Genomic DNA, 56,149 nt, shown 5'->3' on the forward strand with positions numbered 1-56,149 from the left:
CTCAGCATTGCCATGGGAGCTATACAGCCTGCCCGTGACACTGGGACACTACTGGACATCTATGATTGGGGCGTGCCTCCCCCAATTTTCCCCGTCACCAGGATGGAAAAACCATACTGTATACCTCAGACTGCTAAGTGTGTGCCACCTTCCACCCTGAGGAAGGGCCCTCAGATCACAGCTGAACTGCATCTCAGGTCTTTGTCAATCTCTGGCTGGTCAGTAGTGGGGAGGTGTAGAACTGCTAGCAGATGAGAGTAGTGAGGCCCAGAGCAAGATATCAGAGTAGATCCAGTTATGGGGAGTGAGGGACTACAAAGGTTCCTGAGGTGACAGGCCAGGGGTTGTGAATGCCTGTCCCATATGGAGAGGGATGGAAGCATGACAACAGGGCAGTAACTACCATGTCCCACTTCAAGCACTCAGCCCTGGTAAAGGCCCTCCTGCTGCCAAGTTCAGGGATCTCCACTGCCCTCCTGCTGCCAGCCTGCTTGGAGCAACCTGAGGAAATATCTGAACTTGTTTTTCTGGTTTTGAACACAGTTTTCTCTCAGTGAAAAGTGAGAAGGCAGCAGTACTGCCTGAGCTACACCACGTAAGAAGGTCTGCAGCACCTGTGACTGGCAGCAGAGGAAGGATTCAGCTGAGGGCACACTTTCTGTGCTAAGGACTGTATGTGGCCAATCCCTCTCTGAGGGCCAGACTAATACTGAAGCACATAAGGAAGAGCCACCAGACCTGCATGAGGGCAGAGCCTGGACAGCCAACACCATCACCTGCATCACCCAAGCTGCATCTGCTTCACCAAGCTGGGGGACAACAAATGCCACCCCCATCCACAGAAAACACGTGTTCTTTCCTCTCCTCCTCTCTGGAAGGGTCTCTGGGCAGGCTGCAAGAGGTCTCTTGGGAACTGTGGGTTTTGAGGGTCACTCCTTCATGAAAAGTGGATGCTGAAGGGATGGTGCATGGCAAGGCTGATCTTTGTCGAAGCAATGGATGGACATCTAGAAATCCAGCAGAAGCACATCACAGATAGGAAATGCAAGCAAGAAAATACAACTTTTTCCTAAAGTGGAAATACTTGGGATTGCATCAAAGTACTACACATCCCCTGAGGTCATCTGGGAAATGACTATGTGTAGGATACAGAGGCTTTCCACTTGCCTCCCCTGGATCCTGGCCATGCCCTGTAATGGTGGGGAACAGTGCTTGCTCTCCACCCTCTCCTTCCTCAGGGGATGCTAGTGAAAACACCTCTCCCCTGCTCCTGAGGCACAGGCAAGAAGCACTGCCACAGCCTGCACAAGTGACTTATTCCCACAACTTTTCTTGAGGAAGATCCATTTGGCGATGATGGATCTCCTCCACGCAGCTGCTGACAGATGGGGAGAAAGCCTGAGGAGGCAATGAGGAGCTCCTGCAGCCTTCCTGGAGCTGCCCTGTGTCTGCCTGTGCTTACTGCCCTGCCTTCTGCTGGACTGATGGCTCACGCTCCTTGCGGGAGTGTGTCTAAAGAAGGGCAGTGAAGCTGGTGAACGATCTTTGCCAGAAGGGTTGTCAAGCTGTGGAACAGGCTGCAGTCACCATCACCAGAAGGGATTGGAAGGCTGTGTAGATGTGATGCTTAGAGATATGGTTTAGCTGTAGATTTGGCTGTGCTGGGTTAATGATTGGACTCGATGGTCGTAAAGACCTTTTCCAACCAAAACGACTCTATGATTCTGCGGCCGCGGCTGCTGCCAGCCCATGAACGCGTTCTGTCCCCGCCGCCTTCCCGTCGCTGCTTCCGGCGCTATCCCGGAAGCGGAAGGGGTAGCTGAGGCAGCGTGAGGAGATGGCGGCCCGCGGCAGCGCGAGGCGGGGGGCTGGCGCGGGGGCTGCCCGTGGGCCCGACCCGCAGGAGGAGCCGCCGCCCCCGCTTCAGGCCGTGCTGGTCGCCGATAGCTTCAACCGCCGCTTCTTCCCTATTTCCAAGGACCGACCACGGGTAAGAAATATCCCCTGCCTGCTGCCCCCTGTCCCAGGCTGGTTCCTCTGGGGCCACCTGCCCCGACTCTCCGAGTCCCTGGAGGGATGGAGCGAGCAGCCCTCTGACGGAAGGCAGTGGTCGGGCTTGGGGTCGCGGCGTGTCCCGCCGGTAAAGACCGGGACTGGATCAGGAGGAGGCGAGTCCCCCCCAGCTGCGCCTGGCAGGTCTTGGGGTGCCGCTCGGCCCCTCCACCCGGCGCTCGTGCAGACCCCATCTCTGACCAACTCTTGCTGGTAACAGTTTGTATTCCTCGCTGGAGAGGCAGCGAGGATCTAATTGCTGCGCTGGTGCCGTTTGCTTGTCCATATGGCAAGGCAGACAGTGCTGTTTGCTTTCTGTCTGTCGCTGATGTAGGAGCAGCAGCAGTTTGGGGCAGGCTTGTTTCTGACAGAGGAAAGAAACAAAGTCTTTATCTGCGCCAGCAGCGAGGGGTAAAATAACACCTCCAGAAAAATGGATGGGGGAAAAAAGCACTTTAATTAACTGAAGACTGTATGTTAAAGGAAAGAGCACTTATAGATAATTTAGGTCTGAACAATTATCTTACCTCGTTTGCTGAGTAAATGTTTGTGATGGCCACAATTGTACATGCAAGCTTAGGCCTGAAAGAAAACAGCACCAAAAATGAATTAAAGAATAGTGTGAGATCACTCAGTTGTAAATCAGTAACTTGGGTTAAAAATGTGGCTTGAATCTCAAGTCAACAGACTTCACTTCACTTTAGATTATTGTTTTTCCCCCTTGTTTAATTCTGGACACTCATATTCCTGTGGCTTCATCATTCGTGTCTGACAGGTTTTTCTTGAAACAGTTAAAGCCTGAGTCAGGGAATCAGCACTCTGGGATTTAATTTTTTTCCCCCAGTCTTTCATTTATCTGAGTCTTCTTGAAGAGTTTTGTGTGTGATAACTTTATGGATTTTTTTTGGTTTTGGTTTTTTGTGCTTTCCTCTCTGAATTAGCATCTACCCCTATAGATGATCAGAAACTTGCTCTTGCTGTTTAAATCAACTCTAAATGTTTTGATAAAAGTGGGTTTTTTTCTAGTACTAGCCATGCTATTATATCCCCAGGTTGTTTGGGGCTGTTGCTGATGTTGAAGTACAGAGTGTTTGTTCAGCTTCTCTATGTTTTTTTGGTTTTGGGTTGTTTTTTTTTAGGCTCTTTTACCTATGGCGAATGTGGCCATGATTGACTATACCTTGGAGTTCCTAACAGCAACTGGAGTGGAGGAAACCTTTGTCTTCTGCTGTTGGAAGTCAGCTGAAATAAAAGAGCATTTACAGTAAGAATCTCTTCTTCTTTTTAGCTTTATCATGGAAGGAGTCTTCTGTCTTCCAACAAGCCTCAAAGGTTTCACTGATCCTTCTGATGAAAACTGTGTGCAAGAGATTCCTTTTCTCAGTTGACTCCTAGCACATCTCAAAAAACACCGTTTCTATGAAGGAGTGTAGTTGTACAGTGTATTGGAAGGGTTTAGTGCCTTGAGACTGTATTTGTACTGGCATTTAACTTTTCCTGTCTAAAAGCAAAGCTTTCCTCTGGGTAGCTGTGTAAATTAGAGTACTGCCCTTTGCATTGTGCCCTACCCTGGTGTGCTGTGCAGCACAGAAGCATCTCTCTCAACACCTTTGCCTCTGCATGCTGCAGGTTTGCAAGTTAAAGCAAAGCATGCAGTCTTTTCCCTGCTGGAGGTACTCCTTTCAGAGAAAAAAAAAAAAAAAAAAAACCCTGGGGTTTTGTGTAACTTTTCCTTCTTTGTCAAAACTTGGCTCATGGTGGAGCTGGCTTTCCGAAGTTTCCATAAGCTGCGGTCTCAAAATCTGACTCTCTGTTGTGGCTCACTTGCTGTGTGTGTGAGCACAGCTCTTCCTATCAATATTAGCCTCATTGTGGTAGGATTCCTCTTGTGTTCACTTACAGATGGGATGTGTGCTGAGGCACTGTGTCTTAGTGTGTTCTCTGTAGGAATATCACGGAACATTAGGGGTTGGATCTAGAGATCAAGTCCAGCCCCCCTGCCAAAGCAGGATCATCTAGGGCAGGCCACACAGGAATGCATGCAGCCTGGTTTTGAAAGTCTCCGGAAAAGGAGTCCCCACAACCTCTATGAGCTGCCTGTTCCAGTGCTCTGTCACCCTCACTTTCAAGAAGCGTCTCCTTGTGTTGAGGTGGAACCTCCCATGTTCTAGTTTCTACCCATTGTTCCTTGTTCTAGCACTAGGCACTGAAAAGAGAGCTGGCATGTTCATCTTGACACCCACCATTCAGATATTTGTAGACGTTGTTAAGATCCCCTCTCAGCTTTCTCTTCTCCAGGTTAAACAGCCCCAGTTCTCTCAGCCTTCCTCCATAGGAGAGATGTTTGTTCCTCATGTGTTTTCCTCCTTCCAGAAAATCCAAGTGGTGCCGCCACACCTCTCCCAACACGGTGCGCTTTGTGACTTCTGACCTATACCGCTCCCTTGGTGATGTGCTGCGAGATGTTGATGCCAAGTCCCTTGTTCGTTCTGACTTTATTCTCGTCACCGGAGATGTTGTGTCCAATTTCAATATTTCCAGAGCCCTGGAAGAGCACAAGTAGGTGTTGACAGAGTGTATGCTTGCCAGATGTGCAGAGGCTCTGGGCTTTACCTCTCTGAAGAGTGATTTTAATGTTCTGCCTCTCTTTTTTCAGGTTGCGTCGTAAGATGGAGAAGAACGTTTCAGTGATGACGATGATATTCAAGGAGTCTTCCCCTGGTCACCATGCCAGGTGCAAAGAGGATGACATTATTATTGCTATGGACAGTGCCACAAACCGTGTCCTTCACTACCAGAGAACCCAGGGGCTGAAACGCTTCCGCTTTCCTATGGTGCGTCTGGTACCTGGCAAGTAGAAAAGGGCAGTGGTTGTCAAGTAGCCCAGGTCAAGGAGGAGGCCCTCCTTCAGTAAGGGCTGGGGAACTGTGATTGCTGCTTTTTTTTTTGAGGAACAGACGATGATATGAAGTGACTTGGTAAACTGCCTCTTTTTTAGCTTTAACCATTGTTTGAGGCTTGGTGGAATTGTGCTGGGACACACGCTTGGGATTTATTTTAGAGTTTGAAGCTGTGGCAGATGTACTTCTGGCAGTCCAGCTTTTGCATGTACTGAATTCCTTTTCTCCATGTGAAACAAGGGAGTTCAGAATTTGGGATTCATGTGCCACGATGGTACACAAACCATTTTGAAGTGGCACAGGGTGAAATAACAGAATGTGGAAGGGGGTGGTAATTCCCATCACCTCTGCTTGTACTCTGCACCTAGCAATGTGGTAAATGCTCTGTTAGAGTCTGTAAGCAGTACTTGCTTTAAAAGTCATAGAGATGGACCCTCTCCTGTTTTCAACTCAGAGCTAAGACTGTGATCATACAGCATTTTCATCCCCTAATCAGCAGGTTATTTTTTATGTTCAATCGAAAGCACAAATCGCTGTAGGAAACCCGACAGGAAAAAGAACCCACAGCTGTAAAAATCTACAGGGAGTATGGAAGCTATGAACATTGTATTTTGCTTTCTTAGTGTTCTTTGTACAGTAACTCCCCGTGACTAAGGTAAGGAGCTTCCTGGAGGAAGAGTGATTGTTAGAAGTACAAGCTTGGAGAGCTGCACTGTGTAGGGACGAGAGCAGCCTCTGCTGACTGACATCCAGCAGTGTGTGTCACCAGGCTGTGCCTGCTAAGCTTGTGTCTCAGTGTAGATTTCTCTGATATTCAGAACTTCAGCCAGTTTAATAATTGAATCAATACTGTCCCTGACTTGCAGAGGGCTTGTGAGGCTCAGTACTACGTGAAGCACTTCTAGCATCTGAATTTTTCCCTCTTTCAGAGTTTGTTTCAGAACTCTATCGAGAATGTTGAGGTGCGCCATGACTTGTTGGATTGTCATATCAGCATCTGCTCTCCTCAGGTGAGCTCTGCCCTTCTGAGAATCCAAAATTCAATTTGCACCACCTTTTTTGTCCCCTTGGTTTGCAGGGGGTGCATGTGGCTTGAGTATACTATGTTTGGAAGGGAGAACTCCCAGCTGTGTTTAGTGACTGAAGTGAGAGCCTAAGTCATCTTGTGGTGTTGCTCTGTGGACTGTGTGGGTGCTCAATCTGCATCTGGCATCTGCTGCTCAAGTTTCAGCAAAACTAGACAGTGGATGCTTTGGTAGACTGGTTGATGTGGCACAGTTCTGGAAAATAAGCAATTTCACTTTGAGTACAGTAACATCTATGGAGCAGTGGTGATGGCTGTGCTATGGTAAAGTATCAGTTCTTGCAAGCTGCTACCACAGGGGTTGCTCCAGCCTAGGTTCACTAACATTTCTTCCACATCTGAAAAAGCTGCTCTGCAACTTTTCTTGGGTAGTGAAACTACAAAGTGAGACAGTTGGATTGCTTGGAGGTGCTAAAGCAATGCTTAGCCCTGCCTGCAAACCAGAATCAGTTCATAGTCTCTATTCAGAGAAGGAACTGGGAAGGCCAACACTCCCAGCTGAAGGAATCAGTTATATTCCAGGCAAGAGCATCACTATCCTGTACTGCATAACTTTGTGCCTGAGAACTACTGAACAGCCATCAGTTGTCTGGCTTCCCTGGCAATGATTTCTGTTAACTAGGTTATTTCCTTGTATTTTATTCTTGGCAGGTGGCTGAGCTGTTCACAGACAATTTTGACTACCAGACACGGGATGACTTTGTGCGTGGTCTCTTGGTAAATGAGGAGGTGAGGAGTGGGTTGCTACAAGGGAGATTGTAGCCCCTTGCATTAGAGAATCTCCTGACACACTCCTGCCTGTCTCCAGGTCCTGGGGAACCAGATCCACATGCATGTAACGACAGAAGAATATGGTGCCCACATATGCAACCTGCTGATGTATGAAGCTGTGTGCTCTGACATCATCCGGCGCTGGGTTTATCCTCTGACTCCAGAGATGAACTTCACTGATGACAAGAATCAGAGTTACACCCACTCTAAACACAACATCTACCGAGGGGTGGACGTCAGCCTCGGCCACGGCAGCGTGCTGCAGGAGAATGTGCTCATCGGGCAGGGAACCGTCATCGGCAGCGACTGCTCCATAACCAACAGCATTATTGGGCAGAACTGTCGGATAGGTGAGTGCAGGTCTAGCCAGGCAAGGGTGTGGGTTGTTGGGGTTTAGTTTGTGAAGTGTATTTGGCTCTGAGAGAAGATGATAGGTGAATACCAATTGACTTTTGATGGGAAGAAAGGAGAAGAGCTTGGTTTTCCAATGAAGGAAGTAGATCAGTGTTCAGGGTACCATAATGATGCTGAAAGGTAGAAGGTGCTTCATGTGTACTTCAGCAATAGAGAATGCATGACCGTTACTGATATAGAGGTATTGCACACCAACTATTCTATGCCCCATTCTACCAATGAGGGACATCTGTCTCTGCTTTGGTGAGCTGCCTGGTACACCCTCTTCCTAGTCTTGGCTGGAATTTTTCTGCAATCTGGCTGTACTTACGTAAAGCCAAGGTGTCAGTGGGTACTGTCAACTTACTAAGTCTCTGTAGAGAGTAAACTTGTCTTTTAGCTTTTAGTAAGAAGTGGCCATAAGCCTCTAAGCCCTGTTTTTACCTTGGATCTAGCATTCATCATGCATTAAGGGCAGTGGGATTCAGCAAGATGCTTTCTAGTGGACTCAGCATTGTATGAAAGCAGCAAACTGCCTTGTTCAACATATTTGTGCTTGATGACCTGTAACAGGTGATAAAGTCAATTTGGATGGAGCTTTTCTCTGGGACAGAGTACACATAGCAGATAATGTGCATATCTGCCATTCTGTTGTCTGTGATGAAGCTGAAGTGAAGGAGGAAGTAAAGCTAAAGCCCCGCTGTGTCCTCTCTTCTCAGGTGAGCTGTATTTATATCTATTCTGCTTTCTGCCTTTCTTGAGAGGTTACTAGAGTGTGCTGGAGATGTTCCAAAGCTTTTTGCAGAGGTGGGAGATGTGCTATTGCTCCCACATTTTTCTTTCTTTTGTTTGGCTGGGATAGTCTGGGATGTGATCCAGCAGGGCTGTGTCTTCGGTTATAATAGGAATCATAGAATGTTTTGGCTTGGAAAGTACCTTTAAAGGCCATGTAGTCCAATCTCCCTGTAGTGAGCTGTGAACATCTTTAACTAGATCACGTTGCTTAGAGCCCTGTCCAACCCATCCTTGAATATTTCCCAGGAATGAGGCATCTGTCTCCTCTCTGGGCAGCTTTCTCCAGTGTTTCACCACCCTCATTGTAACACGTTTCTTTCCTTACTTGTTGGTAGAAAGCTTCTGTGGAGCAGCTGTGCCTGGGGGTACAAGGATGCAATCAGGGTATTTCTTTATTAAGAAATGTTGTATATGTTTGCAGGTGGTAGTAGGTCCTAGCATCACTCTTTCTGAGGGCACAGTGATCTCTCTGCACCCACCAGATGAGGAGGAAGAGGATGATGACCAGTTCAGTGATGACTCTGGTGTGAACAAGGAGGAAAGCAAAGTGAAGCTGAAAGGTATGACAGTCTCTGGCTCTGTGCACTCAGGCTATGCAAAGGGCTTTGCCTTCCATGATCTTTTGAGGTCTTTCTCTCCCCCATTCTAGACTCTGCAGTGCTGGGCTGGAGCTTAGTACTGCATTCAGCTTGTAATGTGTGTTTTCAGTAAAGCAAGCAAGGATGTTCAGCTCTGGTTGGGCAGGGAGGTATATCTCAGTACCCCAGTGGTAAAATTTTCAGAGACTGGGCTATTTTTCATTTTTCTTAGAGCAGGAGCCTTGCAGGAGACAATAAGCTGAAGGTGGAAGAGATGTGCTGTACCAGGCAGGTTGCAGGATCCATGTCCTTGTACCTGGACTGTATCCAAGGACTTTGTCCTTGTGAAATGCTGTTTTCTGCCAGTCTGATTTTGTTGAGGGATCTAAACATGGTCTATTGAGTGTTGCTCCTCTAGGGGCAAGTCATTCACTTGTCAAGGCAAGTGATAAGAGCTGAAATCTTTATGCATAATCTGCACGAATCTCAGCTCTTGTTGAAGGGTATTTGGGGGCAGTAATAAGCAGGTTATACCAGTCTGTTTCAGGTGTGCCTGTAAGCAGGTCCAGTGCATCTACCTCCTAATTGCTGCTTCTTTTTCAGGTTACAATAAAAAGGATGTAGGCTCAGAGGGCAGAGGCTACCTCTGGAAAGCGGATGACAAGAATGAAGAGGATGAAGAGCAGAGACAAAGCCTATGGGGTGAGGAAGAGTTTAGTGTAGTCACCTGAGGATGGGCAGACAGACCTGTGTCAGAGAAACTGGCTGAGTGGGACACTGGTAATTATGTCTAGAGTAAGACTTGGATTTCATGAAGCAGACTGGCTCCAGGAAACTTATGTGTGTTGAGGCAAGGTGAGGGGTGAAAGCAGGTGGTGGACCAGATTCTCTCTTCCTGTTCTCTGTGAAGACATTTATTTTGTCTTTGACTTACGCTAACACACAGCTGTCTGTGCTGCAAGTGGTGCATTACAGAGTAGCAGCCCTTCCCTTAGAGGGAATATGCTTTGGCTACTCCTGGTACTTCTGGCTTTCTTCCTGACAGTGTCAGTGTCTGCTGACATTGCTCCATTGTGAGTCAGCAGCCTGTGCAAAATGCATTTGCTTCTGTTCCTGTCCTTTGTTGTCCGCCTGTGGAGTCTTAAAGTCCCATTATCCTAGTGCCAGCTGCAGTGTTCCCTCTGCAGCAAATCACAGATCACAGGATCTTAGGGGTTGGAAGGGGCCTCTGAACATCGAGTCCAACCCCCCTGCAGGAGAAGGACCATATAAACATACGATCTAGTGAGGGTCATGCGAGAACACATCCAGAAAGGGCTTGAAAGTCTCCAGAGAGGGAGACTCCACAACCTCTCTGGGGACCCTGTTCCAGTGCTCCGTGACCTTTACAGTAAAGAAGTAACTCCTCATGTTGAGGTGGAACTTCCTGTGCTTAGCTTATATCCATTGTGCCTTGTCCTATCACTTGGTGCAAGTGAGAAGAGCCTGTTCCCTCCCTCTTGACCGCCAGCCCTCAGATATTTATAAACACTTATTAAAACCCCTCTCAGTCTTCTCCAGACTAAGCAGCCCCAGGTCTCTCAGCGTTTCCTCATAAGGCAGTGCTCCAGTCCCTTAATCATCCTCATAGCCCTCTGTTGGACTCTCTCGAGTAGATCCCTGTCCCTCCTGAACTGGGGAGCCCAAAATTGGATGCAGTATTCCAGGTGAGGTCTTCCTAGGGCAGAGTAGGGGGAGGAATCTAATCATACAGACCTACAAATAGAAATTTCCTTGTAAGGACAGATAGTTGCTGACTCAGCTGGAAAGTCTCTGGAGGACCTAGTTCCTCAAGCATATGGCAGCTGTGGCTTTTGAGTGTTGATCTGCATCTTCCCTTCTGCATCAGGCCCAACAATACATTCAGAGGAAGAGAGCGAGTCAGACAGCGACCTGAGCATGGGCTCTGAGGAGCCAGACAGTCGGGCAGCATCCCCTCAGCTAGATGACATCAAAGGTGAGAGATGGGCTGTTAAGAGGCATGGGGAGTCTGTCAATAATGCAGAGTGTGAAATGCATGTTGCTTTCTCTAGGTATATTGAAAAAATCGTGGATGTCTAGAATACGTTTGTTTCCTGACCTCATCTCTTTCATTGTCTACAGACTTCTTTACTGTTCCTTGAATTGCTGTTGTGTTAACTCAAGGCAGCCAAGGATTAGAAGCTAGACAAAGATCATCTTTGTCACTCTTGATCACTGGGCCTTTATGAAAGTGACCTTTCCAAGTTATCTTTTTAAATGGCAGTGTCGTTGCCTCAGAGATTGGGTGAAGGTCCAGAAGAATTTCCCTGTGTGGACAGCTTATTGCTGTGATTGTGCTGGAGAATTAAATGTCATAGTAGGAGCTGCCTTGTTTGGCAGATGCATTTTGGTGTTCTTTTTTGTTGTGTTAAGCCTACCTGTATTTGAAAGGGGTTCAAGATTAACTGGAAAAAAACCAAGCAAACAAAAACTTTTTCACATGAAAATATCTATCCAAAGGAAATTACAACAATAAATTTCAGGTTTGAATTCACATCTTTAGTTAGGGGGAGATGAAGTTTGTGAATAGAAAAGGCTACATTATAAAAGTATAATAGAAACTCTGCTCTGAAAGTTTGCAGAGGTAAATAGCTTTGTACTGGTTTATGTGGATAGATCAACTGATACCTAGCAGGTTGTCTCCTTTATTTGAATTACATTCCACTCTTTACAAGTATAGTTGATATGGGTTTGTGCCATCTCACAGAGAACAAATAGATATCTGTGTCAGAATTCTTCCTTTGTTAAGGGCATAGTTTCTTCAGTAATGAGCAGTTTGAAGAATCTGTGCTTTTCCTTCTCATATTTAACTACTTGTCCTTTCTTTTCTTAGTTTTCCAGAATGAGGTTCTGGGTACATTACAGAGGGGTGAAGAAGAAAACATTTCTTGTGACAACTTGGTTCTGGAAATCAACTCCCTCAAGTGAGTGTTCCCTTAGGGATCCTGTCCCTTATGCTAAACAGTTGGGTTTGTCAGCAGATCTAGAACGAAAAGGACAAGCATGTGCATACCCATGTTTGTTTCTTAATTAGCCTTAACAGTACAGAGCATGAGAAATGCAGGTTAGAGATGATGACTGAATGATGACAGGAGTTGATGGAGAGCACCAGCTGCATCTGTAGCATCCTTGGTGGTTAAGGCTTTTCCTGCCCCGATTCTGTAACAAGAGATTGAATTGCTATTAAGTAACTGTGGACTGAAGCGAGTGAGCCAGTTCTTGGCACAGGCTGCCTCTAAGTTCCTGCAGGGGCTGCTGCTCTGTGCATTGCAACATTCAGCCAGCTGCCTGCAGCTGGGGCTGTGCTGCGCTGGGGCTTGTCCACTCTGTTTCTACAGCAGCACGCCTGGAACATGTAATCAAAGTGGCTTTTACCTGCTGTTTCTCAAATACAAACCTGTTTCCCTTCTTTTGCACAACAGTATTTCTGCAGCACTCTAGTAAAAGTGAGTGTGCTGTCCCTGCAGGCATTCGTTCCACTGTGACAGCAGATTTTCAGGACTTGTGACCTTGTGCAGGGTCTGCTGCAATGTAAGGTGGTTTTATTGCCTGTACATTCCAAAACCCAAACAAAGAAGGAGTCTGGAAGATGAAAATCAAAATTTCTGCTCTGTCTCTGAAGAGCTGCAGTCTGCAGAGATATGATAGTGTGAAATTTTGGGGGGTTTGCCTCTTTCCTCACAGGTATGCATATAACATTGGCCTGAAGGAGATGATGCAGGTGCTCAGTAAAGTGATCCTGGAGTTCCCTCTACAGCAGCTGGATGTAAACTTGGACTCCCAGAGCTATTTCTCAGCATTACTTCCTGTGAGTCCTGCTCTACTTAGTTCTTCTTTGGGCTTCTTTCCTAGAGTGTAGATCTGGATGCCCCAGGTAGTTCTTGGCTGAAAATTCATTTTGATTAAGCCTGAAGCCACTTGAGACATTGTCTTAGGATCTTTGTCTTCTATAGAAGTAGAAATGGACTGAAACTGTTGTACCTGCTTGATGAAACTCAGCTGAGTCTATAGATGTGAGGAGCTCTACCTCAGTACCTGTGGTTCTGTTTTCAGTATGTGACAGTAGAAATGCATCACTTGTAGGAAAGAGGGGAAAAACAAAACAAAAAAAGGATAACTGTTAGAGACATCTTTACAGGCTTGCATTCCAAGAACCCAGTTCCAACCCATCATAAGCCCTGTCCCCACAGCAGCAGGGAGCACTCCTCTCCCAGTGGGGTCCTTTCCAAGGTCTTGTCTGCATACTCTAATTGGTGCCAATTTTTTTGCCAGCCAAATGCAAAGCCATGACGTTGTCTTCTGAGGGAAGATACAGGATCCCATGTGAACTGCTCAGTTCATCAGATGGCTTAGTGAGATTTTGCTGTTCACTCTGTTCAAGTTCTGCTTACTTTTGTTCATTTTTCCAGAATATTTTTCTCGAATAGTATGTCGTGTCTTAGGAAAAGAGAATTGAAGAAGGAAGACTGAACAGAACATTAGAGCAGGTGTTGGACTTGAAGCAGCATGTGGCTGAACTGTGTAGCTGTGCAGCTGAAACTGCCTCACTCAGTAGCTGTTTTAGGCTGAGATCTCCTGCTGCTTTACACATGGCAAACTTGTTTTGTAGGAGATGGGGATACTTGTGTTCTGAGGGTGGTGAATAGCAGAAGTCACTGAACTTTACAGAACTGTGTTTTGTTCCTCACTCTCTCTGTGGCTCAATTCTGACAAAAAGATGCTGAAGGGAGATGGGTTAATTGTGTAGGAGTGATGGTAGAGTGGTCCCAGACAGCTCAGGAGGGGAAACTATGGAAATGCCTTAGTTATGATGTATGGTTTGACTTGAAACCATGGTATGTGCTCTGAAGTGCTGGCCTGTGAGCATGAGGCTCTTAAGTGTTGCAGTAATTTTTGGAAACAAGCTTTCAGAAAAGGATATGCCCATGGGAATTTTTCAGATGAAACACAGAGGCTTGAGAAACAGTTACCCAGTTCAATGAATGTCCAACATCTTGTTCAGCTCTTGCACAAGTTGTAAAGCAGAGATGGGGCAGAAAGCCAGACCTGTCCTACAACTGCAGACATGACTTGAGCAAAACGTGGCTGAAGCTCCTGATAAACTGAACACTGTGTGTCTGTTGTCACTGAAGCAGCATCAAAGAAAGTTATATAGGTGAGGATGTCTAAAGAGAGCTGGGGGGGCAGTATAGCAGTGAAGTTTGCTGAGCTGCCCATGGTCTGCACTGCTGCCCCATGTGGTGCACCTCTTCAGGTGTCTGTTAGGGAGCTGTACTCTTTCCTAGGCAAGTGAACATCACAGGGATTCTCTTATTCAGGGACCAATTTGGTCTCTGCTATCACTGAAACAATTTATAGTGGTCAGGACAGATGCTCTTACAATGTAACAGGCTAGAATTAGAGCTTTTTCCCTTGTGCTTTGCACTTGCTTCATGATGGTTTTCAGTGCTGGAGGTAAGGGTAAAATAGGCCTGGTGTCCAGACTGATCTTCTGACAAAAGAAAAGCAGATCACAAACCTCTTTTAAGGCTAAGTTGGCCATACCTGATGGAAAATGAATCAACCTGTCAGAGAATTGCTTTCTCCATACTGTAGATTCTTTTGAGGAGTTACTCAAGTTTAGTCAAAGCCTGAAAAGTTATAATTTTGTTTGTAGGGCTCTTTGTCAGGTATCTTTCATGTTTTTTCAGTCTTCTGTTTAGTATAAAATAATTGCAAGCTTCTAATTGCCCAGTTTATACTTTCATCAAACTCCCAAAACAGCCTCTCTCTTTATACAGGCTCATAGACTTGTTTTTGAGAGGGCCTTTATGTGGGACTGAGCTCCACTTTCCCCGTTAGCACCAGTTACCTGCAGTACATTGCATGTTCTTGACCTGAGATGGTATGTTTTGTTTTCTTGTGCCTGCTTATGATTTAAAGGCATTCACTGAAAGGTATTACAAAATATTTCTTAGCCTGGAAGGAACTTGCTGGTAGGTTTTTTTACATTTGAGGTGAATAATTCCAAAGTTTAATAAGAATGCAGGAGATGGTTGTAGAAGAGGGAAGAGTGTTTAGGATTAAGCATTTTGCTAAGGGCTAAAATGCTTTCTGGAAATACGCCATGCAACCCTCAGTATTTTTGTTGTGATACCATGATGATTAGGATCATTCTGTGCTGTTACTGTTGCTCCCTAAGCTGGTCCATGTACTATTTATACAGATGTTTATTTGTTTGTTCTAATCCCCTTCTTTGTTTTTTCTTGAGGCATGCAAATTCCAGAGCAGTTGCACAGCAAATGTGTCTGAAGAGGTGATGGAGTATAGTACTGTGGAAAAGCTGAGCACTGTTTCCTAGTACCAGGCTATCTTTGATAGTCCACAAAAGCCTGGGTTTTAGCTCCACTGTGTGTCCTGGAATTCTCCCTCTGGCAGAGCTACTAGCTCTTAACAGTTGTCCTGGACAGAATAATGTTGATTAACCCTAAGTGTAGATGACTCAGAGCTTCTTCATCACTCCCCAAGCCCCTGAGAGTTATCTGTTTCCCTTTCAAAACAGACCAGATGTGCTTTGTAAAGAGGCTGTGTTGAAGGCACAGTAACACAGCCTCTGTAGGGGCGTGCCAAGGGTGTAGCTGCAGGAATGCCTGCTGTCGAATTAATCAATTTAAAAAGACGTAGAATTCTGATTTAATTTCCTGCAATGTTTTTGTAGGATAGTATGGCCATGATGTAGCCAACGAGGAATTTTTCTGCCTCCTCCTAGTTCTGATACCTGTTATGGACAGGGATCTATCTTTATTACCTCTGTCCCAGATTTGAGTCAATGTGTGCTGCTTTGCAGAGCTTGCCCTGCCGTTTGCAATCCAGATATATACAAGTGAGAGAGCTGTGGGGGGATCTGACAAAGACAGTTTGAAGAGGAAGCACCAAAATCATTAACCTAAAGACTTTGTTAAAAAATAAGCCTTGAAGGAGAGAACTGAGATCAGTTTCTTGCCCTTCATCCTTCCCATTCCCCGCAGCACACTGCTGGATTCAAACAAGGTTATAGGCACACAGCAGAGGTGTGCACTTAGGGGCTGCTCTACTGCACTCTCTGTTGTAGGGATGGCTATTTTGCACTGTCTGCTTCTACTCAGCTGGTAATTATCCTGGCACTACCTTTTTCCTTTCTTATTTTCTCTGGTGTTTCAAAAGAAAGTTCCACTGAAATGTCAGCTGCTCTATGGGAGGAAGGTTTGTGTAGCAATTATGTACCTCTCCTTGTGCATCTGCTGTGAAGTGATTTTCTTTGAGTACCAGACTCCATTAAACACATTTATTGTGATAATCTAGCATTCCATCCAGAGAGGCAAAACCAAGAAAGCTGCCTAGTCAAACCAGATTCCTGTCTGCATATGTGAGACTTAATAGCATCTGTTTTGTGGACAAAGTGGGGCAAATATTAAGGGGTCAGCTGAATGGTTTCTTAAAATGCTTCCCTGGGTCAGTTCTGTAGTGCAACACAGCTGAGAAGCGGGGCTGAGAGCACACATCCATGTCATAGCTGAGGAGCTCCTGTGTGGTTTTTTTCCCCTGCAGCTGTTGAAGAACTGGACCCCATTGTTTAAGAACTACATAAAACGGGCGTCAGATCACTTGAATGCCTTATTTGCCATTGAGGAATTCTTCCTGGAACATGACAGTCTCTGCACATCCATAGCTAAAGTGAGTATCCACTCGGAACCCTGAGGACCTGTTTTTGCTGGATTAATGGTGAAATGCATCCTGTTTGCATCCTCATCTTGTCTGCTTTAGAGGAGAGTATTTGGGGGTCTCAGTGGAGAGGGTGTGTAGAAAAATCCATCTCTAACAACTACTTAAAAAAACCTCACAACTCGATGTCTGCTTGTGTGCCTGGGAGGGAGCACAGCTGAAGGTGAGTATTAGTTACCAGCTTGTAGCCTTAAGGGAGCTATTATTTTCAGCTCCTAACCCAGATGCCCTTGTTGTGTGATGCTGGAAGAGGTGAGGCCAGAGGCTTGCTTTAGGAAGAGCTTTACTTCCTGTGTCTCTTCACAGGGTTGTCCTATCTTAGAGTACAAAACAAGGACAGCTGGGAATAAAGTGGGATTTCTCATTTGGGCAGAGCTACTTATGAAATGGAAGTAAAGGGGAGCTGCTATGTGCCTTATTACCTATCTCCCTATTTCTGAAGAGTTTTCAGTATATTTCTTCTCACCCTCCTTCACAAATATTTTGTCCCTGCTTTCTTTCTGCCTTTTACACTGAGAGCATTTGGCTTGAACCACAAGTCTTTCCTTTAGCAGTGCCTCAGAAAGCCCCTGTCACTTTTGGAAGAGCTTAACTCTTGGTTCCTCAAGAACAAGTAATCCTAACTTCTGCTACCAGTCCTTCTGGCTCGTGGCAAAGCATTTAGGACTGGAGCCAGAAGCCTTCAGTTTGGTGAGCAAAAATGTCCTTGAATTACAGCAATTGTTTGGCATGTGTCCATTGTTCTAGGGGCCTGGGTCTCCCTGGAGGCTGGGAATTGAAGTGACACATTATACTTGGAGTTGGCAGCCAGCTTTGTCAGTGCTCTGCTGCAAGGAGACCAACTGCAAAGTGCCTGCTCTGCTTGAGCACAAAGGCACCCTGTGGAAGCATGATTGCATCTTACCCTTGCTGCACTGGGCAGGAGTTTGAGCTGATGAATGACCAGTTGCTTTGACACCTGCCATAAGACTTTTAAGAGAGAATTGGCAGGATGAGGGAGTATAGGGCAGGACTGGATAGGTTCATGCTATTCTCTGCACATGTGGGCTTGCATAGGAGTTGCTTTGAGGATGGGGTTTGGGACATTTTAAAAAGAGAACTTAACTTCTTGAACTCTTATTCTCTGTGGCCCTTTGTTGCCCACAATTCTCAATTCTACCCTGCATCCCCAGAGGTGAAGCTGATGGGGCTTGAACTTTTAAGTGTCATAGCATCTTACAGTCAGGAATATAAAGCTTGGTAGGGGAAGCACACTTACTTTTAACAATAAACCCAAAATGTAGTAGACTGAGTGCATTTTGTTGAAGATGGAGCTGGGAGGCACAGGTTACACGCAAACTTTGTGCTTGGATGTGAGCTAGCCCTAAAAAGACTTTATAGAGAGTCCTGTTGCTCTTTCCTAATTGATGCAGGTGTTGATGACATTTTACCAGCTGGAAATTCTGGAAGAAGATGTAATTCTCAATTGGTTCTCTTTGCGGGACACATCTGACAAGGGAAAGCAGCTTCGTAAAAACCAGCAGGTAAATCTCAAAGGTGTTTGAAGAGGGCAGGGGGAGAATGAGGGAGACAACAGCTTGGCATGAAGCTTGCTGCCACTGTCACCTCTGTGGAGCAGCTGCCATTACATGGTAGGCCAGTAATGCACCAGCGCATTGAACACTGAGCAACACAACTTTGTTCTCCAGAACAGACATTTCTGTGTGTTCTGCCCATAATCATCCTGTTTGGAAGAGAAATGGAAGTAGTAGGAGAGGGAGATTGTTGTTAGTGGGCTCTGTAGCACGAGGCCAGCACTTTCTGGAGTAGCAGGACAACTTCTCGAAGCCAATGCCCATTTGAAATGGGCTTTAGGCCAATGCCCTGTGTGCTGGCCCCATGCAGTTCCTTTGAAGCTTTCATTCCTGGCTCACCAGTCCCTTCGCATATATTTCTAAGCCTTTGCTGTGCTGAGTGGTTTCGTTTGGCTTGTGTTTCAAGGAGCATATAAACTTCTGTCGTCCATCAGGCAGAACTTTGTGTTGCACTTTGGCTCAGTCCTCCTCCCTGGATCTGGAAGAGGAGCAGGGGAAGAAAGCCATCTCTAAAGAACTCCAACTTTGTTTAAAACCTCTGCAAAGTCAGCTTTTTGTGTAGGTCAGCAGTGCTTTTAGCTGGTGATTTGAGCCCAGTTAAAATTAACTGCCTTCTTTATAGCAATTTCTCAGGGAGTAGTGTTTTCCCAGTAGAGATTTCCTAACATGTCTTAGCTGAGGTGCAGCTGTCCTCTCTTCTCCCTCAAGCTCTGAAAAACTCTCAGACCTTTGTCTCTTTGAGTGTCGTGTGGATTGTATGACTGGAGGAATCTCCCTTGGGAATCTAATCAGTCTGGGTTTGTCCATGGCATCCTAGTTGTTTTTCATCCAAACTTGTCTTTATTTCCCTCAATCTGCCTCTGTTTCCATATCTCTTAGAAACACTTTCTCTTTCTTGTGCAGGATAGTGGCGCTCACTGACACAGTGTAGTTGTTGAGCATTCCCAGCGTCTGTTACATGTGACTTGTTACCTGATGACATTTCATTCTTTCTGCAGCTCCAGAAGTTTATCCAGTGGCTAGAAGAGGCAGAGGAAGAGTCGTCTGATGGCGACCAAGACTGACATGGTGGCTCAGGATGAGAAGAGGCACTCTCACTGCCTTTCTGGGCCAAGTGGGCAGGGCGAGATCAACGCCAGTGCACGGTGTAGATGTGGGGCCTGACACTGACGTGACTGACAATCCCATCGTTAATCACATTGTGTTCCCAACTTTGCCACTTTCCTCCCTCCCTTATTTGCCCAGTGGCACCTTATGTTGGATGGATGCAGCCCAGTGTAAAAACCGTAAGGTGGTGACAGCTAGAATCCCTCTGGAGCCTGGATTTGATATACTATAAGCTATAAACTATCTTTTGGGAGGGCCTTGTTACTAATACAAAGGGAGCAAATGGATGCAAACGCATACAATAGATATAACCATGAGGGTTGTTGAAGATGGTCAGACAACTAAGTTATTTGGAGTTCTTGCTTCTGGAGCTAAAAGAAATCCTGCTGAAGAGACACTGGCAAGGTTGATGAGTAGGAGCATGTGGATTAGGATCTGGAGTGCAAGACTGGGATTCAGGAGTTCCTGTTCCTGGAGAAGATGCATTTGTCTGAGGATGCCCAAGGCATTTTGCAGACTAGAAGGCACTTCTGTGATCTTTCCAAAAGGGAAAAATCTCTTGCCATCTGCCACGCTAGGATCTAACACAAGGTTACACAGCACAGTTGGTAAAACCATGTGTTTCCCCCTCCTGTAGAGCAGGAGATATGTGCTTGGTTCCCCTGCAGGGGGTTAGCTTACAGTGGATGTGCACTGGCCAGCGAAGTGCTGTATGGATCACTACATCTCAGATGTGATTTGTCTTGTGTGTGTACCCTGTTTAACAGACATGTTTTAGGAAAGTGTCTGTTTCTTTCTTTTTGTACAAAAAGGGAGCAGAGGTGCCTGGCTCCTCCTCCTGCACCAGCTACACTGGTGTTTTGCACTGCAGCAGGCACTGCACCAGCTGCTTTAAGGAGGAAACAAGTTCCTAAGTTCTGCTTCAGTGTGAGAAAGAATGGTATTTCCTTCAACAGCACGCGCTTTGTGTTTCCACATGACTTCAGTTATACAAGCTTACTTATTTCATGTCCTTTTATTTGAAAGCTTCCTTTCCCTCAGACAGCAGGGAAAGTGCTGCAAACTCACTGTAAAGTTCAGCAGCCGCAGCGCAACTTGACATGCAGTGGGGAATGAGTGTGCCTCTGGCACTTTGTTGCCAGCACAGACAATGTGTGGCAGCAGTAAGGCCTCCAAGCTTTCTTGACAGTGTTGCTGCCCTGTGTTCTTCCCTGCTCTCAAAGAACAGAGCAAAAGGCACAGCAAGAATCAGCTTGTGTTCATAGGTGAGTTATTCGTTGGATGTGCTGACCTTGCCTCTGCCACTTCAGAAGGATGGATTTAATCCTTTTTTTGGGGAAAATGCACTGGAGCTGCCCACTCAGGATATTTACTTGGCCATTCTATGGTGCCACAATTGTCAGTGAGGGGACAACGTGAGATGCTGGAGACCAGGGATACTGCCTCTTACATAAAACTGAAGTTCAGGTAGGGCAATCTTGTGCACTCACACTATCAGTTGCCAGGGTTGTGCAAACTCAGTCTTGTAAATGTTGGGGAAGTAGTGGTATCTGAATTTTCTGTATCTGCCAATATTTAATTCAGGGAGCAAATAAAAACTATCCTGGTGTTACCAGCTTGTTCACTTTGTTTGACTTTGAACCGCACCTCTCCAGTTGTGGCTTGCGGCTGAGCTGAGTTAATGGCTAAGCTAAAGAACTCATCGCTGCTTTTTCCTCAAGAGACTTTTAAGCACATAATAGGCAGGTAGGAAATCATCAGAGCATTGAATTGGTTTGAATGTTCTGTGATAACTCATGACCTCACCGTTAGAAGCAGAGAACAGTTTATAAAACTTGTGAACTTGGAATCGTGGAATAGATGAGGTTTGGTTTTGTATGGGATTCCGTAGCAAATATAAATGTTAAATCCTATTGAAACCTATTATCCTTTGCCACCATGAGAATTAGTGGGGATGTTGGCAGTTAGGGACTGCATCATGCCCTTGTGATGCTGGGAAGTAATAACTGGCAGGGAGGGGGAAAGGCAGCTATAAAGCTCTTGGTGAAACCATTTACAAACCAGCTGTAAGACTTCTGGTCATTTAAAAAGTTCCTTGTTGAAGATTTTTTTTTTTCTCTTTTACAATGTAAAGATGACTTTAAAAATTCATTTGATGTAGTTCTGTTAGTGGCTCGGCTTTGCCAGAGGCTCTTAATTCTTCTTGCCAAGAAACAGTTCCACTTTTGTTTTTTCCACCCTCCTTCTTTCTTTGCTCCACAGTAGCCAACTGCTGCATGGTGTGAGCTGTTTGGACCCAAGGGGAGAACTTTGCTCTCTGACCAAATATCCTTTAAGCCTCAGTGGTGTGTATGGTGGGGTGGTTTTATAGGCACTGAGAAGGGAGTAGCAAAAAGGAGACAAAGCTTGAAGTTCTCCAGGGTGGAGTTCTGGCATGGTGCAGCATCTTTATGGGCAGGTGTATACTTTTTAAAGGAGAATTAATTGCATTGCTTAAGTATAGGACAGGCTTGATGCTTTCAATCAAGATTTTTATTTGGTTGAAAGACTAGAAGTGCTTTGGAGAGCAATCTTGACTGCACAATCCTTGCTATCCATCTCTTGAGCAATGTAAATAGTAAGTAATGCAATTTTTCTAAGGCCATAATAAATCAACTTGTCTTACTTCCCACCTGACATGGATGGACAAAGGTCATTTAATGTTCCTGTATCAAACCCATAAGGTCAGTTAAGGATAATGCACCTTTTAGGTAGGAAAAGGTAAGAGCTTTCTGTTTCTTAAAGGTGGAAGTCAAGTGTCTCCACCTCTGCTTTGGGCTATTGAAAGATGCACTAAAATGCAGGGAGCCTGTTTACTCTGTAAGGCGAAGCAGTGCCATCAATGCTGTGATTTTTATATGTAGACATAAACCAACAGGCTGTTCAGAAACTTCTTCATGGACCTAGAGAGCTCAGCACAGTCCCCTACTGCTAATTTATTTGGCTCTGTATTTTTAACCCTCATTTGTTAAAAGTGAGCCATACTTCAGAAGATCTCTGCAAGCAGTTAATTTATCGACTGAGTCTCTTCTCTCTTCAATCACTTGGCCAGTTCTATGAGATAAGGCAGCTGTAGCAATGAGATTTCATCCACTACCACCCTGGGGGGTGTGGCACCCCTCCTCTGGGCTGCATATGCTGTCTTAGGAGCTCAGCACTTCAGAAAACTGTCCTCTTGGTAAAAAAGGTGTCTTAATGCAGACTTTAAGGTGCATCCACAACTGTGCTGGGAGGTAGGCAAGACAGTGGACCTACCAGGGGAAGACTACGTATGTTTTCATCTAGCTAGGTTATCTCAGTCAGAGTTGACACAATAAGAAGTAGCTTCAACTACTAAACTTTTCCATTCCTGACCTAGATTCTTTGTTCCAGGTATGCTGGCTTTTACCACAGAGCTTGAAGCATGAGGAAGTGACAATCTTCCAAGAGCTGATGTGGAAACATGGGAGAGCTTCATGCCTCTTACAATTTACCTCAGGTCTTCTCTTGAATTTTTTTTTTAATGTCAGATTTTTCACCCAGTCTACCAGTGCTGCCCAGATAATTGCTAACAACATCTACAGAACTCTTTCATGCAGGAGGAGGTGTTTTAGCTCATGGCTGTCCAGCACCCTGAGGAGCTTGGCTCTGCTTCCTGTAAGATCTCTCTGGCTCCTCTTTCTACAGCAGGTGAGGCTGGTGATCTTGTCGCATGCCCCATGCAGAGCCCATGGTGTAGTTATTCCTTTTACGTTTGTTCCTTCTAATCCAGAATGGTGCAAGGTAGTTCTTGCCCTTCCAAGCTCCATGCATCCTAGCTTTGCTCTCACCCACAGCTCCAGGAAACTGCTGATGGAGACAGTTCCTTGGGTGCTGGTGAGGCTGCTGCAGCAGAGGCAAATCTTAGGGGCTGAGGTCAGAGTGCTGATGACTGTAGGTAAGAGAGTGATAATGTCTGGGGAGGGAGAGGATGGAGAAGAAACTACACAGCCAAGTGGCTATTTGAGCTGCTACGTCCACAGGTAAAGAGGCCATGCATGGGGGAAGGAGGATGCTCATGAAGAGCAGGGGAGAGACGTTGCTCAGTGAGGAAATGAAGCTGGGGAACATGAAGGGACACTGCAATGTCCAGTGCCTGAGTATCAGGGATGATTGTTGGATGGTGACAAGTGGTTTAGAGGGGAGCCACAGATTGGGAGGAACTATGCTCTCCTAGTGCAATAGAGTCCCTGTGTGGTGCTGCCATCAGAGATGGAGTATGTGGAGTTCAAAGGGTTCTGGACATGAGAGGACAGGTTACAGAGCAGGATATGCCTCATGTTCTGTAAGTTGTACTTGAGGAGCACATAGGCACATGAGTAACGTGAGGAAAGCTGGGAGGTATTTAAAAAAGCACCAGGGCTGTAGAGATGTAAGGGGAGGCCTGGGGTGTGTACATGGGAAGCAGTGGAGGCTGTGGGATGCAGGAACACACGTGGCACGGGAATGACCGTGTGAAGCAGCATGAGTGGGTTTAAGAGGGGATGAAAGCTGGATAGGGGTAAGGAGCCTGGGAGGGATATAAGGATGCACACGAGCTAGGATTGGGAACGTGGGTGCATGGGGAGTACCAGGCTGTATGTAAGGTCATGTGGACATAAGTAAAGATCCAAACCCATCCACGGCAGGTGGGGTTGTGCATGGCCGAGGAGGTGACGAGAGGTGCAGTCACGGGGCAGGCATGCACCCAGATGGAGTGGAGCAGGAGCAAAGGCTCTGAGAGGTTCAGTTCCAGCTGCGGAGGGTGCTCCTATTAGTGCGAGATCCAGCTGGGGCAGGGCGCGGGTCCGGATAGCGGCGGGGTTTGGGTCGAGGAAGCCTGGAGCGTGCTCACGGGGTGCTCATTGAGTCCCGGTCTCGCTCCACCCCGGGGTACCAGCTTCGGGTGTCGGCTTGGTGTCGATCCTCGAAGAGGCCCCGCGGGGCGCCGGTTCCGGTTCCGGCGGGGCCGGGGCGGCGGGCGGGCGGCAGGGGAGGAGCCGTCGGAGACCGAGCTTGCGCTCTGAAGCCGGGCGGCGCTGGGACCCGGAGAACAAGGGGCGCGGGGGGACCGGGCGCGGGGAGGCCGCAGCCGGGAGGCCGCAGCCGGGCCAGGGCTGGGGCGCGGGTGGGGGCCAGGCCGGGCGGGGGCCGAGCCCAGGGCCGAGGCGGCGACCGCCGGGGGTCGCGGGCTGCGCCGGGCCGGGGGCGGAGGAGGAGGAGGCGGAGGAGGCGAAGGCCTGGTGGCTGGGCAGGGGCGCCATGGCGGCGGCCGAGACGAAGATCATTTACCACCTGGACGAGCAGGAGACACCGTACCTGGTGAAGCTGCCGATCCCAGCCGAGCGCGTCACCCTCGGCGACTTCAAGGGCCTCCTCAACCGCCCCAACTACAAGTTCTACTTCAAGTCCATGGACGACGACTTCGGGTGAGCGCGGATCCGGGCCCGGCCTGCCGGGGACGGTGCGGGGAGCCCCCGTGTCTGTGCGTGGAGAGCGGGCACGCGTGGGCCGCTCCGGGGAGCTGGGAGGGCCCCGCGAGGCGGGTGGGCTGCGCAGTACGGCCTGGGGACACCCGTCCCTCACACTGCGGGGCGTCGGGACCCCCGGGATGTGGGGGAATCCTTTGGGACGGGCGGCCCCTCTCGTGCCCGGTCTGGGGGGGCGGGACAGGGACGACCACGACGACACCACATCCATCGTCCACCCCTACTGCCTTGCCGGGGGCGGCAGGGATGGTGATTCCTTGTAATCTGTCTAGGGGTACACACACCCTGGTGTGCACCCAGTCCAAGGGCGTGTGCACCCCCAGTTACCTCAGCTGTGGCAGAGAAAGGTGGTGAGAGCCTTCATGCACCTTCTCTTGGACTGATGGTACCCATGTGTTGTCTTTGGGGACAGCTTCCCATCTTCCCTTCCCCTATTTAGCTCTGGGGGAAGCTGCCCCCTGCTAATTCCTTTGTGGGGAAGCTGGTGGTATCCCCCATGGCCCTTCTCTAAAGGGGCCACCCTTATGTCTGCCAGAGGCACCTTGGAGGAGACCTTCACACCATCTGAGGAGAACCCATTCACCATGTTTGCTCACCTGAGAGGATGTTTCCCAGTACAACCCACCTTGGGGCCGTATAGAAGTGGCACTTCCCTGCTCTGTTACTCAGGATTGTCATTCCCCATTTGAAAGGCCAGAGCATCTCCCACTATGCCTGCCTGGGGCAGGTGCCTCTTGTTCTTTGTGCCAAGCGGGTGCGGGATCAGTGCCCCCTCCATCAGCCCTTCCCAGGGAGTGGGTCCAGGGACAATTTCGTTCTCCTACCATCCATTTTGGGGAGGGCCATCCATTTTGGTAGCTTTGTCCTCCACATCTTATCTTTGAGAAGAATGGGTAAAGGGTTCCAGCTTTCTTCTCTCCTGCCTCCACGGAGAAGGGAGAGGAAGCTCTGCACGTGCTGCCCATCTCTGAACAAGGGATGTGTACAAGACCTGCTGTACCCATGTACATGTCCCATTCTTATTGTAAGATGTCCTGTGCTCAGTCTCTGGAATGGGTCAGTATAGAAGAGGAGTGCATCCCATCTCCTGTGAAGCAACCGACGTCTGACACCGTATTTTCATCACTACTTTTGTGATACCCTTTGGTTCCTTTCATCATATATGGCTGGTTGGAGGTGAGGAGGTATGTTCTGTTCCTTGTTTGGATGATTGCACCCCATAATCTTCTGGGGAGTTTCTGCTGGCTCCTTCCTTTGTAAAACTGGTGACTGTTCTGCAAGTAAGTACTGTGTGAAGCCAAATCTCTGTAGGGCCGTTTGTCCCCCCTGTTTTGTCAAGTTGTCCTACATCTGGTTCCCCTCTAGCCTTTTGAGGATCTCCATTTCCATTCTGGGAATGTACCTTCTCTTGTCTTCCACAACATGTGACCCTTTATGCTTCCTAGCACCCTGATGTTTGACAGAGTTGCATGATCCTCCCTTTGGGTTTTTTACCCCTCTCTGAAGATTTAGTGTTTATAGTAGGTCTTGTGTATGGAGGCTGGGACTGCAAAAAGCTTTCAGTTTTTTAGTCTTCCTAGTGTCGTCTTATTGTGCCAAATACCTCCCTAGGCTGCGATCTTGGCGTGTACTCTGTGTGGAACAGGGCTGGGCCTGTTCAGGGCTTGGATGGAGATCCATGTGGCTGTCTCAGCAGGGGTGCTCTACCCTCTGCAGCCAAGTTATCCCAGTGCCCAGGTTCCCGTTAGCTTGGGAGGTGCCAGCTTTCAGATGAGGCTTGAAATTTGGAGTCACTCCTTTGACCACAGTCTGGGATGCTTTGCCTCCCTAAATTCCTCCTGACCCAGTGGAGAGCTTTAGTCCTCAGAAACTTCCCCATTCTCTCCAGGCAAATAGAATTCTCCAGCCCTCATCTTGCATAAAATTTCCTCAGCAATATCAATTGTCTGTGGATCATTTCCTGTCCCTCAGCTGTTGAATAGCGTTGGGTGCTATGAAACAGCTGCCACTCTCTGTCTTGGAGGGGACCATGTTCATTGGTGGGAGAAGTGAATTCTCCATGTATGCTGTTTGTAAACAAATGCTTTGGGATCCTTTGAAATGTTCTTGAAGAGAATTCAAACTTGTCTTAAGTGAAACATTGCCATGTGGGTGGGAGAGTGTCTGTGTAACTATAAACAAAGTTTAGTAATAAATAGCAGCGTTGAGAAGAGGGGTCTGGTGGCAGCAAAGTTCTGTGCTGTGTCTTTTTATTCTCCTGTTTCTTTAAGGCTCCATAAGAGGAGGCAGATGATAGATTAATGGAACTCAGTGATAAAGCAACATAGGGAATTGTTGCAGATACTGGTAGGGAGAGGGGAAAATCACTCAGGAGCCTCTGTGTTTAGTTGCCTTAGAAATGCACGGGATGAGATTTTTGTTTGGAGCAGTTCATCTAACGCTTCTGGGAAGAGTGAGCCTCTCTGGAAGCAAAGGTGATGCCTAGAAGGTGAGAGGCTGCATGTGGGCAGCTGTTTCTTGGCCAAGTCCTGTGTGATGAGTTGGAGCAGCATGTGGCAAGGTCTTATATAGAACAGAGGAGAGAAAACGTCTTATGGTGCTTCCCATCAGGAAGGATGTCTTTGCTCCTTACCGGAGAAAATGTTCTTGGTGGTTGGGTAGAGCATGTGAGGGAACAGACAGGGCAGTCCAGCTTCAGCCTTGTCTCTGAGAGGCCATGGTGCTGGGGCTCCACTTGAAATAAATGATAAGAGTTGTAGAATCATTTAGGTTGGAAAAGACCTTTAAGATCATTGAGTCAACTAAAATATTTCATGATCCCTGGTAACTGATATCCAGGAGAGAGCAAACCATTGATCTGCAGGGAGAGGCAGAGGAAAGGGCAGGAGGCACCTTAGCTGCTTGACTGTAAATGCTTGGGCAATTAATGAAAATCAGGAGGAGATTAACAATGGCTGTAATCAGAATCTGTGTGCCAAGGAAGGGTGTTGCACTCACATGTGTTTCCCTCTCATCTCTTTCTCTCAAGATACCCTCTGCTCAGCATGGGGAATGGCCTGGCTTGTGCTGAGAGCTTCCGAGCTGGGCTGGTTTTTGACTGTTGGGTAGTGTCCAGAGGTAGTACCCAGGATAAAGCCTCTTTGTGAAGAGGACAAGCTATTAACAGTGCATGGCCTCATGGCAGCTGATCAACCAGGAAGCAACCTGCAAATATGATGGCTTGTGCTTTTCATGAGCTATTGGACCTTTTCTTGGATTCCTGTGGCAAAAGACAAAGTTCTCTCATCTCTTGTTGTTCTAGGGTCACCTGGAGCACGACATGGTCCAGCATTTCCTCTCATCCCTCTTTCCCAGACTGAAATTTGTTTCTCCCTCTTCTTCCACTTTCTAGGCTGTGGATCTCCAGCCTAGCATTCCCTTCATCTCACTCCAAGATAGTATGAGAGCTGCAGTCTTGGTGTGTGGGATTTTTTCATTCTTTTGTTTATCTTGTTAATATTTGTTTGCTCTGAGAATGAGGGCAGCAATGGAGCAGTGTCAGTGTTTACATCTCCTTGGAAATTGGAACTGAGGCTCCCCTGGGTGTCTGTGAAGTTGTTGGTCTATGCCGGGAGCTAATCCTAGTCAAAGTTTTCAGCTCCAATAAATAAGAAGACCCAGAATGGTGTCACTTCTAGGTGGGAAGGAGAAGAAATGAGATTTCATGCACTCAGTCCTGGGGAGAGAAGCTGTGTGCAGCAGGAAGGCTGCAGAGTTTTGTTGCCTGGTATAGTGGGCTACATACAAATAGAGAATCCAGCCTGAGCCCAGTGGTGTGGATTAGTGGCACAATGTGCAGATATTTATTGGCTTTGTGCATTGCTAATCCCAGAAGTGGATACATGTGGAGGAGCTAAGCAGACTGATGGTGGAAGTGTGGCAGTGCATGGATGTGGTACGCTCTTAATGGGACCAGAGATACTTCGTGTGGATCTGTCTTGCTGTGAAGTGCGTGCAGGCTGTTTCTCAGCCTGCAAACCTGCAAATCTCTAACCCTCATTAGAGAAGGAAGGGTTGTTTTTTTCTGCATCTTGAGTCTTTGTTCAACATTCTACAGGTAAGGTCTGTGTGCTGGTCAGCAGGAGAGCCTTAGATCAGTGCAGTGCCACGACCGCTTGGGAGATCCATGTTCTCCATGAAGCCACCTGCAGATTTTTCAGACTGAACAGGGTTTTGAACAGACTTTTTAATTTCTGGTCTTTTTTTATTCCTAAACTAAAAGGGAAATTTTACCTGTTCTCCTGTGCCTTGTCTTACCCACTCAACACTGTGAGCTTTGCGGGCAAACATTCATGTGGATCTTAGCATGGCAGGGCTCTCAGTTCCATAGAGGTGCTGCAAGAACAGTACTGTAAATTCTCCAGGGTAGTTTGGAAGGGAACATTTGTGCTGATGGTCTGTGGTAGCGTGTAATATGCTGGGGCATGGGCTTCAGGATGTGTCAGGTGTTGCCTCCTGCCTAAGTCCATAGTGAGAAATATACCTGCCCCTGAGCAGCATGGATCTTCTTGCCAGCTAGGCTGGGTGCATGCTTGCCCCATCTGAACTGCAGGTTTGGCTTTTCCTCTGCCCAAGTGACTGGTACAACTCTGAGGATATTTTAACATCAGTTGAAATATGGTTTCACTTAACTTGTGTTTTGCTGGTATTTGACACTGCTCATTTTCTGTCAGTCGCAAGGTGTTCCCCCAGGAGCATGATAAAGTTTGGATTAAACTTTTCAAAGCCGTTTCAGTTAAATGAGCCCAATTTGTGCATCCAGGTAAGTCCTCAGCACCTGCCTGAAGCGTCATCTCATCTTTTCATAAATTCTGGAGGGCCTGAAATTTTGAATTTCTGCTGCGTGTGGAGAAAGCACTTGGGTGGTCATTTGGTTTGTCTCCACTTCACTTGGCCACCTGTCCTCTTCCAGGCTGGAGAGCAGAAAGGCCCATGACTTCTGTGAGGGGACCACTCCTCCCTCTCCATCTCACACCTATTGGGGCTGCATTGCTGGGAGGACACCAGTGATTCGAGGTACAGTTATGCACCCTGTGATAGAACAAGGGGTAATGGATATAAACTATAGCACAGGAGGTTCCACCTCAACATGAGGAGGAACTTCTTCACTGTGAGGGTCACAGAGCACTGGAACAGGCTCCCCAGGGAGGTTGTGGAGTCTCCTTCTCTGGAGGCTTTCAAAACCCATGTGGATGCATTCCTGTGTGACCTGTGCTAGATTCTATGGTCCTGCTCTGGCAGGGGGATTGGACTTGATGATCTTCGGAGGTCCCTTCCAACCCCCTAACATCTTGTGATCCTGTGGTGCTGCTCCTCCGACTGCTGCTGTTTCTCTCTTGCAGGTCTCAATTCCAATTTTAACTTCAGAGCTGTGGTGAGTGATTCCTAGGTCTCACCTGTCAAGTGAAAATTGGTAATCAACTAATCACTACCCCAGTATCTAATCCAGACCTGCTTAATTATCACCTGCTCTCCAGAGGCGGGTACAAGGCAGAGATTAGGGTAACACTCTGGAGGCAGAACAAAGCAGGCACTGCTGGAATTCCCAGAGCAGGGGTCAGATGCTGTTGGTATTTGGCGACCTCATCTCCTGCACATGTGCATGGGGAACGCGTTGATGCTCACTGAAAGGCTGAGTGATTTATTTTTATTGCAGGGTCTTTTTGAAATTGATGCCAGCAGTGACTGTCCTTCTGGCTGGAAGTGTTTGGAGCCAGCGAAGGGATCCTAAACTTAATAAGCAGTGTCAGTCCCTAAGCAGTGGTGAGCTGCTGGCATGGTGCCCCTGCCTTTCCTGCCAGCTCTTTGTAGCGTTGAGTTGGGGGAATTGTCTTATTTTGATTTTTCAAACTTTATTTTTTTTTTTAAATTTTGAATTGTAAACTCTGCTGTCTGCAGAAGGACTTTCTTGTCCCATGCTTCTGGTGGAGAGTGCTTCCATGTCAGCATGGATTTCATGCAGTGAGGTGTTGGCAAGAAGTCTGTGAGCAAAAAGGGGCTCCAAAACTGACTGTGACTCCCCTTGCATGCTCACATGCTGTGTGCTGCTCTGCTCAAGAGACAGTGTTGGCCTGGCTGTGAGGTGACCATCACTTCATCTTCTATCCAATCACTGTCCCTTCTGTGTGGAGGGCAGCATTTAACTGTGAGGTGCCTCATCACCCCATCTCTTGTGCTCCTTGTTCCAGAGGATGTGTGGTTCCCTGCCTGCTCGTGTGAGGTTATTTTTTTGGATATTATTGCAGCCTGTGCCTCTGATCCTGAGCTGCTGAGGATTTGGCAGAGCTGCTAACCACTGTCTGTGCTTGTGGTGGGAAGTTCCTGTAATGCTGCCTGTGCTGGGGGGTGGCCCTTTGACGCTGGAGCTGATCCCATCTGTAACTGCTGCTGGAGGCTGTTCCGAGTGTGGTGGTGGTGGTCTGCAGCAGTGCCAGGGCTGGGGCACGGAGGGAGAGTGTTCGTTGATGGTATTTGCTCCTTGCCTGGCTTGCATTGTCTGTGCCTGGCAGTGTGTCCTGCTGTCAGACCTAGCTATTACAGACTCCCTAGGTGTTCAGCTTTCTGTGTTGTGGTTGGAGCTGTGCTCTGAAGGCCACGTTGGATGGCAGTCACAGCCTGGTTTCTTTGCCCAGGGGTGGTGTTCGGAAAGCCAAGTTGGCCAAATTGGGCTGCAGACCAATTTCCCTAGGGCCTTGTCTGTACTACACAAACAATGAAGCTTTAAAACAGCTATTGAACTTTTTGGCAGCTAGAGCTGGTCAGAAATATTTTTTGACTTAATATATTTTTCTCCCAAAATACGGTGTTACATTGAAGCCAGCATTTTGGGTTTTTTCGAGAGATGCTGTTTTCAGTTATGTTTTTGATGGAATATTTCTTAATGTAAAGCCTCTCTTGTCATCTCTGGGAAAAAAAATAGAAAGAAAGGTCAAGAAACCTTTGTTGCTCCATGAGAATGTAGCTGTTTTGATGCAGTTCTGTGTTTTGAAACCATCTGGAGGACTCTGGTCCCCCAAATTCCTGCACAGAGCGAGAACCTACTTTTACATCTTGGAAACTGCCATGAAGCAAATCTCTATGCTCTGACTCTCTGGTGCAGCTGTGCTCCAGTGTGCTTCAGTCTCTGAGGTCAAGGCCAAACACCATTAAAACTGGCTCATAAACCACAATAATCTGGGTCGTGACCTGATCATCATTTGTTATTGTGGGATGATACTGTGGCCCCACTGCTCAGCCTTCTGGTTCATGCTGAAATACAACTTCTGAGAGTTTCATTTAGAACTTGGCCATTCCCAGATCCCAGACCTTGGTTTACCTACAGAGTGGGTGCTGGGTCTTCTGGGTGGTGATGTAAGGAGTGGTGTTCCTTTCTGTACAGCTATGATAAGAGCAGGATGGGCAGCTGGGAAGGCAGCATGTTCTAATAGGCTCTGAGAAAAAGTATTCTGGCTTGTAGGGATGGAGGCAGACAGCCCTGGCCTCCTTCACCTGTGATTTCCCAACCTGATCTCCTACTAGGCAGAGACATGCATCTGGGTCTGCAGCCTATGTGGTCTGAACTCTTGAAGCTAGAGGTGGTTACCACCATCCATTGGGGGATGCTCGGGGAAGAAGGGCACTGCAAGAAGGAGGGCACTTCAGCTTTCCCTTGCAGCTTTTTGGCTGCACAGATGTTTGGTTTTGGTCCTGTCTCAGGGTGGGTGTCAGGCCTTCCATTTAGACTTGAAGCTGTATATACAGAGGTGTGGGCAGCATAGTTCAAATTCTTCAAGTCCTTTTTGAGCTCACCTAAAGTGGTGGGCATGTCTGTGTGACAGTTGCTAAACTGTTCTGAGCTGAGGGTATCTGCTGCAATGAAGTGCTACTCCTCCACCCTCCACTGCATCCAAATAGATACAACAATGTTGTCATGTTGTTGCCCCAGCTTTGCATCGTGCTGCACGTATGATGAGGCAGCAGCAGCCAGGGCTGTGTGTTTTTGGTGTTTCCTATTGATTTCCTCCTCTCTCCATCCCTTGTTTGTTATTCAGAGCTTGGCCTTCTGACCTGTGCTGGCTGGCTGGTGGTTTTCCAGAAGGGGGATGTGGCACCACGTGGCTATGTTACTGTTTGTCCCAGTGGCAGCAGCTGGCAAGTTAAAACTTAATCCTGCTGGTGGCTGCTGTTGGAATTTTTTTGGGCCAATTCCCTTTGTGAAGGCTTTGTGGAAGGCATTGAAGTAAGGTACAGGATTTAGTCTAATCTCTGTGACTTTGCTTTGTCCATGTGCTTATCTATGTAATGCCATGGTGTCCTTAGGAGAGTATGTGAGCTCTTGGGCCACGAATATTACTGTTTCCAAGGGCTTTCAGCTTGCAGATCTGAAAATATTGGTATCTCCCTGAGCCACTGCTCTGCAGCTCTTTATTTCACTTGTTTCCATTGCTGTGTTACTGCTGTAGCACTAATAGTGAGCCCAACCAGCAATGTGCTGGAATCCTCTGGAGGCTTTGGCAAGCAGAGATGCTTGGTGTTGATCTTCCTGTGCCATGTAATCCTGTATTGCAGTGGAGTGTTGGGACTGTTGTATCAATTGTGGTTGTTGTATCAGTTATTTATTAAAGAAGACATGCCAGAGGCATTGTTTTTCCAGTCAGAGAGCTATCGAAGGCAACAGAAGCAGGATGTGGATACCCTGTTCCACTAAGTCCTCTGTGTTGATTGTCCCCTCACAGGGGCATCCTCCATGTGCCTTGTTGGATAAAATTTGCTATCTTTTGAGAACTGGAGGAAAAGAAGATATGGTGAGTGATGACTGAACTGCTGCAGAGGGAGTCTCTCCTTCTGGTCCTGGTTGAAGACGTGAGCTGTAGTGGGGAAGGCTTCCTTGCATGACTTGGAGCAGAGATCCATTTCTGTGAGAGCTGGCACTGGATGCTGTGTGAGAAAGGCTGGTTTTTGACCTGCCCCTATGGTTTGGAGGGGAATTTATTTGCTGTGTGGCCTCTCTGATTGCTGGGAGCTGTCTCTGATAGGCTGAGATTTTAGGGTCCTGGGTAACAGAGGCTGTGGGCTTTTCCTTGTTTTCTCATGGCTGGCAGCTCCTGCCCTGCTCTGGCTGGTTCTGCAGACACTGAGAGGTCTGTGTTTTGGGGGCTCTGGTTGTTCATGGATTTGCATAGTGGGGAAGCTGGTGCTAGCTTACCCTGCCTGCTCACTGGGCTTCAGCTTTTCCCCTCATCGTTGCTCTGACTTGCTCTGACCTGCTTGAGACTGGTGATCTTTTTGTGTCCCATCATCAGTGTGCAAATAGATTGTCCTGTCTACACTGCACTGTGCCACGCCAGACATTGTGCCACTGTTGACAGCCAGAGCAATATCAGAATTGTGGTGACAAACCTGGCTTTGTGGCCTGACCTGATCAGCAAGGCAGGAGGAGGGAGGAGGCTGCTGCTGTGCTGATGGCTGTCAGCTGGGTTGGCCCCAGGGTGCAGCAGCTTCTCAAATTGGATCTTTTTTCAGAAGCTGTGATGGATATGCAAACTCCATCCTTGTGTTTGCATATGGCTAACAAGCTGTCCCAGTTCATTCAGCCCTGCCTAGCTCAACCAGTATTTTAGTGCCATTCACAGAAAGATTTACCTGTGGGCCCAGCTGGAGCTGGGAAGCCCATATAGGGGCTTAATGAAGGAAGTCTTGCCATAGCACTGTGGTGATTTGAATTTTTTCTTACTGGCTTTCATAGCTCTGAGAAGGGTGGATTTTCATGGATCTAGTTGCACAGCTGAGTCTCCTGTGTCAGACCTCCCAGTTACCTTAGATCTAGAGCTGGTAAATGGGCCTTTAGGTCCTGAAAGGAGCCCTGTGAGATGGATTTTCCTTCCAGAGTGAAAATGTTTCATTTCAGGCAGGGCCAAAAGGTTAGTTTGTGAAAGCTCTTAAGATTATTCCTTGCCCAGGAATCCTGGAAGCAGCAGAGGAGTTTTGGAGTGGCAACATCTGCTTCAGCTTATGTTGTGCCCTAGGTTTCCTTGGGGCAGCTCCAACTTACTGCAGAGCTATGTAACATCTACAGAGTGGAGTGTGCATGTTGAGTCTGTTGTCTGAGCTGGGTCAGACTCACACAGCATGTGTCTATGCTTCCAAATCCCCCAAGCAGGAAGACAGGAGCCTACTACTGTAGCAGTCTTCCAGTCTAGGACACTTTAAAAATCTTTTGATGCCTTCTTATGACATCACCTTTGGTGCAGTTGATGCCTGCATGACACACATGCTCTCCTATGTAGCAAGGTGGGTAGACTTGAATGGAGACTGTCTGGTCTACAGGGACCAAATGAGCTCCTGGTCAGTTAACACATGGTGCTGGCACAGAGTGTTCATGGTGACTTTGTGTGACTTAAATGGAAAGGTAATTTGATATTGGTATCAGAGGTAATTAGGAAGCTCAAAATCAGGAACTTCTTCTAACTTGGCTTATCAGCAGATGCCCAGAAAAGGGAAATGGCCTGACTGCAGTGATAACTTGTGACAAGTCTTTCTGGGCTGCTGTTGGGAATAGTTAATTTGTAAAGTGACCAGCTCAACACAGGTACTGAGCTCAAGGGATATTTATAGACTGCAGGCAGCTCCTGCTGCCTTCCACTGCACTTCTCCATCCTTAGAGGACCTGGGACTTGGCAGCTGTTCTTTTGAGACCCTCCAAAAGAGAAACACTTCATGTCACTTGTGATAGTGACTTCTGACCATTATACAGCTGTTGGCACAGTTGTCAGAGGTGGCAGGTTGGAAGGTTTTGAATGGTATGTGACAGGGTCAGGCCCAGGAGTTCACAGTGTCCAAGCAAAACAGCAGCTCTGAGTTGGACTTGGTTCTGCAGAGGTGGGATATATTGTTATTGTTATAGTGATAAAAATCCCCATCCTCTTCTAAATCATGGGGAAACTACCCCTTGCCAAAAAGGCTGCTGATCCCTGTTGTTGAGGTGTGTCCCAACGAGACCTGGACTGAGTTCTGTACGTGGCACCTAGTGCAGACTACAGACTGAGGCCAATCATTGCTTATGGCTGGGCTGCTGAAACAGAGAAGCCTGGCTGCTTGCAGAAAATGCCTTCCTTCCAGATGGAGACTATGGCCTGCACCCTGTTTCAGAAACTAACATTCTTTCAGAGCAGTCCTAGGCAGATGATGGTCTCCTAACTGCCTAAATACTGCTTTGTCCAGTGGAACATCTATCAGGTATCAGCAGGAGGCATATGGGCCAAGGCTCTCATTAAAAAAAGGAAAAAAAGTGATTACTTTTGTTTCTGAGAGTAAACCAGCAGCATGGGGGGGAGAGTTCACACTTTCCCTGGTTTTTGGTTAATCATATTCCTTTTAACTTAAAGTAGGAGCCAATCCATTACTGTATGATTCTCATCTTTCTGGACCTCTGGTTGAATGAGTTGTGTACCAGCACATGATTCATTTGATTAGGACTCAAGCATCTTGTCTCTTTCTTCCAGCAGTCAAACAGTATTTGCCTGTTTGCTGGAGGGCAAGCTGGTAAAGGATGCTTTGTAGGAGAGTGCTTGTTGTATTGGTCAAGGGCTTGGGCCTGTATCATGAAAAGAGTTTGAAGATAGCTGGTATTAGCTGAAATACTTATATATTTATTAATTTAAAAGTCTACTGTGCTCTGCTCTGACACAACGAAAAGTAGGAGGCCAGGTGAAACAGCTAGCCTTCTTCTACCTTTGATTGGTTTTGTCTGCTAGTAGGCCTATGTAGGAGCTGATTGTTTAAATATTTGGTTTTCTCCAAGTTCTTTCTGGCTTGTTGACAATTTCCTGAGAGCAAAGTGAATAGTTAAGGTTGCATCAAAAATTATCCAGGGCTCAGAGGTAAGGAAGAAAAGAAATGTGTGTCTCTGTCCTAGCAATGATCACAGATGGTTTGTATGTGCATCGGACCCTTCATGTTGTCTGCTGCCTCCTGCATGTGAGGACCAGAGGACCAAATAATATCATTGTTTGCCCTTTTCTCAGAGTGCTGCAATAGCTTGGGGTTGGGGATAAAGTTCTTTCTTTGCCACCATGCAGCTGTTGTGGCTCTTAAAGGCTCTTCTTTGCGTGAGTCCTTCTCATTGTCTTTGGCAGATGTTTTGTGGTAGAAGTTAGTTTTGAGCTTTATTAACTCCCTGATGGTTTTATAGGGGTTCTCTATATGTCTTATAGACCTTGTTAACAGAAATGTTGCTGATGGTAGCCCCAGTTGGATGCGAAGAATAGATGCAGTCCTTCAAGGTGTTATCCTTCAAGGCCCCTTCCCACCTGGTAGGAGGTTGGGCTGGTTTCCTTGGGGGTCTCTTGCAACGTTGTTTGTGCCAGGGGAGAGTAATGTGAGCTAGTCAATGTCTCGAGGGTAGGACACGTGTGAAGGCAGCTTTGTCATCTCCTGGTGGAGACCTGTCATTAAATACAAATTAATTGTTAACATGACGGGGGAAGCAAACCTCACTCCTCCTTCCCACAGACATCTGCTTTGGTGTGTGCCTTCCCAGACCTGCTCTGGAAGTCGTGGCCAGCAGAAAGGTGCTCCAAGTGCAGAGGGCTGGTGCTGGGCAGGGCTGCTGTGCTGGCAGCCTGGGACAAGGGGGTGCTGGCAAGCAGACTGCTCTGTGGCAGCTGCTTGCTTGCTTCCCCAGGTGTGGAAGTCCAAGCTTTCAGGCTTTGTTTCCCACCCTCCCCCTCTTCCCATTTTCTCCCTCTTTTCCTCTCCTTGCTCTCCCGCTGAGTTGATGCTTTTCCAGGAATGAGCTGTACTGCTGGCCCAGCACATTCCACAGCAGCAGTACTTTCTTGGCAGGAGCCTCGCTTGCTGTTAAGAAAAAGCAGGACTGATTTGGTGTCCTTCAGCTGAGGGCCAGAAAAGGAAGGCCTGGTCCTACTGCCTTTGCCATTCGTGCAGAGCCTTCTGGGACATTAAGTCCTTTCCCCTGGCTGTCATGTATGTGCTAATGTCACACCATCCCCCCAGCAGCCCTTGGAGCCCTTTACAGCTCCTCACTGTCCTCTTAACTGGTGTGGAGTCCCTGAGTGTTGCAAGGGAGGCTAGACAGCCTAGAAAGGGGTGAGCACCTTCTGTGGAGTGTTGCACAGTTCCCTGTGGGGCCCAGACATCTGTAACCTTCTTGGTAAGGTGGTGATGTACCCTTTGTGTTTTGCTACCTGCAGTAGCTAGGTTTCCACCTCTCTGCACAGTCCCTTTCTGTCTGTCAGTGGGAATTGCTGGGTTGCAGCTCTGCATTGTAGGCTCTTCCAGCTGTCTGTGTCCAGATGGAGCTAAGTGGCACAGCAGACCAAGCCTCCTCTGGTTTCCTTGCTGTCTCAACATTAATACGAACCATAGCAACTGCATCAGGATTTTAGCCTATCTCCCTATGCATGTCTCCATTCTGCTGGGGCCTCTTTGGGCCTGTTTCCTATCCCATCTTGAATACAAGCCCAGCTTTTGGTCGCTGTTTTATCTGTGGATTTGTCTTGGTTCCCTGAAGGTCATTTCTGCAGATGTTTAACCCCAAATCTTTCTTTCTCCTTGCACTTGTCTTCTATCATTGTGTTGAGCTGTGCAATGTTTTAGAGTTGTCACAAATTCTTGTTGAAGTTGAGCTACCAGGGTGGAGAGCCTGACTGGACTTCTGCTACGAGCTCCCATTTGTCCTGATTTCCAATTCAAAGAGACTGAAAGTGTCACTGAACCTTTGAGGGCCTGGAGAATGCTTCCTTTGATGATGTCTCTAAATGTCCTCCTAGGGGTTGGAAACATCGCTTGGGCAGGACAGCATTAATTATTGCAGAGGTGCCTCCTTCAGTCCCCATGCAGCTTCCTTCTCCTGGTTGGAGGACAGGCCTGTTAGGCTTGTTTGCAAGAGCACTGCTGCAGCCAGATGGTCACTCTGGAGATCAAAGCAAGAGGGGCCACCATGGCTCTTGGTCTCACTTTGAAACAAAATCTGTAGCTTTTCTTTAGGTGCTGCCCCTTGGCAGGCCTGTGAGATTGGGTGGCTTGTTCCTAAATGCCATTCCTTTCCCAGTCTTTGGAGTAGTAGTACAGAAGGTCTGTCCTCTGTCATCCCCTGGACAGGGAGGCTGTGGTTTTCCTGGTGTACATCTGGTGGAGTGATTGCAAATGTGTTGTTCAGGGGTTCTGGAGGAAAATCGTTGCCATTATACATGTGTGTTCAGTTCTTGACTGAGTGACTGTAGGGGGAAAGTGCAGGGAGGTTGTGAGGCAGCAATGGTGACCACAGTTGGATGAAGCTGTAGAAATCAGTCTGAAAACAAAGGAGGCAGACTCACAGACACTATGTCCCCACTCCTAAGGAGAGTGGTTAGTAGCTTGAAATGAATGACCTGCCTACTTAAGAATCCTTTAAAAGTTCCCTTTATTTGTTAGGAGAGCAGAGGTGGTCTCTCCTGCTGGAAAGCAGAGCTGTTATCTTTGTGTTAGTAGGACAGCTGGTTTGTGCTTCTTCATTCTTAAGAAACACCCCAGGTGAAGACAGTGCTGCAAGGGAGCTCATGTTCACATGGGGTGCAGGAACAGATAGAAGGACAGCAGCTCCTCTGGGGAGGAGGGTTTCACTTTTTACCTGGTCTGTGGGCTCAGTGGGGGAGCTTAAATGGGAGAGTGATGGTCTCTTTTTATGCTCGGAGAACCCTTCTCACCCCAGTGCACTGTGCAATTTATACTCATGTACTCCTCCTCACACAGGAGGTAAAAGATACTGTGAGGAAGACCTGAAGAACACCCTGGTTTATGGAGACAGTCAACTCAAATCCTCTAATCCCGTTTGATGCATACTGCTGGGCTGCAAAGCCCAAGGTCTCACCAGTACACATGTGCACTCTTTGGTTGGGCCAGTAGCACTTGGGATTGTACCCCACAGAAATCATGTGTCATGTCTAAGCTTAGTCTAACAGGCGACTATTTCCCATCTGAGATCCCAACTCTGTCAGAGAATCTCCCTGTCCAATTTTCTCTTCTGGTGAAATGCCCACAGAGCACATCCTTGTGGCACTGGCATTTGATCTTGCAAAAGAGAGGAGGATTTTGTTCTAGAGCTAGGAGATTCATTTGGATGGTAACATGTGAAGGTGCTTCCTTTTGCTATGCAGCATTATTGATCTATATAGTAATTTGGAGACAATATATCCCTTGTGTGTACTACAGCTCTTAAAAATGAGATCATATTTCTGGTGTGTAAATCCCTGAAGCTTTTGCTATTGGATAGGAATGTTTCCTGATGTTTTTTGTTTAGTGCATTTGCAGACCATAGAAAATGGGGACTGTTAAAGTCAGGAGAGCAACCTACCTTAATGGTCTCTGTAATATTGGAAAAATTGTCACTGTTCTGTAAAGGTCTTTCCTCTTAATTGAACTTAAATGAAAGAAAATATCTTACTTTCATCTACTGTACCAGATTTACATCTTTTTAGTGTGAAATTGTCACTGCTCAGTTGTCTTCTCAGTCTTAGCACTTCCCCTAGTAACAGGCTCCTTTTAATCCTGGTAATCAAGCTGTCTGATATGCTTGAGGACACCCCTTCCCACACCTCCCTGCTTAGTACTGACTCCCCCAAGTCCAGACTCAGATTTTCTGGTCACCGCCATGTCCTGTGATTGCTTCTCTCTGAGTATTCTCCCCATTGCGAGCTCTTTGACAAGTTGGGGAACAGGAGTGCCAGAGACAAGCAGTGATTGCTGCTGAAGAAGCATCCATATCTGAGGTTTCAAATCTTCCTGCCACATCCTTTATATGTGCCTCTGGGGTTTCTTCTTTTGCCGAGATTGTGTTACTCCATCAGAGTTCTTCACTGGGACCTCACTGTGATTAGTGGGTCCCACTCGGGAGGGACTAGAGCTGGCTGAAGCTAGAAACTCCCTTGTATCCACAGCCTCGGCCGGGCTGGAGGCCACTGAGGGGAAACGAGAAGGCTGGAGCACAGCAGCTGCGCTGGTAACGTCTGCAGGGACGCTTTGACACGGTGCAGCCGTCTCCGAGTCTTGGGGTTTATGGCCTTCGTTCTCTCCTGTTCATGCTCTCTTGTTCTCCACCTTCCCTTCATTCCTAGGACATGACTCTGTGATATAAAATACCCTCCAATTTCCTGAGCCGGGCAGGGGCTCCCTGGAGAAGGCAGCGTCTGCCTGCCTGTCCCTCACCCGCCTCTGCATCCATATTCCAGGCTGCCAACTGCTCCCACCGGGAGCGGGAGCAAAGCTGGGAGCGTGGCACTTTCCCAGGCCCTGGGGAGAGGGTCTGCCAGCTCTTCCGGAGAAGCTGACGGGAGGGTAGGGATGGAGCCAGAGTTGAAGCTGGGTTTCCTAGCTTCCCTGCCTGCTGCCGGGGCTGTCCTTTCCCCTCCCCCAGCTGCATAGGAGCAGATGTGCTGCTTGTGTCAGCCCTGGCAGCCCCTCTGCACACCCCAGCCGGGCTCCCGCGGCAGCCGGAGCCTCGTCTCCTCCTCCTCCCCCCCGGCTTGGCCCCGTGTCGTGTTGCTGGCGATGGCGGCTGAATCATCCAACCACTCGGCCTGCCTCCCCTGTAACCCTCCCTCCTGCTCTCCTCCCTCTCTCCCGCAGATCTCTTTGTTGGGAAATTCGAGGCAGATGAGGGCCTGGGAGCGCGGAGCCTGCAGGCCAGGCACCGAACTGGCAGCTTGGCCGCAGCGTGGCCGTCCCCTGGGGACAGAATAGGAGCTGCCGAGTACCCAGTCTGCAGGGACATATTCTGTGGGGAACGGACCCACGCTCTCCCCGGGCAAGGCTCGGGGCTGCCTCTCCACAGAAGGGAGTTTCATAGCCACCATTCTCAGCCGTGTTGTACCCGGCCTTCAGGAGGATTTTTAAACATGGGAAAATGTGAAACCGGGTTGCCCTGATGGACAGTAAACTAAAAGTAGTCCCGGTGAAATCAACCTTGGGCAGATGTTTTCCCTGGGCTGTGGTGGCTCCTGCCAAAATGAAAGGCTTTTAGAGAATCGAAAGAGCCTCTGCTCCTTCTGGGTCTGCACTTTTGTGATTGCTGGGTTCAGACCCCATCAGCTGGAGGCTCTTCCCAGCACATTCCCAGGGTGGTTTTCCCCTCTCCTGACAGTTTCATCTCCTGGCTGCACCTCCATGCAGCCGCGGAGGAGAAACGTGGCACTGTTCACAGCTCCCCCAGAGGCTGCTCGGCTGGTGGCTTCTGACGTGAACCTGCGGTCTTGTTCGTGTGAGAAGTGTGATTTGAAGAGAATGGTGAGAGGTGGGGGTAGGAAAGCTGCAGCTGCGGGCTGAGGCTGGAGAGGAATGCACGGCACGAATAGCTGGGACGGTGTGAGGGGTGACAGACGCAAGCAGAACTGCAGAGATACTACTGCTCGGCATGTGTCGACTCCAGCGCTATCAGCTTTTGCTCTGCAGAGTCTAAATATATAATCCATTGTGCTCTGGCATCTGGGTGATAAACAGTGATAAATAATGTGGTGGCTGGGGAAGGAGGGAGAAACTGCTCAGGGGTGGAGCTGACCCCTGGGATGTCTGGGGCAGCAGCAGGGTAATGGGAGTGAGGACGGAGAGCCCTCAGGACAGAGAGAGCTTGTTCTCCAACAGTCATTGCAGCTGAGAGTGGGTGGAGGGTCTTGGGGTCGGTTTCCTCTGTCCCCCACCCAAAGTGGAATAGTTCATTTGTGCTTAGCGGTTGGTCACCTTGACCCTGCAAATATATCACCCTGTCCCTTCGCCCACAGGCAGGGCTCTGTATCTCTGAGCAGGCAGCACAAAGCACTGAAAATTGGCTCTGCCTGAAGTTCTCTCTAGGAATTGGATGAAGTCCAGGCTGCTGGCGACAGTATAAATGGATGCTAGTGCAGCCAGGCCAGGGTGCGTGCGTGCTTGGAAGTCAGGAGACGACAACTTGCCTGCACTAAAAAAGGATTGTCTTGGACAGCAAAGGGGCACAGCTCCTGGGGAAAGCTTCCTGTGTTTGACAGCCATCCTGGGCTGCAGGGTCTTTGGACAGAGGTTGTCACAGGGCATACTAAAAAAGCATTAAGCCAGCGGGGTTTTAATCCAGCATCACTGCTCCTTCTCTGCTTTTTCTTGCTTCTCCATCTGTGCAAGAGGAATTAACACACATCCTGAGAGTGGATTAGACTGCTCAAATTGTGACCTCGTCATCTATGCCTTCTGGGTATGGGTAGCATTTGTGCATTCCCTTTGCTGGCTCTCCACAATCCAGGCAGGGATTGTGTCAGCTGCCAGCAAAGCTGTGGTGCTGCCTTTCACCCTGTGGGACAGCCCTTTGCTGAACGTGCGTGACACTGGAGTAACCAGTGCAGCTGACAGGGTGGAATGAGCCTGCTCTCCAGGTTTTGGTCTTACAACACTGTTCATTTGCCTTTTGCTGGTGCCTCACTGGCAAGCTTTGCCATCCTGTTTTCGGTGGCAGTTTGTGTAGCTGTTGGCACGCAGCTGGAGCACAGCTGGGAGCCCAGAGTACATGTTTCTCTGAGCCCCAGCATACTGCAACTCGATGGCAGTGCTTGGGCTGTGTGGCAGTCTGGGGCAATGGGTCACAGCTCTGCATCCCATGCTTGCATCCTCTTCGATTCTCCGTGAGTTGGGGACTGGCTTGGGGACCCTTTAGAGGCTGTTGATGGAATCCCCCTTCTGGGTATTCTTTTAGTTACTTATAAGCTACTTATTTTTCAATACATAATTTCCCTTGGTTTCACATTCATTCTTTTGTTCTTTTTTTGTTGGATTCTTTTGCTTCCCAAGCATAATTTATTTACTGTTTAGTTACTACATTATTTTTTAAAGCACAATATGTGTCACACTACCTTAGATATAGCTTGAAAGGGGAAATTGATATCACCAACTACTTGTAAGATATCTTTGTATTAAATAAGTGCACTTAATGTCATCATTGAGTAAAGAGAAAATGAGCCTATTAAGAAAGGAAGTGAGCCTATTAAAGCCTATTTTTCCATTAAATTTGATTTTTCAAAGCCAGTATTAATTCAATACGGTGAATTTACAAGTTGCTTTGATTGCAGACTCACAGTGGGAAAAGGCTGCTCACTGATATTTGAAATAGAATTTTTCTCCCCAAAGAAAATGGATGTTTTTACTGTTGGAGCAAAAAGAAGAAAAACATTATCAGTACTTCATCCACGATGAAGCCTGATAATAATGTAGCTGTTTGTGTAATGTTGGAACTTGGCATTGTGGCACAACTATAAAGCTTGAAGTGATGTTGAAATGTTTTGTACATAATTAAAAAGCAGCAGTAACATTTGGGAGGCAGCACGTTTAATGTATTTCACTTTCATCTATCAGAAATCTCTGGCGTTGGTTGTGATTCTTTCAGTTCATTATAAAGAGGTTTAAACTGTCTGTTTCTTTAGAAATAAGCAAACTGGTGGAAATATGGTTTGTTTGGGATTTCTTTTATTAATTAAAAAGTGAATCAAGGGTTGGAATGTCTCGATGCACACGGGAGGAGAGCCTGTTCTGTTCTTGTCTTCTCCCCTCCAGCCTGCCAGTCATGGCTGTGGGCAATAGGAGGCTGTAGGCTGGCAGCAGGAGGGAGCTGCCAGTCCTCTCCTTGCCCCATCTCCACACCTGGGCTGCCTGTTGCTGGGTGCAGACGCTCAGCTTCTCTGAAATCCTGGACCCAGCTCTAACTGCCTCTTCTCCCCTCTCCAGGGTGGTGAAAGAAGAGATCTCAGATGACAATGCCAAGCTTCCCTGCTTCAACGGCCGGGTGGTGTCATGGGTAAGCACGCACCTTGCTTCGGTACCTCACTGCCTGTTTCTGCCCTCTGTGAAAACCACCGTTTGGTTGCATAGTGCTAAGAAAGGCACAGGAGCAGCTCTCTGCTGCTGGTGTGCTGACTGCTAACGAAGCTGATGTGCTGGATTACCACATTCCAGTCCCTCAGATGGAAAGGGGGCTGCATGGTGCTGGGTCCCCTGTGCCAAGGAGGATGTGGGATGTCCTCTGTGGAGAGCTCGCAGTAGCTGATGCCTGGCAGAACCTGTCCACAGTGTAACCTGTGTGCCCCTATGGCAGGGTCAGCTTTCCAAGGAAAGTCCTGCTCCGGTGACTGGTGCAAAAGGCTTAAGTCACTTTAGTGCTGGTGAAGTGGACTGGATTTGACTGCCCTGAAGACTAAAGGTACTGCCTGGGCAGCTGTAGGGCAAGCTTGTCCCTCCATGCCATGCCAAGCACATGCTCTGTCCCCTGCCTGCATGCCTCCCTCTGCCCCCAAGGGGACTCTCTGGGGAGAGGACAGTGTTTTCACTCCCATCACCCCTTTCCCCCTCTGCTGAGCTGCCATTTGTGCTGACTGTAATGCACGGATCTACACCAGGAGCAGAACCAAGACCAAAGTGCCTTTTTCCAGAGGCCATCAAGTAGCCCCTGAACAGTGAAACGCTCAGCAGATCAGACTAGGTCAGACCTATTGCTTGTTCCGTCCCTGCACCAAACAGCTGGGCTTTGGTTGAGGGGCCAGGAAGAGCCTGTGTTTGGGGAGGGAGGACGGAGGTGAAAGGACCAGACAAGCAGGCTGCCGGACTGGCTCCTGCTGGGATGCTGGCCAGGGGAGCAGGGCGCAGGGTGGAGTCCTGCGGGAGGAGAGGGTGCGCCGGCCCACACAAAGAGCCGACAGCCGGATGCCCACCGTCCTCCCTCTAGTGGTTAGCCAGCCCTTTAGAAAACAGCCTGTCCAGCTCCTGGCCACCAGCCTCCTGCTGCTGTATCTGCCCTGAAACATCTCCCTACCCCTCCCTTTCCAGTTGCCTTTTGTTTTCACCTGCTCTATGGGGAGTCTGGGTCTCTGAGCCCTTTCCATTGCTCTTTTTCCCCTTGGCATGCTTTTCCTTGTCATCCTTGCAGCTGCTGGCTTTCCTTCTAGGGGCTGTCTGTCTGCTCAATGTGAGTGGCACGGATCTGGTGTGACCAGGGCACCATGCTGCAGCTCTGGTATGCTGGTTTCTCATGGGGAACTTGTGCCTGCAGTTAGCACTGCTACTGGCTCTTGTGCACCATGGGTGAGGGCACAGCTGATGATCTTTGCTGAGAGGCCCTTTGTTCATGGGTGGTTTGGGGGCTGGAGGGGGAGCACTTGCTTTGCTGCTTCTGCAAGACAGACTGGGTTGAGGCTATTTTAGGAGCTTGGTACTAATTTTAGCTAGAGGGAAAGACAGGGACTTGGATCCAAGTGAAGATTTCCTGACAGTGCAAGACACAGGAAAAGTGCAGGGCGGTTATCAAAAGCTTCCCTGGAGGAAATCCCAGACCCAGGAGTGTTAGAGGAAGGCAGCATCAGTTTCCCTGCTGGGAACAACCCTTCTCTCATCCTCACTGCTGTTTGACAGCTGTCTGTGGCTACTTTTCTCTGTCCAGATCTGTTTTCCTGGTCTTGCCTTGAGATTTTCAAGGACGGAGTGTTATATGGCTTTTCCCTAGGCAATACTGGCCACTTCTTTTCACCCCTGTGCTCCCAGGCAGTGGCTACCAAAGCAGGGATGTGGCCCTCAGGGAGTGGGATGTGTCCTGGGAAGGCAAGTCACAGGGAAGGTGCCAGGAGAAGAGCTGGGCCTGTGCCTGGGGCTTGATGGAGGGAGGGGAGCTGAGATGAGTGTGAGAGGAAAGCTGGTTAGACGGTTGGTAGAGCAGGAGCTGTTGGGCTTGTCCTGGGGCTTGTGGGACAGGCTCTGCAGCTTTTGACACCTCAGGGTGCTCTCTGCCCTGTCTGCTGCCTTGGCTGCAGCTTTTTCAGTGCTGCTCTGTTTTTCTTCCCCTGTATGCATCCCTGCCTTTGTTCCCAGTGCCTCCTTGGCAGCAGACCTCTCTCCCCCTGCCCTAATGATAATCTGTGAGGTCCATCCCCCCAATTACTATGGTTTCCCTAGTTCTCAAAGGTGGGTGGGGCACAGCTCTGTTTCATCAGTGGTGCTGGGAAGTGCTCCAGACCTTTTTTAAATGGGCTGTGCTTCCAACACTGGGGTTGCCATCTGCTCCTGCCTCCATGCAGATATGCTCCCCTTGCCAACATGCAGCAGAGTTTGGACAGCAGATACCAGCTCCTTTCCAGCCTGTGTTTTGTGATCCTTCTGTCTTGACCCCCCGTGAGGCATCCCTCCCCTCTGTTATGTTAAACCTCTCTTGTGATGGCTTGGCCCCTATTCACCACACCTCCCCGGACTAGCTCCAGGCTAACCCACAGCCTGTTTTTTCTGGAGCAGATCAAGGTGCTGGGACTTGCAGTCCCTCCCTGGCACTGGAAGAGAGACACTTTCCTTGCTTGCCTATGCCATGCAAGGGACAGGCATGGGGCTTACAGAAAAAGTACATTTGGAAGGTCTTTAAAGATGGGAATTGATATAGCTCTAGCCTGTTCCTGGGGACTTGCTCTCTGTTCAAGGGGAGCTTTTTTTGGGCCCTGTCACATCTGCTCTGGGGGTCTCTGAATGTCTCCTGCAAGGAAAAGACTTTTTTTGGTCTTTCTGCCTGGCCCTGTTGGTATCAGCAGCTTGAATGTGGGGTGAGCACAAACCTGGACTGGGAATGATGTTGGGGAAACCACTTTACACTGTGCTCAGCTGAGCTGTCCTCTGTTTCATCCCACTGGTGAGTCTATTCCTCTCTGGAAAGGCTCCACCTCTTTCTCTGAGCCCTGAAATTGGTGGTTTGTGTTAGGGCCAGAGGCACAGATGCAGGTGTGCCTGGGCTGCCCCAAAGCATGGGTGGTATAAAGAGTTCCTGTAGTTTGACCATTTATTGAATTCCTGTTCTGGGGAAACTGTTTTGCCTCCCAGAGGTTGTGCCCAAGCCATTTAGCTGGGCACAACATGAAGTTTGCAGAGTATATGTGGAAGCTAGAAGACCAGCATGCTGGGGCCTATTTCAAAGCCAGCCTCAGCCCTGAACTCTGTTAGCCCCAGCTCCTATGGGGTAAGTCCTGCTGGGTCCCACTGCTTGAAGGCAGAGGTGTAGGGACTGCTGAAATGGAGAAGAAAAATGCCTGGTAGCTGCCTCTTCTGATGTAAGAACTAAGGGAATCCAGTCTTTGCTGGAGGAAATGTGCCAAAGGTTACCTGAGTGTGAAAATTGTGCGATGTGGGTGTGCAGACGGTGTCAGAGTCCCCAGGCAGGGCTGTCCGCCGCCTCGACTTCACTGCTGAGTCAGGAATTCCCAGGCCACAAATAGCCAGTGTCTGGGAAGGCTTTAAGTGGGAATGTTGCTCTGTGCTTTGCCTGTTCCATACTCGCTTCTGGGCATCTGCTGTTGTCCACTGTCAGCGATGAGATCCTAGGCCAGGCTTCTGGCCAGCTCATTTGGCCACTCTTGTAAAGGTTTTCTCAGTGCCTCAGCCACCTCATTCTCTGTCTCTTGTCCCTTCAGCTGGTGTCTGCAGAGGGTTCCCATTCAGATGCTGGCTCGGTCTGTGCCGATAACCAAACAGAGCTGCCACCTTCCATGGAGCGCACAGGGGGAATTGGAGACTCCAGACCCCCTTCCTTTCAGTAAGTGACCTGGGTGCCCATCCTGGTTTCTGAGGGACCTGTAGTGATTTTGTTGTAAATCCAGATCAGGGCTGTGACACTCCTACCCAAACTGGCAGAGATCACAGCCAGAGAGGAGGGGGAGGGGGATGGGGATGGGGCTAGGAGCAAACTTCAACTGGAGCTGCATTATTCAGCAAGCGAGGGCATGCTGAAAGTAGTACAGGGAGGTCGGCAAAGAGTTGGCACATCTTCCCCCAGTCCTCTGCCCTGTACCCATAGATGTGCTGTGGTTGTGCTCCACTGCCTCTGCTGCTGTCCCTCAAGAAAGAGAGATAGCTGATGGCTGGAGGCTCATGCTGGCCAGCACAGAGGTAGAGGGAACCTGCTTAGGTTATTTCATGTTGGAAATATTTGTCTCTTTTATCTCATCACAGCCCTAACACTGGGGGGAGCCGGGAAAACTTGGACAATGAGACAGAGACAGACTCAGTGGTATCATCGCAGAGGGAACGACCTCGTCGGAAAGATGGGCCTGAGCATGGTGAGTGGTGATAACGTGGCAAGAGCTTGGCAGGGCATGACTGGGGCACAGTGTGGGCACCAGCTCCGGACATGGGTAGCTCTGTCTGCTCTGCAGAAAACCTTCCCGGCTCAGAAGGACTGTTCAGTGGGGTCTGAGGTCATAGCCTTGTGCTCAGGAAGGAGCTAGCCCCTGTGTTGCATCAGAGTTTGGTGGGGAGGCCTTTGGTAGCAAAGGAGATGTCTACTGTAGAAGCCTTGAGAGCAGGAGGGAGAGACAGCAGTGCTTCAGTCCTTAGTTGAAAAGCAGTGTGCTGCCTCTTGGTCTGCTAGGAAACCAGCTGCAACAGTCTTCCACAGCTATAGCAGCTCTTCTCCTAATGGCCCATCAGCCTCTTCCCCCATCCTCTAGTGGGGTAGAAGAGGTATCCCACAGAAGGTGATTCTGATCCTAGGGGTGGACTCAGAGCTGGCCAGCACCAGATGGGCTTGTGTGATGGCCAAATTCATTCTGAGAAGGTTGTTGTGAGCCCTGCACAGGGATAGGAGGTGTTTACCCTGTGGCCTGTCCGAAGCATACAGAGCCTCATCTTTTCCACAGCACCCAGGGTGAATGGTACCGTGAAGGGAGAGCGGCGCCGAGACCTTGGTGGATACGAGAGCTCCTCCACGCTCATGAGCAGTGAGCTGGAGACCACCAGCTTCTTCGATTCAGATGAAGATGACTCTACCAGCAGGTAGGAAATCTTAGGTCCTGGAAGCACTGGCTTCCTCCTCGCAACACAGAGAGATGCCTTTGCAGGGCACAGTAATCCAGGGCTCCAGGGTCCATGATCAGACCTGCCTTTGGGTCAAGTCTTACCCAGCATCCCCCTCTGCTATTGTCTACCCTCCACCATACATGTTCTGCCCCTGCAGTTCTCTGTCCTCTGTGGCTCTCTTGCTGCTATAGCCGCCACCTTGGCAGCAGCAGAGCTGACTCTCATGTTTGCCTCTAGGTTTAGTAGCTCAACAGAGCAAAGCAGTGCCTCCCGTCTCATGAGAAGGCACAAGCGGCGCCGGCGGAAACAGAAGGCTCCACGCATTGAGCGGGTATGCAGGGGCCCTGTGTCCTGGGAGGGCAATGCAGGGCAAGGTGGGCTGCCTGGCAGATCTTTCTACTCAGTGCTGGGATCAGGGCTGATTGAGGAATTGGCTGTTTGGTCTGGGGATAGGTGGTGTCCAAGTACTGAGACTTCGTAAAGTGCTGCAAAACTTTCCCAAGCCAATGTAGCCTCAAGATATGGGACCACAGATCTTGTCCTGGCAGTGGGGAGGTCATAAAGATTGTGGCTGATGCCAGCTGGCTCTGCAAAGCTCTCAGCCTAAGGCTGGAGTTGTGGGTGGTGGCTGTGGTGCCACAGAGTGTTAGGGAGCACAAGTGGAGGGGGCTGGGGCTGGGAATGTTCCTGAGGCACTCAGAAGGACATCTCATGTTTCACTTGTGTTGCAGTCATCGTCCTTCAGCAGCATCACAGACTCCACCATGTCCCTGAACATCATCACAGTCACGCTGAACATGGGTGAGTGGGAGGTGTTCATGGAGCCTGCAGTCCTTCCAGAGCACGACTGGGTGTTTGAGAGGGAACTGGAGAGAGGTCAAAGAGAACACAAATGGAGAGGAGTGAGGAGATGGCTGCTGTAGCAAAGTGGCTTGTCATGAAGCTCTGGTCACTGCATAGTTTCTCTGTATCCCAGGGTGTCTCTCTGGGACGGGTTCGAGCAACCATGATAAGCACATAGTTTGTCTGAGGTTAGGGCTGTTTGTGTCTGCTGCTTTGTTGAGGTGGATTGAGAATTCCCCCCCAACATTAATTTTGCCAGACCAGCTCAGTTGGAAGCAAACGAAAGCTGTATTTACAAGCAAAACTACAATCTCCAATGAAATGCAATGAATATGTACAAATATACAATATTTACAGGTATTTACATTAGTAAACAGCACAAGGACTCCCTGGTCAAAGAGCAGGGGAGCTGCAACAGCTTCTCCCTTCCCTGTCTCCTCCCCTATCCCCCTGTAACTAAAGGGACAAGAGACAGAAGTGGAGAAGTTAGTACCAGTCAAAACAATGCAGCCAAGGTCAAGCAGAAGCACAGAATTGGTATATCCCAACCAGAGGAAGAGAGAGAAATTGTTTTGGTTACTCGCTTAAGTCTATTATCTTTCCAAAGGGATTGTTTAGAGTTATTTTTATTTTCCTTTTTGCACCTAACAGTGATTTATTTACATTCTACTACTTTCTGTTCAAGATCTGTGAAAAAAATTTTAAAGGTATAGCCTAAAACTACTGCATTTGTGGTGTCTTACTCTTTTCTTTTGCCATCCCTCCAGAGAAATACAACTTCCTGGGCATTTCTATTGTGGGACAGAGCAATGAGCGTGGGGATGGAGGCATTTACATTGGCTCTATCATGAAGGGCGGCGCTGTGGCAGCTGATGGCAGGATTGAGCCAGGAGACATGCTCTTGCAGGTACTTCACACCCACATACCTCCATCTTTGGGCTTGGGAAGGCAGTAAGACCCAGAAGCCTCCCTGGCTAAACCCAGGAAGCTGTGCTTGGAAGAGGGAAGCTGAGTCACTGCTGAGCTGAGTGGGGAGCTCTGCTTCTGGTCACATCTCTGGGACTCACCTCTCTGCATTGTTTGCAGGTAAATGACATCAACTTTGAGAACATGAGCAACGATGATGCTGTGCGAGTGCTGAGGGAGATCGTGCACAAGCCGGGGTAAGTACTTGGGTTGTTCCTTACCTCCATGGGCTGCTGTACAGTGTGTGCTTAGATTGTAGTTGTATTTTCAGCCACCTCTGCCTGTGGATCTGTAGAAGCTCAAAACATTTGGGTTTTTTTTTATTTTGATGGTGCTTTGATTCCTGGGTTTTCATGCCCACAGCAAGAACTGCAGGGAACAGAATGGTGATTAACTGGGGTCTGTGCCCCCTTTTTCTGGGGATGCTGTGTCATTAGGGTCATTAGCATCCTCAGCAGAGTCACATTGGTTTTTTGCATGCCACTAAGGAAATCCACAGCAGGCGATGGATAAGGACACTTTATTAGCAGCTTCTCCCTGTCTTTCAGGAGAGGCCCAGCATTAAGTATTTGTCCATCCTGCACACCTTGTGTTATTTGGTTCACGTTCTAACTTTTGCCCTTTTGTTGCAGGCCCATTACCCTGACGGTGGCCAAGTGCTGGGACCCCAGCCCTCGGGGCTGCTTCTCGTTACCCAGGAGTAAGTGGATAGCTGACCCACCCTTAACACTGGTGCCCAGCTCATGTGAGCACTGCCTTAAGCACTTACTTGGTTGTTGTCTTGTTCCTTCCTTGTGTGTGTGACTCCATATGACACTGAATTGGGGTTTGATGGGGTTTCAGCTCTCCCCTTAGGAGGCTGCTTTGTCCTATTCCCAGGCCAAAATGCCCATAAGCCCAGCCCTCTTTCCCACATCACGCTGGGGACGCGTTTCACTGGGGCAGGGAGGTCACTTGCTCGGGGCGCCAGAGGAAAGAGAAACCCCTCCTTTAGCTATAGGGGGATCTCTCCCTCTGCACCTCTCCTGCTGACCCTCCCTCTTTTCTTTCTCTCCCAGTTGCTCCCCAGCGGATATGGGCTGGGCCTGACTCTCCATGCTCCGATCCGGGTGAGTCCCGGCAGATGTTGGGGATGGAATGGGCTGTGCTGAGTCCCTGTCCCTCCCCAAAGGCTCATTTGATGAGTGAATGATTTCTTACAGCTACTGACCAAACCTTTCTTCAATGCAGGTGAGCCCATCCGGCCCATTGACCCGGCAGCCTGGGTGTCTCACACAGCAGCGATGACTGGCACCTACCCAGCGTACGGTATGAGTCCATCCATGAGCACAATCACTTCCACCAGCTCCTCCATCACCAGCTCCATCCCAGAGACTGAACGTAAGTCCTTGTGCCTCCGTGCTCCACCCACTGCACAGCTTTCTCGCCTCCACTGTGCAGTAAAGGGAGCAATACATCTGCCTGGGGACAGCTGGGAGGGACACAGTCTGTCCTGCCAGGGGACTAGGAGGGAGGCAGCTCTCACCAGGCAGGTACCTTTGTCAGTGGGAGTTCTGCCTGGGTGAATTAATACCACAGTTTTCAGCCTTCTATGTAAGGACACTAGAGGAGTCTGGATGAAATTTGGGAGCTGTGGCAGGTGCAGAGGGAAAGGCTCAGAGCAATCAGGGCTTACTGGCTGAGAATGCCAGACCAGAGGGAGTCAGCTTGTCCCTGGAGCCATTGCTCTCCCAGAGGGTGGCTAGGGCAGGATAGAGGAGGCAGCTGGGAGCAAAGAATGTTGCAGTGAGACAGGGTCCTGCTGAGTACAAGGCTCTTTTGGTTGCTTTCTCAAGATTTGGGGCGATTCTCTTATCCAAAGCCTTGAAGCAAGGGTTTGGAGAGCTCAAACAGGGCAAAAAGCCAGGAGTTTGTTGTCAGTTTGATAGTACCAGAGAGTTCTCTTGATGAGCTTTCCAGGCTCAGTTGGCAGCTTTTGGCACTCAGCTGCTTGGGACTGACTGGAAGGAAGTAGATTCTAGCCTGGATTTTGCACAAGAGGAAGTGGCTGATGTGTAAAGGATAACCATCAAAAGGGGGATTACACAGCATGCTCCCCAAGGCTGTCTGTGATGTATTGTTCCCTGGCCCATTTCTCTTGTTTGTGATGCTTCCGTGTGGCCTTGTTGTCGTTTCTGTCCTCTCTCATCTCTGCCTCCCTTCCCTTCATCCATACCACAGGCCTCGATGACTTTCACCTGTCCATCCACAGTGACATGGCCACCATTGTCAAAGCCATGGCCTCACCAGAGTCAGGCCTGGAGGTCCGTGACCGTATGTGGCTGAAGATCACCATCCCCAATGCCTTCATTGGTAAGAGACTGTGCTGCCTGTAGCAGAGGCAGGGACTGTAGAATGTGTGGCCTTTTTTACCAAACAGATGCCCAAGAGAGCATCTCAGTCACCTTAAGCTAACTGTTGACCAGGCCAAAGTCACAAACTGAACTTTTGGCTGGGCAGTTCCTTTTCTCCTTTTGGCCTGCTTTGCCTTGGTTTCAGTGTGACGCACTGCCTCAAGGGCCACTGTTTTCCTCTCTCTTGCTGTATCTAACTCTGATGTTTGGTGGCAGGTTCTGATGTGGTGGACTGGCTCTATCACCATGTGGAGGGCTTCACAGACCGTCGTGAATCCCGCAAATACGCCAGCAATCTGCTGAAGGCTGGCTACATCCGGCATACCGTGAACAAGATCACCTTCTCAGAGCAGTGCTATTACATCTTTGGAGACCTCTGTGGAAGTATGGCACTTGGTGTGGGTGGGAGGGAGAGGATGAAGGGGTTGAAGTCCCATAGAGCCCTGCTAAAACCAAAGTGACCATTGCCATTGGGTTGGGATCCTTGTTCCACAGACCCTGTTAGACAGTGATGAAGACTATCCCAGCTCCCTAGTCATGTTGCTGAAGTGGAGAAGCTGAAAGCATCATAGTGTCACCTACTATGTAGTCCTATCTCCTAGGCAGCCATAGGGGAGTCTTAGTCATTACTGTCTCCAGGCTCTGAACTTCCAGTGCTGGCAAGGGGGTGGTGCTTAGACAATTGGGCTCTAGTGATAGGACGAGGAGGAATGGCTGTAAGATGACAGATTTAGACTGGATATTAGGAAGAAATTCTTTACAGTGAGAATGCTGAGACACAGAACAGGTTGCTGAGAGGAATTGTGGATGCCCCCTCTCTGGAAGTGTTCAAGACCAGGTAGGAAAGGGCCTTAAGCAACCTGCTCTCGTGGAAGGTGTCCCTGCCCATGGCAGGGAGGTTGGAACTAGATGATCTTGAAGGTCCTTACCAACCCAAACCATTCCATGATTCAAATAAGAGGGATGGGGAAAGTAATTGGCAGGATGAGCTGTAGCTCCAATATGTTCCTTTTCCACCAAGCTGGTCTCTGTATTAAAGCAGCTTGGACTCACACAGCCTGGCTGTTGTCCAGCCAGGAAGCAAAAAATGGTTGCATTGACTAGCAGGGAGAATGCCAACTTCTTGTGTCTCCTTGTGTACCCACCATGTGTACCCTGTCCATCAGTAGGCATGGATGGGGAGCTTCTTCGTTAGATGTTGTTGTCTTTCTGCTTGGATTAACCTCCTTGCTCTGCTTTCTTGCAGACATGGCTAATCTTTCCCTTCACGATCATGATGGCTCCAGCGGTGCCTCAGATCAGGACACTTTGGCTCCACTCCCCCACCCAGGAGCTGCACCCTGGCCTATGGCTTTCCCATATCAGTATCCGCCACCTCATCCATACAACCCCCACCCCGGCTTCCCTGACCCTAGCTACAGCTACGGAGGCGGCAGTGCAGGCAGCCAGCACAGTGAAGGTGAGTGAAAAGGACTAAAATATGCCTGCAAGCGGGCAGATGCCCCGTTCAGTATGGGGAAGCAGCAGGAAAAAGCTGCTTAGGCAAAGCTCGATGCGTGTGGAGTGCCAAGGCAAAAGCCATCTCGGAAGGACTGTGGGACTTGGAGTTGAAAGGAGACTTGAGAGCACAGAGTATGCTGGTAGATGGCTGTGCTGCAGCGTGCTTTGACCTTCTCTTGGCTAGAGGAGCATCCTTCCGTCCTGTCTTACCCAAGCTGCCACCTGACCTTTCCTTGTGCGCTTTGCAGGGAGCCGGAGCAGCGGTTCCAATCGCAGTGGCAGTGAGAGAAGGAAGGAGAGAGAGAAGACCGGAGAGTCCAAGTCAGGTGGCAGCGGGAGCGAGTCGGACCACACCACGAGGAGCAGCATGCGGCGCGAGCGTGCAGCCAGTGAGCGCTCAGTTCCAGCCAGCCAGCACAGCCAGCGCAGCCAGCATTCCCTGGCTCACAGCATCCGCAGCCACCACAGCCAGCAGTCATATGGGCCACCTGGCCTCCCCCCTCTCTTCAGCCCCCCCATGTTGCTGATGCCTCCACCACCGTCAGCCATGGGCCCCCCCGGGGCACCGCCAGGCCGTGACCTGGCCTCTGTGCCCCCCGAACTGACAGCCAGTAGACAGTCCTTCCGAATGGCCATGGGCAACCCCAGTGAGTTCTTTGTGGATGTAATGTGAAGCGCCCGTCCCCTGTCTGTCTGCTGCCCCTCCTTCCCCCCTCCATCCCCGTTGTTTGTCTCCTAGGACCAGCCCTGGCTTCAACCCCTTGGGGTTTTTGTTGTTTTGTTTTTGTTTTGTTTTTTTTTGTTTTGTTTTTTTTCTTTTTTTTCCTTTGTGTTTTTTTTTTTTCCGGTCTTGATAACGAAAAGTCAAAAAAAAGGGAAAAAAATAATAAATGGAACTAAACCTTGATTCTAATCCCTCCTCGAGCGGGGTGGACAGGCCTGGCAGGCCTGCTGGGTGCTGCCAGCCCATCCTGCCACCAGACTTGTGTATTGCCGATGGTAATTCCCTCCTGCTGTCCTCTCTA

At 48.7% G+C, this 56,149-nt stretch overlaps 2 protein-coding genes across 2 annotated transcripts; both read left to right on the forward strand.

The window, feature by feature from the left end:
* The first annotated feature begins 1,837 nt into the window (after positions 1 to 1,837).
* EIF2B5 (eukaryotic translation initiation factor 2B subunit epsilon) lies at positions 1,838 to 20,650 on the forward strand. The gene is made up of 16 exons (XM_054385800.1): positions 1,838 to 1,990; positions 3,192 to 3,316; positions 4,426 to 4,611; positions 4,709 to 4,886; positions 5,882 to 5,962; positions 6,688 to 6,765; positions 6,845 to 7,157; positions 7,774 to 7,919; positions 8,417 to 8,555; positions 9,177 to 9,275; positions 10,462 to 10,569; positions 11,467 to 11,557; positions 12,318 to 12,441; positions 16,200 to 16,325; positions 17,786 to 17,896; positions 18,946 to 20,650. Exons 1-16 carry the CDS (start codon positions 1,838 to 1,840, stop codon positions 19,009 to 19,011), a joined length of 2,124 nt encoding a protein of 707 aa, XP_054241775.1. The 3' UTR covers positions 19,012 to 20,650.
* Positions 20,651 to 24,352: 3,702 nt separating this feature from the next.
* On the forward strand, positions 24,353 to 55,797 carry DVL3 (dishevelled segment polarity protein 3). Its single transcript, XM_054385937.1, has 16 exons — positions 24,353 to 24,519; positions 44,332 to 44,401; positions 48,039 to 48,160; positions 48,577 to 48,683; positions 49,263 to 49,398; positions 49,660 to 49,753; positions 50,154 to 50,223; positions 51,033 to 51,172; positions 51,352 to 51,428; positions 51,864 to 51,931; positions 52,290 to 52,340; positions 52,462 to 52,611; positions 53,452 to 53,583; positions 53,841 to 54,008; positions 54,871 to 55,083; positions 55,373 to 55,797. The coding sequence occupies exons 1-16, from the start codon at positions 24,353 to 24,355 to the stop codon at positions 55,795 to 55,797; spliced, it is 2,190 nt and encodes a 729-aa protein (XP_054241912.1).
* Positions 55,798 to 56,149: the final 352 nt, after the last annotated feature.

The sequence above is a fragment of the Indicator indicator genome, chromosome 13 (genome assembly GCF_027791375.1).
Source record: "Indicator indicator isolate 239-I01 chromosome 13, UM_Iind_1.1, whole genome shotgun sequence".
NCBI lineage: Eukaryota > Metazoa > Chordata > Aves > Piciformes > Indicatoridae > Indicator > Indicator indicator.

Bases quoted from the DNA above. Each gene is read 5' to 3' on its own strand.
- EIF2B5 (XM_054385800.1), top strand. From the start codon at position 1,838: ATGGCGGCCCGCGGCAGCGCGAGGCGGGGGGCTGGCGCGGGGGCTGCC. The intron at 7,920-8,416 runs GTGAGCTGTATT...ATATGTTTGCAG, and splicing joins GCTGTGTCCTCTCTTCTCAG to GTGGTAGTAGGTCCTAGCAT. The intron at 8,556-9,176 runs GTATGACAGTCT...CTTCTTTTTCAG, and splicing joins AAGCAAAGTGAAGCTGAAAG to GTTACAATAAAAAGGATGTA.
- DVL3 (XM_054385937.1), top strand. From the start codon at position 24,353: ATGGCGGCGGCCGAGACGAAGATCATTTACCACCTGGACGAGCAGGAG. The intron at 44,402-48,038 runs GTAAGCACGCAC...TTGTCCCTTCAG, and splicing joins ACGGCCGGGTGGTGTCATGG to CTGGTGTCTGCAGAGGGTTC. The intron at 48,161-48,576 runs GTAAGTGACCTG...ATCTCATCACAG, and splicing joins TCCAGACCCCCTTCCTTTCA to CCCTAACACTGGGGGGAGCC.